Source organism: Motacilla alba, chromosome 2 (assembly GCF_015832195.1).
Source record: "Motacilla alba alba isolate MOTALB_02 chromosome 2, Motacilla_alba_V1.0_pri, whole genome shotgun sequence".
In the NCBI taxonomy this organism is placed as follows: domain Eukaryota; kingdom Metazoa; phylum Chordata; class Aves; order Passeriformes; family Motacillidae; genus Motacilla; species Motacilla alba.
Genome location: NC_052017.1, coordinates 3,938,174 through 4,009,545, shown reverse-complemented (window position 1 = coordinate 4,009,545; position 71,372 = coordinate 3,938,174). Strand labels below are relative to the sequence as shown.

Here is a 71,372-nt window from a genome sequence, read left to right as displayed (position 1 = left end):
AAGGAAAATCTCACATTGCTCCAGTGGGTAAAGCCTTTACTCACAACTATGCATATCAAATCTGCACTAAAATCTAGATTAATTCCCAAAGATTTTTTCCATTTTTGGTTTATTTCTTCAATGTTTCCTTCGGTGGCCATGCTGGTAGCTGGCTGGATCTGATGTTTTCCCTCATTTGTTCCATGATTAGGGATCACTGAAGCGCTGTGGCTCTCCTGACAGGTCTCAGCCACAGCTTTCATTTCATGCAGGCATGGGGCTGAGAGTCCCTGCTTGGTCTGGTTGCTCTGCTGGAAACATGGGCTGAACAGCAAAGGTGTCGAGGGAGAGAAACCTGAACTTCCCATTCACGTAGCTGGGAAGGGAATTTATTCCAAAACATGCTATTTTAAGCCTTATTTCTGCACTCAAAGAATAAGACCACTGTGAAAAAAGAAAAAAGCTCTCATGGAAAAGTGGCTGCCTGTTGGTGGGCAGTAGAAGGTGATCCATGACTTTACTAATGAATAGGGTGGTGCTCAGGAAACAAAATTTGAAAGTGTTTTCCATTCTAGGAAAGGACTGGAAAAGCCTGGCTCTTGCAATAAGACATTACTTCACTTGCTGTGCTGGGGTGATCTCTTGCTTTGCAGAGCTGTACAGCCTTGCCTGTGGATGCAGCCACAAGGACAGAGTTGGGAGGAACTCCTCTACTTGTCTTTCTGGATGAGTTGCCTTTTCATGCACTGATTAAATATGTAGCACTGTGGAAAGCCTGATTTTCTGCATAGCAGCCTGGAAGTCTTAGGCCCAGGGAATAAAAACATCATTTATCAACAACACCTCTTTTACCTTTTACTGGTGACACTGGTGTGTCACCAGTCCTGGTGGAGTGATCAACTCCTGGGTGTGACTGTGAGAGTTCAGGAGAAGCTGCAGAAATGCAGCAGGGCCAAAAGCAACACACAGGACCTTGGGATTTTGTCCATCTGTGATGAAAAACCCTGCTTGAGCAGCGAGGAATGGAGAGGCTGTCACTGCAGATGGCTTGCACAGGCACCTCTGCACTCCCTGCCTCCCTGATGGGCACGGGGATGCCAACAACCACACAGTCATCTGTTCCTTTGCTGCCAGGGTGGCTTGAAACTGGTGTGAGAGCTCAGCCCTGGCGTGGTGACAGGGCAGCACAGCAATGGTGACACCATCCTCGAAAGAGAGAGCTGCTGAGGACATGGGAACTGCTATAAATAACCTGCTGCTCCACTGTGGGCTGTGCAGCCTCCACGCAGATGGGCAGAAATTTGCCTTGGGCCAGCATCCTCAGACTCAGGGCTGTTCAGGCTTACCTGTTACAGAGCCAGAAGGCAAAGGAGAGCAGGATTAGGCCAGAATGTCGATTTTTAAGGCTTGTGAAACGTGGCTGTCAGGCCTTCCATGTACATATTTGCATGATGCAGAGGCAAACACCAAACCAGCTGAAACCCAGGGCAGCTCAGTCAGGAGTCCTGGAGGGTCCAAGACAAGGTTTTATTGCACTTCCAGGAGACAGCTTGTGGAAACAGATCTGCTCTGACAGAGGCTGGTTTCTGTAGCTGGGAAAAGAGTGTGAATCCCAAAGCAGAGGGCCCTCGATGAAGCGCAGCTTGCTGCCAAGGAATCCTCCTCCCTCCCCTTCTCCCTCCTCTGAGGCTCTGACACTGGAAATGGTCCTGCTGATTAGACAGTGTCAGATCTGCTGAGCCCAGAGCTGGAACATGGAGTACTGTTCTGATGCCCACGTTTTCAGAAGGAAGTTGAAAAATTGAGGAAGGTGCCAAAAACAGCCACAAAAATGATACACGGGCTGAGAGAAATGGCTTATGTGAGATTTGCACAGCTCGAGCTGTTTAGCTTATCAGGAAGAAGATGGAGAGGACATTGTAGCTCATAAGTACCTTCTCTTGAACAAAACCAAAGCAAAACCAGGTATTAAGTATGTCTTTGATCTATCAGAAAAGCCATAGCAAGAAGTTGGTGCTGGAGTGCACAGCCAGTCAAGCACCAGGCAGGGAAAAGGATTTGTGTATTCCCCTTAGCTGTGAAGGTTAAAAGCACTCTGGGGAGGGGACTGTGCTCCATCTCCTGGGATCCAGGCAGAGCATTTTCCCATCATGCCACCAGTTCCTGGGTGCTGGATCTCAGACAGATGGGGTCTGCTGGATCCTGGAGCTTGGAGGAGAGAATACAATGATCCCTTCTGGCTCGAGGCTTTCTCACCATTCCCAGCAAAGCAGGAAGAAGGAGAGCAGATGTTCAGTGGCCACAACCCACACCACAGATTTACCACTCAAAGCAGGCTTGTTTCCTCTGACCAAAAATACCAGCCCAAGGCCTGATCAGCAGCTGCACACCCTGATGTTCAAAGGGCTGGTGCCCAAATGTGGTGGGGTGTGACATCGAGTGTTCTTCTCCTTTGTGCAATGAAAGACTGAGAAAATCAGATGAGTCTTGGTCCTACTGTGGGCAATCTCAGGTCAGACAGGCCCTTGACCCACCTGTGACAACTTTCTCTGGTGGGACTTCCAAGCTGATGCCCCCACAGGAGGCTGTGCATGGAGAGCTGTTTGCTTTTGCTCTGTGGCCAAAGCTGGGCTGAAAATAACTCCGGGCTTTGTGTGATGCAAACTCAGCAGCACCCCCCGAAATAGGCAGGACCCAGTGGCGTGGCTGCACATAACTCTGTGGGGCAGGCCTGGCCTAAAATAAGGGCTGAACAGAACAAGAAAATGACCTACTGGAAACAGCCTGGCCCTGCTCTGCACAGGCCCCATTTCCACCTGTGTAACGAGGTGTAAAACATTCCCCAGTCGAAACATTAACTTGTTTATATGCTGTCTCTGACTAGGTGTAAATACTTACTCAAGGCACGGACAAGGAAAAAAATAATAATAAAAAAAAAAGCTTTAAATGCTTTAACATTCAAGAAAAGTACTGTGTGTACCGGGAGTTTCAGCGATCACTCTGGGAGAGCCAAGCGCCTGAGCAAATTAGCCTTGGATCTGAACAACCTTGCAAACGGCTGTCTGAGAGTGAGCAAATACCATGTTATTAAAGACAAATGAAAGTAGCAATTCAGCTGCAGAAGACAAAGAGTTTTGCTCATGTAGATGCTTAATAATTTTTTCCTGCGAGCGCTTCTGTGATCAGAGCTGATAAGAGCCAAACCTCCTTTACATTCATCGGCCCTCAAATGATTGTTTAGTGAAGGTCTGATGCAAATTGCACGTGTCACAGTCCCCACCGCTATCTGGAGCCCGTGATTCATTTCAGCCTGAAGATTATGGTGCACTGTGAGGCTTGTTTGTTCAAGAAATGCTCCTGCTCTAACCTTCTCGGAGGGCTCCATTAAACACAGCGCTTCCCACTTCATCAAGAATGTGTCTCCTGTTTCCAATAAACACAACAGCAAATTAGTTAGGGAGAGGGACCCAAGGAAAACAAACATGCTTGGAGCACAGACTGGGATTTCCGTAGCCTTTGAAGTTATGGGGAGTTTTTGCAGCTGGGGAGCACAGCACCAGGCGAGGAGCATCTCACATCATTGGGCCAGGCACCTGTGAAAATCAAGGCCAAGGTGCAGAGTTACTCCCCCAACAAGCCCAGATTGCTCTGGACATAGCCAGAAGCCCATGAAAGCTTGTGCAAATGTGTTCCATAGGGTTGTAGGGCCCTCTGGGGTATGATATAAATTTTCTTTCACGAGATAATAAAGAGGCCACACACTGCTTACTTTCCCTTCCGTGTGTTTTCTCCCTGAACCTACTGCCAAGGGAATTATTTCTGTCCAGCTGAGTCCTAAAGCCTTCCTCCATCAGCACAGATAGGGTCTGGCTGTCATTACCCAGAGAATCACCCCTAAAGCCTTTGCCCAGGAGTCAAAGATGCCATGACTAGGCTGGTGGAACAGAGCATCCAGAGCCCCCTGTTCTCCCAGGAGAGCTGTGCAGTCCTGGCTCCCAGGTGGGCTGCCTGGGAAGCCAGATGTGCCTGACACATGGTGGGGCTGAGGGCATCACACCAAGATCTCTGGGTGAGCCTGGAGGGCAGCACAGGCCTGGGGACTGAACTCCATGTGTGGAGGCCTGGGGGACACCAGCTGTGGCCAGGCAAGTTCCTCCTCTGCTGCTGCTGCCACAGGTGGGGCCACCTTGTTCCACACAGGCTCTGTGGCCTTGGGAGAGCTCCCCAAGGCTGTTGTGTGGCTGTTCCTCCTCAAGGCTCCTCCTGCCCTGACCCTGCACAGGTTGGCATCACGGGACCGGGTCTTGCCGTGGGTCCTGTGGGAGCTTCAGGAACAGGGGCTGCAGGCTTCACTGACACTGCTCCTTTGGTGTCACTGCTCAGAGCATCCACATGGATCTGGCGCTGAGCCCTCACTCCCATCACCCCTGAATTTCCAGTTGGAGCAATCTCTGCATGGAGCCTGCTGTGCTCTGGCTCTCGAGATAGCTAATCTTGCCCGGGACTCCTCCTAGCAACAAATATGTTTGTGCCCAATGTGATAGTAAACACCAGAGGTGGAGTGAGAAGCATGCAGAGCCAGCAGAGCTGAAGGAAGGGGCTCCCTATCTTGAGCAGAGTAGCTGGCTTGGCTTCTCTTTTATTTAAGCTTGGGCTGGTTTCATGGGGAGAACAAGACATCCGATATTTCCCTTTCCTCGTCTAAGTGCGTCAGATCTTTAGGTCTCCATCAGCTCTGCCAGAGGCTGCAGTGGCTGCCATGGCCAAGTGGGGAGTGTGGTGCATACAGCAAACACACAAAACTCCTCTCATCGCTTTGCACACTGTCAGGATCCTGCACCTGTATTCAATCAGTCCTAATTCTGCAGCTTTTTTGATGTGGGAGGGCCAGAAGCTGGAATCACTCCTTTTTTATGTACCCTGGTCTGAGTATATGGCAATAATTGTTGTTTTACTTATTTCATATATTGAGATGGGAATATCTGAAGTGCAAAGCTGTGATTTATGTTTCCAGCACAGCTGGATCCAAAAAACAGAGAATGCAGCCCATGCTGTCAAACCCGGGCTCCCAAAGTCCAACCTCGGAGCTCTGTGCTGATGAAGTTGTGGCCAATCCATCAAGATTAAAGAGGGTCAAGGTCAGATTTACACCCACTGGGTTCAATCAATAGCCAGCTAAGACCATTGATTTCATGGCTGTTCAGCAGAGCAGGATCTCAGCGGCATTGGAGTGGGCAGGTTCTCTCTTGCACTCACTGCACCAAGTGGCTCAGGGCTCTGGATCTGTATGGCAAAGCTGCTTTTCTTCAGCTTCTTTAGGAATTTCATCCCAGGAAGCACAGTGTCCCTGACCATGGCAGGGGTTGGAACTAGGTGATCTTTAAGGTCCCTCCCAATCCAAATCATTCTGTAATTCTGTGAAGAAATATAAACCAGACTCCAGTGAGATGAACCCACAGAGTCTCTGGCCTTCCCCCAGCTTCTTCCCTGCCTGCCCTGCAATGATGACAGCAGCAAATCTCCATGAGGTTTTGTGGGCACCTGATCCTCTTCCACTGCTCACACCAGGCAGCCCAGCCCAGATCTTTTCTTCTAGGTTTGGCTGAGCCAGTTCAACTCATGACATTGGAAAAAACCCTATTCTTGTGTTTTTTCCTGGCAAAGTTAGTTTTCTCCCTGAAGCCATCCACAGTGGAGTCCAGCAGCCACAAGGAAAGAGGGAGGACAGCAGAGCTGGGAGTGAGGGAGAGGAGGGACGGGAGGAGAAGCAGGACCTTTGTCTCCTCCCTGAGTCCCAGGTATGGCACTTGCAAGTAATTTCTATCTGTCCTCAACATGGGATTACTCCCTCCAAGCTACTTTTTCTCTTCAGGTTGTGTGGAGAAGAGTTATTCTCTTGCCCCATTAATAAGAAGCTCCCTTTGGCTGCTGCCATGCTGGCCTGCTCCTTGGGGCCAGCTGGTTTTGTCCCAACACGGAGCTGGCCCTGGCATTGCTGCAGGTCTCAGGCACCACATTTCCCATGGGAGAGGACAGATGTCCATTCCTAACTCTGCTTCCTCCTGCCTTGAACCACAGTGTCACGTGTAGGTGCTGGGTGATGGTGAGGAAAGAAGGGCACAGGACCAAGCCTCCAATCCAGCAAGGAAAACCCTCTAACCAGCTCCAGGCTGCCTCCCATCTCCAACTGGAAACTCTATTCACTGTACCTTCCCTTCTTTGATCATTAGACCTCCAGCTCCCATGACTTGCAGCTCAGACTCTGGTAATTCCCAGTCACAATTCCCCCCACCCCACCCAAGTGCCTCCTCCTCTGCGTGTTTTGTCATTAAAAATCTTCCTAACTTTTTGGCTAATTGGCAGAGGTTACGTGCATGCTTCAGGAAAGGAGTAAATCATTATAACCTCATGCCTCTGTAGTCAATTATAGATTGTTTTCCCAGCTCAGCTGATTTGGCAGGCAGCAGTGTTGCAGTAAAAAATGAGAGCCTTGAGCCAGCGTGCCTGACGTCTTTGCTCGAGAGCAGCTCAAACCAGAACCCTGCTCTCAGCCCTCACCCCAGTCTGGGGAGGGATGAGTTTGGATATGAGCCTGTCCCAGGACCTGCAGATTGGGCAAGTTGTTGGGGTAGATGAAACAGGAAAGCCTTATAAATATGATTGCCTAGCAGAAGATCTTGAGAATATGGAAACTATAAGCGAGATTGAAATGAAATCAAGCTTTGAGATATCAAGCCCTAGTTACTGGACAACTGGAAAACAATAGTATGGGTGGCTGAAGGTAATCCCCTTTTGATTAGACAACACCCTCTGTCTGCAGACAGGTCCAAGGGTCAGAGCAGAGCCAACCAGCCGGGCAGAAGGGCCCGAAGAGTAGTTTTTAGGGTTTAAAATGTAACACAGTATGGTAATGTAATGATTCTTATAGGCTGCATGTAAATGCTATAGGATTTGTATCTTGTACTAGATTGGCTAGTGAAAATTAGAATATTCAGCACAGAAGAAGATTTATTGTATTGCAATGGGAACTTCGCTCTCTTTCCCTCTTGCTTTTACTCTTCGCTCTCTCTCTTTCAGGCTCCTCTTTGAGGCTCCTCTTTGGGGCCTGCTCCGAGCTGTGGCTGGCAGCTCCAAGCAGGGCCCCTGCCCCCAGGCCCTTTGCAACAAACCACAAGTTCCAAAGCCTTGCTTCAGAGATCTCTCGTCTCCGTCCGTGCCGACCGTCCTACCCCCTGGTGCTCCCACAGCAAGTCTCTTGCTCATTCCTTTGTTCCCTTTTGCCCAGGTTAGAGCAGCTTCTCCAACACCACCAGGCTGTCTGCTCCAGCCCCTTCAGACCATCTCTGCAGGAGGGGAGGTTGAGGTGCATCCCCACCACTGCTTTGCTCCCATTCCTCTCCTTGGTTCCCCTTCTCTGGTGCAGAGGGGAGATTCCCTCCCACCTGGACTCCACATCGACCTTTGTGTCCGAGAACAAATGTTTGAGGAACATCTGGGATTCGTGTTCACAAGAACTCCTGTTATCTCACATGCTCCAAGAATTATTTTACCAGAGCACTGCAATTTCTTGGCTAGACACCTCCAGTGATGGTGCAGGGCTGCCAAACCCAGAGAACCAACAATGGACTGAAGTGTCTGAGTGTCCCTTTGGCCACTGTCACTAAAGAAAAGCTGAACTATTTCTTTACTCTTCAGAAACTTGAGAAAAAACGAGGTATTTGTCGAAAAGGCAGGACTCTGGAGCATGTGCCAGGACATCACTAGGCAATGTCCAAGTGCTCTGTTTACCAGCCCACCACCTGCCAGGGCAGTGCTGATTGTGCAGCCGGTCAGGGAGTGACAGAGGGAAGCACTTTGGGAGGCTGCTCAAACCCAGGGCAGCCAGACAGAGCCTTCCTGACCATCTGCTGTGGGGTTGAGTGTGGTGCAGCACAGAACTGCAGCTCTCCCTCTGGTGGGTCGGGATAAACCAGGAGTTCCAGCCTGTTTTGCTCCAGGATGGCTTTCACAAGTCAGTTTTTGCTTTCACATCACATCCTGAGCATTGTCTGTGCTGGCAAACCACCCACCTTGCCTTTCCCCCTCAGAGCCCCATGGAAAGGGCTGGATCACATTTTGGGGCTTCCTGGGACATGTCACCAAGGCAGTGCTGGATCACCAGGCTGTCTCAGTGCCTCGGAAGAGGTTTCAGGGTGGGCTGGACCTGAGGCTGCATGGTGACACATGAAGAACAGAATTCACAGCAGGTCTCAGTGATTGGCATCTGCCAGTTAAAATGGACGCCTGGAAAATGGCTCCTAACCTGGGATCTGCTGCTGCTTCTGCTGATCTTATCAATGAAAATCAGAATGTTCTGCTTGGCTGTGATAAAGGCCTTTGTCCTCCACCCTACTTGAGGTTCAAGATTTTCATGGACATAAAAGACCCAAGGGCTCCAGCCATTTGGCAGAGTGCTAAAAGTGGCCTGGAAGTTCCAGGGTTTGGCCCTGGAAAAGGACCAAACCCAGGCCTCTGAGGCTGTTTGGGAGCAGCCATTTGCTCCACAGCAGGAGTAAATTAAGCAGTTTGGTCCACTTGGTTAATCCAACAGAAAATTACAAAGCTTTGAATGTCTTAATATTGACATATGTGACAGTATCTGTGCAGGGAACAGATTTTGGAGGACAGGTAGCCCTTACTGGGCAGTGACCAGAGGGTGAGAGGCAGGGCCAGCAAGAAGCAGAAATGAAATATAATTTTTAACAGCACGAGTGATTAACCTGTGAAAGGTGAAAACCTTACAACTGCACTCAAAGCTCTTAAATCACGTCTGGATGTTTTTCTGGCTGATGGACTGTAACTCAACCAGAGGTGATGAGCCTTTTGAAGCATTCCCAGATAAAAGGCCCTGAGCAGGAAGAGGTGAGAGGATGCAAAGAGCAGCTCCATCTGCTGCTCCCGGTCCCAAACATGGAGAAGAGCAGACCACTCTGGGCTGCCTCCACAGTCAACGAGCCCAGCATGGGTTTCTTCTCCTAAATCTATCACATAAATTAGGGCAGAAAAAGCTCATCCTAGAAGTGTTTCTTTTTCTTCATGAAGCATAAGGCGAGTCTGAGGCCAATGGATCCGAGGCACACGGCAGCTTGAGGGTACCTGAAGTTAAGGGAGGTGCATCCTGCCAGTGTCAGGAGCACGTGGGTCTGCCACAAGATGGGTTTTGTCCTCTCCTCCCCCTCAATTCCATCCTTTCTCCGAGGTTTTCAATCGCCCCTTCTGAAGGGCTTTGAAGAAAGTCTTTGCAAAGGCACTTGGTGAGGCTCTGAGCTCAGTTTGGGATTTTTCCTGTAGGACAGCAATGTCCTAATAATATCCTCAGCATAAAGCACAGGGACACTTCAGAGGGAAAGGAACACAAGGTTCTGCTCTTATTCAAACACTTCTAAACCGCAGTGCCAGTTTTTTTACCAAATCTTTTTTTAAGGAAAAAAAGAAATTCAGCTATCCAGAAATGCCATGCAGATTTGCGTCAGCTTTTGTTGAATTGCCTAAAATAACTTTTTTTTTTTTTTTTTTAAGAGTCTGGAGGAATTATGTTCAATAAAATGTTATATTTGTCTTTCAGGATTATAAAATCAGGAAAAAATATTTCACTTACAATTACTTTCTTGGTTTTAGTGCTTTCCTAATTCTACCTTTTACAAGTGTTTCAAATCTTTCCAAGTGAAAAGAACTCCCTTAGTTCCCAGCTAAAAGAAATGCTTTCTTCAGCAAGTTTTTTTCCTTATTAATTGATTGATTCTCTTCAAATTTTTCTGAGAATTGCATTTCTGGTTAGCTTAAATCTGAACTTTCAGTGAACTATACCAGTCACTGAGCTGCTTTATCAGCTTAATTAGTTAACAAAGTGCTTGTTATCAGGTTTCTTTGACCCAAATTCCTAACACCTACAAATGTAAATAACCCTCCCCTCCAAAATAATTCCTGAAAAAAATCCCATCCCCTGATTCACTTTAAACACACCTAATGGCTTATATTTCTTGGCCAGTTAATATTGATTTATTTCAGGCAGTAATTAACCACTCTGTGAGTAAGGGATGTTTTATTTTTTTTTGTCTGTGACAATATGTAGTTATAAAGAGGGATCGATACTGATCCAGCCAAACCACACTGAGCTGAGGAATTGCTGCCGTTTGCATTTATTATTTATGCTGTTTTGGAGGTATCTGAGTGCTCAGTGTGCCAGTGCACTGTTGATTTAAAAGTGATAAAAGATCCAGGTAATTTATGGATTTTGGTGAACATCCTCTCCCTGCAGAGCACGTGTGCACTCATCACAGTGGTGAGCACAGCCCAGTCCTCCTCCTGCCCCTGGTGGGGCCTGAGCTGCTCTGATTTCCAGGGCAAACTCTGAACTCAATGATCTCAGAGGCCTTTTCCAACCCTGATGATTTTACCATTCCACGAATCTAAACCACTCCATTTTCCCCACCTCAGCATCTGCCACCAGCCTGCCCTGCAACAGGAACACTCAAAAATCACCTTTGGGGGCTGCTGGGAGGCTTGGAGCTGCTGTGGCTGGTACCTGGTACCACTGTATCTGGGCGACACTGGAGGGCAAGAGCTCTGCTCACTCCTGCACCTCAGTAAAACCAAGCACCATATATCCTTAAAAAACCCATATGACCCAGAGGGCAAGAGCGGTGCATCCTACAGGAGCCTCTATAACCCAGCAGGACAGCACCATATATCCTGAAAAAAGCCCATATGAGCTATGAGGAAAGCACCATATAACCTAAAAAGAGCCCTTCTGATGAGCCAAGGTACGCAGTACTTTTTTCACTCCTGTTTCTACATCCCTGAGTTTTCTGCAGGGCACAGATTACAGCAACTGCTGCTGTCAGGGAGCTCCTCTCTCCTAGAGAGATCTCCAAAGTAACTCCACATTACCTTCAGTGATAAAATCCTCATAATTTTTTTTTTTTTTCCTTTTCTTTAAACACAGTAGCTGGACGTTCTAATCAGATGGTATCAGGTGATTTAAGGTTGGTTTTTTTTAAAAAAAAAGACCCTCACATTATTTATTTATTGTGTTTTTGCTGCGTATTCCAGCCAGGAAAGATTTTGCCTGAGGGCTGGTACAATAGCCTGCACAGTGTCTCACAAGCAGGCAAACACAATAAGCAGGCAGACACGAGAGTAAACTCTTGCCACATATTTTCCTCCTCACATTTTAGTGTTGTGGAATTAGAGTGTTTATGTTAGATTTGCTCTCTGTTATTTTCTTCTCTGTGTATGGTGACTGGAGAGCTGCAGTGTGACTCAAGCACAAAATATATCCTTTAAAACTTACCTTTCACCAATGGCTTCATCATGCAGTGCCTGCTCAAAATCCCCAGCTCCTCGAACCTGGTGATTACTTATCAGTTTAGGAACTTTTTTTCTTTCTTAAATTAAAAAAAAAAAAAAAGCTTCTCTCCCTCGTGACAGGAGAAAGCCGCTTGAAAGAAACTCATCTGTGAAAACAACTAACGCTCATGGTCTTTAAAACCCTGTGTTTTTTTTCCAAATCCAGTCTCATGATTTTTCCGTGGTACTGTGGGGAGGGAGATCTGCCTCGTGATCCTGGGCTCTCCTCAGTGGCACTGTCACGATTGTCACGTGTGGGAACGTGCAGCTCCAGCACACGCCACCCGTGCAGCATCTCTTGTCTCCCTCCACAGGGCTGGGGGAGCCAGGAATCCCCAGGGGACTCTTGGCACATCCAGGGGATCAAGGCATGGATCAGCCTGCTCAGGGGGTCAGCCACCTCTGGAAGTCAAGGCATGGCTCACCAGGAGTTGGAGTTAAACGATGGATTTTTGGCACTTGGCAAGTTGGATGTGTTCAATATGTTTAATTAACACTCTTCTATTCATCTGGGATAATTATATCAATATCAGAGTTAATTACAAGTAATATTTATAGTGTTGCACTAAACTATGTGTGTTTTTAGAAATAATATGAAGTAATTTTTAATTTACCAGAAATGCAGAAGGGGAAAAAAAAAAAAAAAGAAACATGACAGTGATCTAATAGTTATGAACCAAATATGTCTAAAAATACATCCAGAAACTGGAATTGTTGTATGGAGGAAATATCAACATAATGACACTTTTTCTTAAAAATATCAGAAAAGCCTCAGAATAGCTGAACATTTTGCAAGTAAATGTGGGAGGGCTGAAGTGAGACATTCCAGAGCTTGGGGGTTTGCCTCAGTTTACAGAGGTGGGGAGTGAACAGAAAAGGTGAAGGAGGGAGGAGTGAAAAACTGCATAAAATTCCTCAACCAAAGGAAATGTTTCTGAGCGCCTCAAGCTGCATCGAGGCAAGGGAAAAGTTTCTCATGGATGAGTTCTGCTAAAACTGTAAAGGCCTTGCAGGTGACTTGGATCTCAGCAAAATCTCCCAGTCCTATGGCAAATTTTGTGTGTCCAGATGTTTTGGTTTGAAAGGACAGGTGTCTGCTAAGCAGTGTCTGCTAAGGAAGGCAGGAGCCTCCCCTGAAATGGAAAATGTAAACCTCCTCCCTCCGAATTATTATAATTATGGAATTAAGGAACTCTCAGGTGTAGATATGGGAATAGGAATAACAGTTCTTTAATAGGGAGAGAAAAAAAAATTTAAAATTGCAGTAATACAAAAAACACTGCCAGAGTCAGAAGAGGAGCTGAGCCCCTGTGGGTCAGGGTGGTGGCAGCAGTGCCATTCCATGGTGGCTCAGCCCTCCTGCAGGGCCAGCTGTGGTTCTGCTGGAGCAGGGATCCTGCACAAGGCTGCAGTTTTCCTCTGCAGCTCCAGGGCTGCTGGAGATGGGCCTGCTCTCCCTCTGGCAATGCAGGGCAGAAGAAAGCTGCTCCTCTGGGAATGCAGGGGGCAAAGGCTGCTGTGCTGCTGCCAGGCTCAGATTGGATCCAGGTAGGAATGCTTGGCTCCTGCCCTGGGTGCAGCATCTCCCCATGGGATGATGGAATTTGATCAGCCATGCAGGGACACTCAGTGGCCATGGACAGCAGAGATCTCCTGGAGGGAGGATTGGCTGTGGGAGAGATAAAGAAACCTGCCCCATGAACAGAGGATAACTGCCCCAGCTCTGACTGATGGGGAATAGAACACACACCACCACTTCCAATCTAAGACACCAGACAAGATCCACCTCCACCCACAGCGTGCAGGTCCCTCCTGTGATGGTGACACAGTGCCCTTGGCCAAACTGCTCCTCCTGTGTTGGCTGCCTGCCCCGCCAGTGCCACAGCAGTGCCACCACCCTCCTCTCCATCTACCAACCTTGAGAGCTGCTGGCTGGGCATCCCAGCCCAGAAAAACCCAGGTTTGTCCCTGGAGAGCAGAGGAGAACTCAGGAGATGCAGCACCCAAGGCTTGCAGCCTGGGAGCAAAAGGCCAAACCTTCCCCATGGAGAGATTTGATGGAGCAAAATTTTTAGTGGAAAAAGTTTAGGAAATAAGAGCTTTGAAGTCAGTGGGAATGATTTACACCATCATGTGGCCTTACTTGTAATCCAAACAGCATGAAAAATAGATATCTGGAGTGGCTTGGTTGCTTTTTTTTTAAAGGCAGATCAACTGTTATTACTGGAAAAAGTGAACAAAGGTTCAGGGGCACAAGGACATCTTCAGCCTTCAAAGTCTGAAACATTTCTTTAAGTTCTTCAGCTGTTTCAGATAAATAATTCCAATGTTTGAGACATTCAAATATGCAACATTGAAATAATAACATGTCAATTATAAGTAAAACTATGTACAGTCTATATTTTATTCCAGTAGAATTAAGTCATAAACCGGAAACATTATTTATATTTATATTATCAGAAACCAAACATTCCTTATTAAAAAGAAAGAAAAGCACACCCCACAGACCCCTAAGTACAAGTTGTCCATGTTTTTCCTTCTGAATCAAAGAGCTTTGAAAACTTTGGGGTCCAGCCTTGGGGGTGTCCATCATCAACCTCCTTTGAAGATCTTGAGGACTGAGGACACCTGAATTCTTGCAGGAAAAGTATCTGAAAGTTTCTGGACCTCAATTACAGCAGGAAAATGGAATGACTTAGGAGTACTCAATCACTGGGTCACTTTGTACTTTGTTGAAATGAAGAAAAAAATAAAGAAAGAAAATCTGGGGGAATTGTTTTTATTGTTATCTCCTGTCTTTGAAATGCTGTAGCAATAACAAAAGCATCCTCCAGCACACAAAAGAGAAGAAATAAAGGTTAAAGCTGGGTGGAACTTTATAATTTTTTTTAAAATCTTTTTACTTTAATTGCCAGTTGTGATGGCAGGGAAAAAAATATGTAAAAAGCAAGAATAGCTAAAAATAGGTCAGATAAAAGGCAGTATATCTAGCCATAAATTATCCAGAGCCCAATAAAAGCTCAGTGAACGAGACAGTGGAATGTGTGGGGGCATGAAGACATAATGATATTAAATTAGAGCTTGCCTTCCAAACTGAAGAGGGCTGTGAATTACTCTCATTTAAGAGCCTTGCAGTAATCGATAGCGGCTTTCGCTGCCTGTGGACAGAATCTCATAAATCCCCTTTTATTCTGAGTGGCTGTGCAGGAGGAACAGAGCATGGATGCTTCAGGACAGGCAGGAGGAGGGGTCCCCAGGTGATCCCAGCGGCTGGGATCCACTCCCCCTTCCCACCCCCGCTCCCAGAGGGTGCTAAGCTGTGTGTGCTAATTGCTGTGCCATCGCACTGCAGAGGTAAAACTGCACTTCAGAGGTAAAAGTGCCAAGCTGGGCTCCCTTTGGAGGAATCAGAGCTCCTTGGAATCCTCTGCCCACACCGAGCGCTCCCTCTGCCTGGAAAACATCCCTGTAATGTAACATCCATTCCGAGTCCTCTCCTGGTGCTCAGACCAGGGCAGTCCTTGCATGTAGGGACAGCACAGTTTCCCTACACATAATTAGGTGATGTTCCAGTGAGTGCCCAAAGAATCCAAATTATTCATGTCTGCATCCACCTGAATTTACCAGAGCACCTTCTCATGAGCCCCATCCTTTTCCACACAGCTGCTGCTTGGACACAGGTTAGATTTCCAGGATTAGAAGTGCCCCCTGTTCTGAATCTTGCCAAGAAGTGCTGGTGTCCTGATTTTTAGGGTGGGTTACAGTAGTGAGAGAGGTGTCTGTGGCACAGAAGGCCTGCAGAACCCATCATCCCATAGCCAAGGTTTACTACAGGCCACAAAACTCTTCCTAACCCCCTCTTCACACACTGGAGACCAAAAATAAAAACAAAATGTGCCACAGGAAGTGAGGAAGACACACGGGGGCTCTAAGTCATAGAATCATTGGATCACTGAGGCTGGAAAAGACCTCCAAGATCATCGAGTCTGACCATTAGTCCAGCACCACCCTGCTCACCACAAAATCATGTCCCCAAGTGCCACATCCACAGCTTTGGAACACTTCCAGGGATGGTGATTCCACGACTTTCCTGGACAGCCCAGGGATGGTGATTCCACCTCTTTCCTGGACAGCCTGTTTCAAGGCCTGGCTGCCCTTTCAGTGAAGAAATCTTTGCTTATATCTGATCTAAACCTCCCCTGGCACAACTTGAGCCCCAGAGGGACTCATTAAAGGCCTCCCAGGGGGAGCTGGAGAATGAGCCGTGCCTCCTACTATGGAAAAAGGTGACAAATGCCAGCAATCCCAATAAAGCCCCAGGATGAGCCAAGCTTCACTGCCTTCCTGGGATATTTGCATTGCCTCTTGTGTGTTAATAATTAACAGGAATCTGCTTCCAGGGCCATTACCTTGGGCATGTGCTCCTCTTCCTGGTGGGTTTAGGAAACGAGCCCTCGGCACAGATGGGCATGACCCTGGAAGGCACAGATGGACATGATCCTTGGAGGGGATGAGTAAGGAAAGGGCTCAGCTTGGCCATGAGAAGGAAAACAAACACTCAGTTTTGGCAATGGCAGCGGGCACAGGAGTTATCAGGAGCATTATCAGGACCTCGGGAAGGAAATTGCCGTGCCCAACATCCCTTGTCCAGCCGGGGTTTTCTCAGCCCTCAGTGTGAGAAAGCAGAGGCCCACGGTTATCTGCATTCCTCTCATTCCACCAACAAAGTCTCCCTGCGGTTCATTTCCTCCAGAAAGGTATTAAGGAATATTAAGGGGATAGGAATCTGCTCATTAAGGACACGTCCGGCAGATCCCTTGCTCGCAGAGGAAAGACTGCAGGGCTTAATTTACCCAATTGTTGATGATTGATTAGCAAGGCCATTTTAAAATGCTTTTGATCCCCAAGTCCCCTCATTACAACATGGCTGAAGCTGAAGCCTTGGACTATTCCCAAGTAATCTGGGAAGATGAGGGTGCTTTGAACAAGTTTTTATTAATATTCCGATCGATAAGCACAAAGGGGAGGATGAAGAAAGGCATTTTGCCGGATTGCATCCACCTTGCCAGGTTCTCCACAGGCTTGGACGGCTCCATTGAGCTGCTGGTGCTTCCCCAGCTGAACCATGGGTGTGCAACAGGCCCTGTGCACGTGCGCCTGGCCATGGGGGGCCTGTGCAGCTGCAGCAGTTGTGCAAACACACTTTGGATCTGCCGAGGCTGTCACGGCTGCTGGGGTGCTGGGAATGTGTCTGGAACACCAGGCTGCAAGGGAAGCACACACATGGCGAGGCAAGCAGGGCTATGGGATACACAGAGGCCCCCAGGTCATGCTGGTTTTAAATGAGGCTTTTCATCTGATGCGCTAAAATTTTATGCCTCTCACAGTGAGAAGGTGGAGAAGTTCAGAAACTGCTGAACAGCCCAAGGAGAGCCTATTCTCAAAGAGAAATGTCTTTTCTCCAGTCTGCGTCCCCAACCAGGCAACAAGCATTTCAGTGAGAGGAGGGTGGAGAACAGGCAGAAAGATGGCAGGAGAGGTCCTGCCACGGGAGGTAGAGAAAAGGCCAGGAGATTGGCATGGAAGAGAAAAAAAAGAGAAACCCTACATGAAGTTGTCCCTGGCATGTGTCTTGTGCCTCAGGCCATCCCTAGTCTGATCCCAGACCTGCCTCTGAATTTGCATCCAGACAACCTCCAGATCTGACTCCAAAATTATGCATTTGAAGGCTGGTTTGAGTCTGGTCTGCTTAGGAGACACACATGGTGCCAATTTGGACTTGGGTCTCCAGAGACTTGTTTGGCTGCAAAGCGATCACAGGTAACTCCTCAGACACCGTGAGACACACTGAGATCTGCTGATGAGAAGCCTTTTGTAGAGAGCAGGCATTCTAATCATTATCAATCAAGGTCTCACATCTTCCCATCTGCTTCTGGTTCTCAGCCTGGCTTGCAGGGGCAGGGAGCTGCTCAGTCCCACCCACAGCAGCCCCCTGGGCTCCAGTGCCCACCAGAGTGAGCATGGAGAGGATCCCTTCCGAGCTGTGTGCGCAGCTCTGCCCTGTTCCTTCACACAGGTGAAGGTGGGGATGGTTCAGAAATCAGAGATTGCATCCCACTCACCTCTCCTTAGAAGGCTCCAGCACCACTGTCTGTCTCTGAACTCACTGTCCCAGGTCCCTCCTTCAGTCAGTGGACTGAAACAGGCACTTTTAAGACGTGATTCACCTGCTCTGGTTTAGATGCCAACTCCAGGAGGAATAGTGTGCTAGTCTACATTGCCCAGACTGGTTAGACAGATCTGAAACGTAAAAAAAATGAGAATGTGCAGGTTGAAAAGCTTAGAGGTAGACATCTACAAAGGAGATAAACCGAACGACATGCTTCCTAGCACAGACATGTGGAAATGTTTCCTGCAGCTGGAGATTGGCAAGGTCTGCTTTGGACCAGAGGACCTTTCTCAGCAGAGATTCCCATGAAGAATGCTAACAACAAACCCTACATTCCCTGGGCACAGTCTCCTGCAGATTGAGGAATGACTGCACATGGAGCCCCATGCAGTGACCATACTACCTGAACTTAGGTCCTTGTGTGTGGTGAGGACTCAGGCAAAGCCATGATGCTCCTCAGAAGGAAATCACTGCCCTTTTTTTCGTGGCTCTTCTCAGTCTGAGGAAGGTGTTCTGCAACGCCTGCCCTGTCCCAGGGGAGAGGTGTGAGCTGTGCTCCTGGCTGTGGCCACAGCAGTCACTTGTGCTTTCCTGGTGGCCTGGCCATGAACATCTCCCTCTTGGAATGACCTGCTGGCAGCCAAGGCAAAAACCACAGAAGTGGCCATGTCTGGCAGGGATGTGGTGGCTCTATAGGAAGTTTCAGATAGCCACATCAGATCTGAATTTGTTGTCATGCTTGTTTTTTGAAGCTTGTCAAAGTTTTAGCGGCAACATTAATGCTACCACAACTTTTAATGCTGACAATTTTAAAGGACTCGGTGCCTGAGAGCTGAATCCCAACATGCCCAGAAAGGACACTAAAGCTCAAATATCAAGGTACCAATCATGTTCTTGTAGCTATAGTGACTGAAGTCACTATAAAAACATACAATAGCCTTTGTATGAGCAGAAAATGGGAAGCAGAAGAAATGCATTTCTGAAAATTATCAGCAAGTTCTCTTTGCTCAGAAAGAAGTGCAGTTAAACAGAACAAGGAAAGGGCAGCACATTCAACCCTCAGGTCAATTCTCCTTCAGACTTCATCAAGAGTTGCATGTCTCTGGTGGATGCGGCATTTTAGGTACCATTGACCAGACACAAAAGAAAACACACCTCCATCTTTCCTTGGCAGACCCATAGGATTTGTTGCTTTTCTTCCATTTCCCTGGGGTCAGGCAATTACCAGGCCCTTCAAGGTTTCATTTTTTGAGGAAAGCATGTTTTAGGTTCCTGTGGTGACGAAGAAAAGGATCAGCATTGAAGATCCAGAAGGACCATTTTTGATCGATGGGAACACCCAGCTTTCCTGAGGGTGGATAGGGTTGGAGTCATCGTTTCAAATGGTGGCGCTGGTAATTCTGGACCAGCACTGCCCAAATCAGCCTCCTGTCCCCCCATCACTCAGCAGGTGACTTAAAGGGAAGAAAAGGTCAGGTTTGAGCTGGGAAAACACAGATAAAGGCAGACCTGAGGAAGACAATCACTGCAGCTTTCTCCCTGCCTGTGACAGCCCAATAGTGAGCTGTGAGGGCAAGCACATCCCATGGTGTCAGGTGCTCTGGAAAGCACTCTGAGCGAGACGAGCTCATTGACTATCAACAGGCTGACTGCTCTGTCTGACCTGCTTTTCAACATGATCTCTCACCAAAACACTATTTTATCTTCCTTTCAGCTCAGAAAACTGATTCTGTCCTTCCTCATGTGAAGCTCAGCTCTCAGTCCCAGCTGGATGTCCTGAGCACTCATTTTGGGTGATAAAGAGACAAGTTATGCTGCAACATTTCCCCATGGCACAGATTCATGGGATGCACTTATCCAGCTGGACAGTGAGTGGAACTTCCAGCCTGCTTTTACTAATCAAGGTGATGTCTACAAGCTACATTAATTCTGGGACAAAATCTGCCCTGTGAGACTCATGGGCAATGTCCATTTTCAAAACCCTCTCTGTCCTGGCGGGATTTACCTCACCCTGCACATCACTGTAAAACCCATCCCTCCCTGAGTGCATCCCAGCACATCTCAGTTCACAATCAATGCCAGAGTCAGGAAAACTCTGGCTGAGTTTTCGTCAGCATTTAGGTTAGGAAGGGAGATGTAAGAGGAATGTTACTCGAGAGAAAGATCTTCTTATCCTGCACTGGCTGCAAATTTTTAAAGAGAATCTTCTCCTGACCCAAGGAATTCTCTGGGAAAAAGGAGCATGAATCAGCCAGAGTAACAAACAAGATGCAAGGCAGGACACCACAGCCTCTGGACTTGGGCCCTGCAAAGTTCAAATCCTCCGCAGATCTTCCCACATTTGCTCTTCTGGACCTGAAATCCTGTTCTGCCTGTGACCTTGGCAAGGAGCTGGGTCCAAAGGTTCCTTAGTTCTTTCTCTGCAGGACCAGGGGCACCAGCACTTGTTTGTGCCCCTGAAGCTCTCCAAGTGCTTGCAAATTGTTCAGACGCTGAGTATGATCCAAACAAACTGAGCTGGGGGTTGTGTAAACTATCCATGCACATAAATCGGGACATTTAAGAGGGGAAAAGGAAGGTTTTGTTTGTGTATTTTTTATTGCAGGGTATAAACAGGCAAATAAATAATTTACCATGTGATCCATGTTTTAAGGCAGCCCAAAACCATTCCTGCTGTGTGTTTCAGAGCCCTATTCAAAGTCAGAGACAGGCAAGGGAGCATCCATACATTTATTTTATTGCTCTGCAAAAAGCAAACGAGCTCAAAAGAGTTGAAAGCAAGGATGGGAAAGAATGTGGCCATTCTCTTCTCCCAGGTCCCAGGAGGAATCTCTCTGTGTTCTTGGACTAGGGTTCATCTCACCAGCCTTTAGATGGCCACAGCATGGATGTTTGCTTAAGGACAGGTCATGGAAGGCTCCCTGTGTGGAGAGGAGGGCTCATTTCTGCAGCATGAGTCACCTGGTCTTGTCTGAACCCTTTTAGACATCACCCCCTGTCTTCTGGGGAAAGCTGCAGCAGGGCCATGGACTGGCAGTGCTCGTGGGCTGGGACAAGAGGCTCAGAGGGGAGGACATGCTTCTGCTTGTTGTCATGTGGCTCCAAAATCACAGCACTGGACTCCCGGGGACTGCAGGTTTAAGAGAATTATATTTCAGCACACCCAGGTAGGGCTAGATTTGTGTAAGAAGCAACCAGAGAAAGCAGGGTCTTTAAATATGTTTTTAAAGGTGGTGGGAATGGAGATGCAACCTGAAAACGTGGCTGAGAAGACTTTTGTTGGACCATTTGGTCTCCTGCCCCTGGGACTATGCCGGGATCCATCTGGATTAGTCAACAGAGCTCCCACCAGCTCACCACCACCACCACAAGTTGGGGTTACATCATTTCAGCCCCAAACCGACCCTGAGATAGGAGAACAAACTAGAAACACCTAATTACCTGCTCTGAACCAAACCAAGGCGAGAGGGATGCTTGGACATAGACCCCTAAAGCTGTTAATGCAGAGTTTGGCTCAGCACTGGTATTTGTGTAAAATTGCCCATCACCTTCCCAGGGTGTCTCAGCATCACAAAACCTAAGGTTTCCTAAACTGTATTAAGGAAAACAATTTCCTTTCCCTCCCACCTCTGACTTATCACCTAGACTAGGATATTTGCTGCTCTAGAAAGGATACAGAATGAAAGCCACAAGACAGGTAGGAGTTTTCTCTGGAAAATCCCAGCTCATGATGTCAAATGTCTGGGGCAGTGTTGCAAGGAAACTCAGTGAAAGACAGAGAAAGGAAAACCCTTGTTCATGTTTCAGGAGGTCACAAGGTGCAATAAATGTCCATATTATTGAATGCAAATATGTACCCTGGATCAGCCAACTGGCTCTTGGAGTTTGGTTATTCAGTTACAGAGCAATGGCTCTTGCTTTTGCCTTTCCAACAGACTTCTGAAAGAAGATCTTGATTTTTTAATTTAGACCAGATTTGTCTCTTTTCAGGAAAAAAAAAAAGCCCATAGTATCTATGGCACAAGGCACTGCTAAACCTATTTTGTACAAATTCTTTCTTCATCAAGAAGAGGGAACCAGAGCCTGGCAGGAGAGTGGGTGGATGAGGTCTCCCTCAAGATCTCTGACCTAAAGGTCAAAACTCTTTAGCCCACTGTATTTCAGCAGCCACAGAATTCAGCTTCCACCTAGGTACAGCAAATGTTAGCATAGAACCACAGAATCATAGAAAAAATCTGGTTGGAAGAGACCTCTGGAAATAATCCAATCCATCCCCCTGCTCAAAGCAGGGCCAACTTCAACAGTTGCTCATATCTTTACACTTCTTCAGCCTGTGTTCAGAAATAAGGTCTGTGACTGAATTTGTTCTCCTTAAGCAGGAACTGTGTAAAAATTCTGCTTTCCAAGACCTAATCCAGGGAGATCTTGGCAGCACAGCAGACTGGGTGACTTTCCTCTATATATTTCCTCACTAGTATTCTAAATATCATCTGAATTCCAGCCCCACAAATTCAGTGGCAACTATTTCCTTTTCCTCCCCATTAAAGCAGCTGATTACCCTCCAAAACCAGCCCAAAGCTCTCAGTGTCTCACCTCGAGTTGCCCAGAGTTTGATGCACTTTCTGACACGTTTAGACCTGTGCTCATCCTCCGTTTCCAGGCAAAGCTGGTGCATGCTGCAGCAAGAATTATATAAATAGTGACAGGTCAATATCTTCAGCCCCTGATTTTTGCTCAGAAAGATGGGAAAGTAACATCAGAGATTGAAAACATTGGTTTGTACTCTGAGGGAGAGGAATGTGTAGTCCATCCTGAAGACTTGGCTTCTCTTGCTGTTCTGTTGAAAGTAACAGCCCTGCTTCCATGGCTCTCCCTTTTTTTCCCATGTTCACCCAGGTTTCAACTAAAGATTAGTCCCCATGGCTGCATCCCAGGAGTGGCATTTATGGTCCTTCTCCTCCTGCTGTCCAACAAGGAGAAGATCACATGTAGGGTGAAATGTGGGAACACAGGTAACCAAAAAAGCTGTAGCACAAAATGTCTCCTACAGGTATCTCAGTCCTTCTGGGCACCTGAGGGTGTGGTGGGTGAGAATGCTCAGCTTGCTCTGAGGAAGAAAAGCTGGAGGGGTTTTCGGTGTTAATGAAAACATTTTCCTGGCACAGCTGGAAGCGAAACCTTGAAATCTTTTGAGTCAATTCCTGAAGCTTTGCTGATGTGGTCTTCTGGGTCCCATCAGCAAAGCTGGTCATAAAATCATTGAATCACAGAACATCCTGAGCTGGAAGGAAACCACAAAAATCACTGAGTCCAACTCCTGGTCCTGCACAGGCCAGCCCACAGAATCACCCCCCATGCCTGGGAGCATTGAGCTCTGGCAGCCTTGGGACCACGACCATTCCCTGGGGAGATGTTCCAGTGTCCAAACACCCTCTGAGTGTGAAACCTTTTCCTGATATCCAACCTACACCTGCCCTGGAACGCCTCCAGCTGTTCCCTCAGGCCCTGTCTCTGGTCACCAGAGAGCAGAGATCAGTACCTGACCTTCCTCTTCCTCCAGGAGGAAGCTCAGTGGTCAGGTCTCCTCTCAGTCTCTTCTTCTCCAGGCTGAACAAGACAAGTGACCTCAGCTGCTCCTCATATGGCTTTCCCTCTAGGCCTTTCACCATCTTCAAAGCTTTTAAGTCTTCAGTGACACTTCAGACCAGGATTTGACCCATAACTGGCATCGTCTGTTCAAGTCCTGCTAGAGGAATGTCAGATAAATCCTCTGCTTTCCCCCCTGCTCTAATTTGTCAACATAACAACCTCACAGAGGAAAGAAACATCCTCTGTTTAATCCAGCAGCTGGTTCTGAGAACATCGGGGTCCCCAGCATTGCTGGATGTAGCTGGTGCTCTGAGAGGTTTGGGAGAAGCCCTTGGTAACAGCAACACCACCTTGGCTGGAACAAAGGCTCAACAGCAAAGCTCGGAACACACCATAAACGTCCCCTCCAAACTCTGAATTAAACACCCACTCAGCTGAAATGTTTGAATGATGAATATCATCATCTGGGGGCGGGAAATCTAGGCAGCTTTATTTTTTTTTTCCAGTGCTACAGAAAGAATTTCCTTCCTGCTGCAGATGTGCAGCCGGGGCGCTGGAAACAGTTCCCTGTCAAGTTTGAGCAGCTGTACTCATGTGTCACCAGGCAAGGAGACTCCAGGCCTGGGCTGTCAGCTCCACTACTGAAATTAATGGGCCAGACCCCTTACATTAGTGGAAATCATCCCATAAAAAAACCCCCAAAACAAAAAAAAAAAACCACCCCAAAAACCAAAACAACCCAAAAAACCTCCAAAACCCCCCCAAAAAAACCAAACAAAAAAAACCACACTAAAACAAAAAAAAAATTAAAATAAATTATATATATATATATAATGCATTATATATATATATATATATGTATAAATATATATGTATATTTAAATATATATATATTTATATATATATGTTATGCTGGGTACATAAGGTAGCTGCAAACTGGCATCATGGAGGGAAGGGGAGTGGGTCAGGAGGGAGAGGGAAATGACAGGGTGTAAAAAGAGAAAATCCGGGAGAGGGAGAACACATCCTCAGGGGAATGATATTAATTCAATGACAGAAGTGTAAGGAAAGCCATGAACTGATCAGATAGCACTGGAATGAGAGAGAGAGAGAGAGGAAGATAGTTATATGTATGGATAGATGGATGCACAGATATTTAAGATGTGTGCAAGAACAAGCTCGGTGTGGGACTGTATCAGTGCCCCAAACGCCAGAGGTCACTTGGATCAAATACCTACAAGGGTCAAAAAAGCTTTCAGCAGCAACAGCAAACTTCAAACCACAGAACAAACACAGTCCAGCAAAGGAATGGGCTTTTTTCCCCTTTGCTTACTTAGTATTCAGGAGAAGCAGCATTTTTCTGCAGCGTTTAGAGAGAGTAAATAATCAGGAACATGCTGCTGGAGGAGCTGGGAAGGGGCCAGAGAGCAGGGGTGTGAGGCAGGGGATGGCCAGATGCTAGCAGGGCTCCCCACGTGCAGAGGAGGACAGTGGGGACTTCTCCCACCCCACAGGGATCCAGAGCTGCCACAGGTGTGGGACCATGAGGGCTGGGGGGACCTGCAAGGTGCTGCTGGGCTGGGGGAGCCTCCAAGGCCACCCTGAGCTGAGGAACAGTTCAAGGCTTGGCAGAAACCTGGCACTCCACCAGGAGAGGTGCTGGGGACTTCTCGCCGCCTTTGTTCCATCAAGAAGTATCAGGAACCATTTCTAAGACAAATATTCCTCTTTTCCTGCAAAGCAACAAAAAGAAGAAGAGACCTCATCTTGAAATCAGATGTGCCATCCTTCAACAGAGGGTTTAAAAATTGAGATAACCCAGAATTTGGTGATGACAGTTTATAAGGGAAATGATTTCTTCGTCAAGATTTTTCTGTTCAATCCCTCCCTAATTTTTTTTCTTTGCAATCAGAAACATGAAGCTTCTGATCTGGGAAAGAATGCCTTTTTATTTTTTTTTGCCTTTTTTTTTTTTTCTGTGAAAAAAGTTGCATTTTTTCACAGTTCTTTTCCAAAGCTGCTGCTGCTGCAGTGGAATAAATCCCCTTCTCTGCCTGCACTGGTGAGGTGAGAGCAGGGGCTGGGGGACCATCATGTTTCCCTGCATTTCCCCTCAGTGCAGCCTTGCAGGGGGAAGCAGAAATGATCCAGAGGTTAAATACTGCCATGCAGAACCCATCAGCCTTGCCTGCTCACAACTCACAACTCCAGGAGAGTGTAAACTCATTTTTGTTTTGAAGGAGTTGGTGTCACAGGGGTTGTCTTGGCTGCTGGAGAGGGAAGGGTGGTTTGTGAACAGATCCCAGAATTCAAATGACAGGCATTAATGGGCCAGGAATGCTGCAGCTGTAAAATGGGGAAAACAAAACAATTCTGTTTTGCAGAAGGACCTCACCAAAGATGACTCCAACGAGCAAACGATCCACCAATCCATCACCTCCCAGAATCCCACATGAGAAGGTGGGATAATTACTATAATTTTAATGTACTCCACGATGATTTAAATACACTGGTAAACTAAAAATATCCTGCTTTTCCGTGAGGGCGCTGACTTTCTGAGGTAATGCTGCCCCAGAGCTGCTGCTGGTTCATGTGCCAGCCCCTTCTATTACCCCTCAGGGTGCCATAAACCTCATCACAGCCCTGCCCAGTGGAAAGTCTTTGCATTTTGCACACCTCTCCTTTGGAAAAAAAAAAAAAAAAAAAAAACAACAACCAAATCCTCTGCTTTTTCTCTTGTAATCTGTGGTAGAGCTGCAGAGGGAACAGAGGATGGAGAAGAGGATGTGAGCAGCAAGGGTGGGAGCAGGGAGCCTGGGCCAGCTGAGTGCTTCAGCATGCTTGGAAGTGTCAGTGAAGCAAATAGTGTGTTTCTAACACAGTCCTGAGTGTTGAAATACTGCTGAAATTGCCTCCAGAGCTGACATGAAACCCGAAGATCTGGAAGTATCTCCCGTGATTGATTGAGTGGCTGATTGATTTGATTATGTATATGTTATATGTGTGTGTTAGGGCTGGGCTTGGCTGTCCAAACACCATTTCCCAGAGCCAAGTTAGAAGCTCTGGGGTATCCAGCCCCAGACTCCAGCTCTTGCTTCTGAGGACTGCTCGTGTTCCCTGGGCTCTGTGTCCCTTTGCCAGCACTGTGGGATGTCTCAGATATACAAGGGCATCTCAGATGGCACCAGGCTCCTGTGTGTAGGCACTGAATGCCACCCTCTGAGTCATTAAGGCTCACAGAGATCATATTCTCAAAGTTCCCCTCTGCAGTCACTGGGATCAGAACTTTACCTTAAAAATAAACAACACCCAAAGCCAAGAGTTTCCTGGATAGTCAATTATTTTTTTTTTTTTTTGTGGGGGCTGGTTTGGAAGCATTCTGAAATCTGATCCTCGTTGTAAAGTTGGGAATCTTGGCAGCCATGTCAAGAAGCAAACTGTGTATATTTTGCCTAGAATTGTTTCCACTATATAACCAGGAAATAATAATAATAAAAAGAGCCTCTTCTCCTTTAATTTATCTTCAGAGGTCTTCATGGGTCCCTTGCTTGTCCCCCATCATGCTGGAAAGAGGGAAACCTGAGATGAGGTTGGTTCTTGCATCTGCACAAATGCAAAATTCTTTGATAGAATCAACGTGGCTGCTCATGTGAGGTGGGTTTAGCAACACAGAAGTTCTCTGGACCATTCCTGTGGATATCTTGTTTAATAAATGAGGTGAAACAGGCTTCTGCCTCAGATGAGGATCCAGGCTGGGCTTTTCCCAGTGCTGGGAAGGTCTCTGACTTGGAATTGCAGAGTTTTTGGGTCTTGGGGAAAGAACGGGGACAAATGGGTCAGTCAGGACTGTCAGGTTTTTGTGTTCATTTGTAGGGTGTCCCTCAGGAGACCCACAGGACAAGTTCAGAGTGAAGGAAACAAAGGATTTCACAAACTGCAGCTGATACAAAACCAGTGACCTTTGTTCTGCTCCTCGGTTGACCACTGAGAAATTATTATTGCAGAGATAAAGATCATAAATTTTTGTGCCTGGCTTTTTTCCTAGATCCTGTTTAACAGTGTTTCTTGGCAGTTTCTTAGTAGATACTTTTTAGCTCTGGCTCTCTTCCTGGAGCTCTGGCAATTAAAGATATTAACATTCAGCTTTAAAAATAGCAAGGAGTGGGTATCCAGCCTCCCCAGATGAACACCCCTGAAGGTGGGGAGAGCCTTCAAGGATGCAGAGCCCAGAGCTGAGCCATGCAGACCATGGAGAGAGGCTGCCTGGTCTCTCAATGCCCTTTCTGGTCCTTGATCCCAGGACTTCCTCACCCTCCCTTCTGCCTGGCAAATTCACGCCCATCCCTTCCAGATTTTTCACCCCTTGGCTGGCTTACACAGAAAGCTTCATGTTGACAGGATGTCCCTGTCTCTAAGTGCCACAATTCAGGCTGTTTTGCTCCTGGGTAGAGCCACCTACCTCTGCTGTGTTTTCCAGGATGCTGAAGTATCACTGGGCCTGTTGAGCTGGGAAGGGAAAAACCAACAAACAGAAAACCCTCAAAACAAAACCAACAAAACAAAACCTTCTCCTCCCTCTGCTTGAGCTCTGACAGCATGAAGGGGAAATGACCTGGCTGGTGACTTAGCTCTGAGCTTCCCTGACTCTCTTGGCCCCTCTAAAATACAGAGGAAACACTCTCTTATCTCCAGATCCTCAGGGCTGCCCAAGGAGAAACAGACCCCTCTGGGAGGAACATCTTCATCTCTGCTTCCCTCCTCACTTCTCCTTCAGCAGTTGGCAGAAAGGGTGTGGGGACAGACCCAGCTGGTAGGGGAGCACAAAGAGAGATGAGGGCTGTGTACCCCAAGCTTCACTGGGAGTCCTTGATGTGTGTCCTTGATGTTACCCAGAGAAACTTTCCTTCCAGCTTGTTCAGGGCGCTCAGGAGGTGCTCTGGACTCTCCAGCGTTTCTCACTGCAGTGATGCTTTCTCTGTTGAGGACCACAAAGCTCCCTCCTGGGAGATTTGGATGAGGCTGAGTGTGGGCAGAAGCTCAGGCCAGGATATGGCAGATGGAGGGCCAAAATTCCTGCACACTTATCCCAAAGGGAGCTCACGGGGCTGAACCACAGCAGGAAGGGCTCTGGAGGCTGGGCACAGTGAAGATGTCCAAGGATAGGCAAAGGGGCAGCTTGAGCAGGGGGTCTGCAGCTCATATTGGGAGATAAGCAGCAAAGGAAAGCAGAAGCCCAAGCTTCCCTCCAGGAGCCTGCCAGAGCCAGCTGCCAAGGACAGCCCTGCAGAACTCGCTGGATAGAGCAGGAATTTTGATTTGGAACCCGTGCTAGCCAGGACACAACCGAGGAGAATCTGAACGTACAAATAAGCTCGTAAAATATGGAGTGAGGGCACTAAAGGGATGTGACTTGAAGGGCAAGAAAAGTCCTCCTGCTCCTTCCACTGATCACCCCATGGCTCCTTCACACCCCCCGAGCTCACAGAGCTCCCTGCTTCTGGGATCTCAGGGATTGTCTTGGGGGAAGGTCAAAGGCAGCAGCTCAGAACATGCAGCACTGAGCATAATTTTGGATACAGAAGAGCCACTTCCAGCGTGGGGGTGACCTGTGCCCCTCTCCTTCTGGCCAGGCGGTCAGGGGTGGGTCACAAAGCAACACCTGGAGGAAGAACCTCAAGGAGAAACTGTGACTGCTCTGCCAAAACCTGGACATTCTCCACGCAAAGGACATGGCTCAACACCTTGGTGAGGGTGAATCTACAGGTGGTGGAAATGAAAGGGGAATTTGGGGTCTCTAAGGTAGGACTGGGAGGCAGCAGTTGTGCAAATACCAGTGAGCTGGTGAGTGAAAAGGAAAAGGGGTGGTTGTAGTCACCCTGTTTTAGGGAAGGACGAGGTTCCCAGGACCTGGGGATGTCTTTACCCCTCTCTGTGATAGGTGGTTGTCCCATAATTTTAAACAATGAATTATTTGCTCTTGAAAACTTGACCTTTTAGCCCTCAATTCTTTGAAATCAACAGGAAGACTATGGCACTATCTCACAACAGCCAGTGCTTGAGGCGACGCCTTTCACCAGACATCTGAGGTTTTAATCACTTTTGGTTATTCCTCAAAATTTCAGTTAATAAATCCAGGGTGGTTACAGCGATGATTCATGCAGGATGCATCCTGTTTCTTCTCTCCCACATCTCTCTGGCAAAAAGCTGCTATGGATTAGGAACCTTGCCCTTCATTTTTGGAAATTGCTCTCCCACTATAGACTCCAAATGAGAATTGCTGTGGTATTTCACTGTGTGCTATTTCAGAGCGCTGGCTCCTTTGATGCAGTCATCATCTATATGGAAAAGAGGTGTGTGCATGAATCAATGGTATAGTTCAGCTGCATCTGCATTAGAAAGGCATAAAAATGAATGAAATGCAGGAACTGAAATGTGCTCTCCCAGGATGCTGTGCTAAATCTGCACTTCAGAAATACGCCAAGGCGCTTTCCGGGCACGGGCTGCACGACCAGGAGGGTCCTGCAATTTCACACCACACTTCCTACATTTCCCTTTTCACCTCTGCTGACTGGAGCATCTCAAGGTTTGTCTGAGTTCCCTGGAAGTTGCAGGATACGTCTTTCATCTGCTGTTTAAGAGTTGCTTTTTTTTTTTTAATGGCTGGTTTTCTATTTTCATTTTCTTTTGTCACTGCCCACTTCTAGAAAATGCTGGTGGTTTTCAGTTTCTGGGGGAAGGCTGCTCTTCTCTATGAAAGAGGCAGCAGAGCAAACTGTGCCAAATCAACTTAATGCAAAATGATTGGTCCATGCAGCTTTAGACATCTTAAGAGGGCCCTTTGCAGGAGCAGGACCAATTCTCTGCTTTGAGTCTGCTCATCTCACCAGCTGGGATGACAGAGCCACACATCCCAAAACCTCTTCTGCTTCTCTGTTTGATCAATTAATAATCACAGCAGTTAAAAGACAAGGCCAGAAGCCCTCAGAGGAGCAGATAATCTGAGCTGCCTTCCTTGTCCTTCAGTAACAGTGGGGAGAAAAGAAAATGACCTTACTTTTACCCAGCCTAGTCCTATCTCCTGTTGCTCCTCTCATGAAGACAGGCTGCATCTCACTGAGAGAAGGGACCACACCACTCACAGCAAGCACTGGTGGGGAGTTTGTCTCTCTGGGATGTTCAAAATCCTGCTTGTAACAGTGGAGAGCAATGGCAACTGCTGGAACATGATTAATTTAATCCCCAAACTGACATATAAACTAGGTCCCCTCAGGGACTGCCATTTTCTCAGCCCTGGCTCAGAAGGGAGCCTGGGCATAGAGAACTCCTGTGAAAATCCTGGGTGAGGTGAGGCTCACCCCTTAACTGGAGGGATCTGAACATGTTCTGCAGTTTTCTCTGTGGACTGTGGGAAGGGGACAAGCCCAAAGAAGCATTAGGCTTCATCAATAAAGGAGGGTACAGGGGAGCTGGAGAGGGGCTTTTGACAAGGGCATGAAGAGACAGGAGGCAATGCCCTTAAACTGGCAGAGGGGAATGTTTAGATGAGATGTCAGGTGGAAATCCATCCCTGTAAGGGTGCTGAGGCTCTGGCACAGGGTGTCCAGAGAAGCTGTGGCCACCCCTGGATCCCTGGAAGTGCCCAAGGCCAGGTTAGATGGGGCTTGGAACAACCTGGGATAGTGGAAGGTGTCCCTGCCCATGGCAGGGAGTGGAATGAGATGATCTTTAGGGTCCCTTCCAGTCCAAACCATTCTAGGATTTTAGGATCATTGCTCCCTTGATCTCCTAAGGAACTGACAAATACTGGAGACAGAAGATGCTAGTTTGGGCACATCTTTGCATTCCAAACCAAGTTTTACTAGCTGAGTGTCTCTTTGCCCTGGTGCTTTCATGGTTTGAGGAATGGGAACATCCTCGCTGCAGTTTAAGAAGCACAAAGCATTTCTCTTCGTTGTCAAAAGCACAGAAGAGAACAGGAAGAAGAGGAAATGAGCAGCCAGCTCTATCCAATATTAACATCTCTGCAACTCAGGAGACATGTTCAAGCGAGTTTATCTCCCCCAAAAAAACTGGCAGGTTGAGTGAAAACACTTGGTAGAAGAGTGACCCCGGGGAGGATGAGATACCTTCTGCATGATTATCTGCAGCCAGGGTTTGGCTCTGCTATTGCAGATGTTAATCTTTCACACCCACTGTGCAGCAGCCAGAGAACAGCCCTTGTGGTGAAATCCATGAATGGGAGGCAGAGGAATGCAGTGTTCCTCTTGTTTTGCATGGTTCAGGATCAAATGCAGCCAACACCGGGAGCACCTATCACAGAAGGGAACTGTGCCTTATCACCAGCTTCATCCTGCTGGCAAGCCCAGCACCCCCAGCCTCACAGCTGGAACTCCTATCACACCATCTCTGCCCTCAGGATCATGTAACTGAAAGGTGAAGTGGAAGGAAAAAAGAAAAAAAAAAAAAGCAAAAAAAAAAAAAGCTTGAAATGCTAGGAGAGCTCTGAGCTTTGATTCAGCAAAGGCTGTGAGGATGTGTCTCATTTAAATGAGCCCTGAGACTGACTCCCATCAATAAGCCTTAAGAAGATTCTTATGAAAATAAACCATGACTGTTTCTCCCCTCAGAAAAAGGCAACAAACTAGAGCCAAGTCCAAAGTTATGAAAATAATCCCCAATAATTTACAGCCTAGTCAACTGTGGGAGATACTATTGGTTTCCACAGGAAAGGCTGTTATCTACCAGGATCAATAACCACCTTGTAGTAAAGCCTCAAGGTGCTGGCAGGGGCAACCACAATATTCCCTGCAATTGTTGCTCAGCTCCAATTTATGGGAGTGTGGTCACAAAAACCAGCAGCTGGAAGAAATTCAGAGCTGGCCTAACCTGACACAGAGTTTTTGGGAGAGGCACCCACTCCTGCTGAGCCTGAACACTCAGGAAGAAAAAAAAAACACTTAGGAAAACACTTTATTTCCCACAAAAATAAACCCCAAACCAAAACAAAAAACCAACAACAACAACAAAAAACAAAACCAAAAAGAACCAAAACCAAAAAAAACCCAAAACTCTGCTGACTTATGGGGGAATTGGGTGATCCCGGGTTGAGCACGAGTTTGGGATTCACTATTCAGTGACATCATTGCAACTTTGTGCTAAAAAATCCCTTTTCATGTGACCCTTAGCCCTGGTCTTCATCCTGGGACTTACAGGGGCCTTAAAGAGATAAGGAATGGTCATTTATAGCTGTGATGAAAGAAAGGAGGTGAAAATGCCATCTTGCCTTTGTGAGGAACACCTGGCGCTGGGAAATGCAGCAAACAGGGCTCAGTATCACCCTGTAACTCTTTACCCTGTGGGAATTGTATCCTTGAACCCGAGACAGCAGGCTTAGAAGGAAGGGAGAGTGGCACTGACCCAAGGTCTGGTAAAGCACTGCCTGGCTGGAGTCTCATAAATCCAGCAAGGAAGCAGAGCGAGGGGGTTGTCCCAGTCTGCCCTGTCCTTGTGAGACCCCACCTGCAGTGTTGTGTCCAGCTCTGGGCCCTCCACACAAAGAGGACACAGAGCTGTTGGAACAGAGTCCAGAGGAGGCCATGGAGATGCTCCAGGGGCTGGAACATCTCTGCTCTGGAGCCAGGCTGGGAGAGCTGGGGGTGCTCACCTGGAGAGGAGAAGGCTCCAGGGAGAGCTCAGAGCCCCTTCCAGGGCCTAAAGGGGCTCCAGGAGAGCTGGAGAGGAACTGGGGACAAGGAGGAAAGACTGAAAGGGGCAGGTTTAAACTAGATATTAGAATAAATTCTCTTTGAGGGGGGCAAGGCCCTGGTGCAGGTTGCTCAAAGAAGCTGTGGCTGCTTTGAACGCTTGTTCAAGGTTGGAAGGGGCTTGGAGCAACCTAATCTAGAGGATTAAACCCCACATGGCAGGGGTTTTGGAAGTGGATGATCATTAAGGTGCCTTAAACCCAGCCCATTCTGTGACTCCATGATTTAAGGTGTGCACAGGCAACCACAGCTCTCGGCTGGGTCAGTGTCACCTGCAGGGGGGACATCAGTGCTCAGTGCCCTCCCAGGGGGCAGGGCCTGGTGGATGAGTTCACAAGTGCAGTTCTATGACCTGCAGAAAGCCTTCACCCAGATGAGGTCCCTCCTGCTCTGTGAGCTGGCGACCCAACACTTTTTCCCCTCTGAGCACTGGCCATAACCTCTGTTTGTTGGTGGCCAGGGCATTTCCCTGCTCCCTGCCAGCCCTGCCTCTTGTTTTCAGGTTTCCTGCAGGCAGAGGAGGCTGAGACCTTTCCCTCTCTCTCCTTTCCCTTCTCCCACAAAATCAGGCACAGAGACGGGGGGATCTCACCAGCTCATCCCTCCCTTGCAGAGGAAGGAAGGGCCTTGTGCTGTCCTTGTGCCCCCTGGTGCTATTTTGCTTTATGCCTCTCCTAAACCTGTCCCCAGGGCTCGGGGTGGCTGTGGCAGCCCTAGGACTTGGCACAGGGGTCTGTTTTAAGGTTGCCATGGCAGCATTTAAAAATGGCACAGGCTGGTATTTAATGCCAGCTGGGCAGGGAGGGCAGCGAGGGTCGGTCAGTGACCCAAAGTGACCCATTCCAGACTGACAGCCCTTTACAGCAGGATTGTCCTGGGCACTGACTGGGAAGGGGAATTCACCCTGAATCCACAGGCAGCTGAGCATTTTGGTTGAGTTTTTGAGGAGTTTCCAAGAGAAGGGCTAAAATTTTAGGCCAAGTTCTGCTGCGACTGAAACTGGTCCTGAGGAACAAGGTGTTTTATCTCACAGCAGAAAAACCTGCTTTAATTACACATCCATGGGAAGGAGGGAAGGCAGAGCTGGTGATAAGAGACGTGCAGCAGCCCCAACAGAATTAGCTCAGTTTCTCCTGTGCCCTTAATTATCTTAAGAGGAGGAAAGGCTGGAGGGATATAAATGGTTGGGGAGGTAAGTGGGAAGGGAAGGTGGCTGGCAAGGCTCTCCAGATTTCCCCAGCTCCTTGGTTCCTGCAGCCATTCCCCAGGGATGGTGTTGTCACTGCCAGGGACCATCCTCCAGAACAAGGGATGCCTACAAGAACTTGCAAGGTCACCTTGGGGTGCAGCTGAGTTTGGTGTGCTCAGAGACGGGGTTTGCACCTCTGCAAAAGCAATTGGAGCTGGTCAGCCGTGGACATCATTTTGGTAGTAGCTCATCTAGCAAAGGGCAGGCACTGCCCAGTGACAAACTGAGTGACAGCGCTGAGGCCCTGGCACAGGGTGCCCAGAGAAGCTGTGGCTGCCCCTGGATCCCTGGAAGTGTCCAAGGCCAGGTTGGGAAGAGCTTGGAGCAACCTGGGATAGTGGAAGGTGTCCCTGCCCTTCCTAAGGTGGATGATCTTAAGGTCCTTTCCAGCCCAAACCATTCAGTGACTCTGTGAATAATAAATCACCAGCACTTTAACAGCTTGGTGGGATTTTACATGATTGCAAATTGTTCATTCAGCCCAGCCCCAGGTTGTGGCTGTGGGAAGAGGACAGGGAACACAGCTGCCATGGCACAGGGTGGTTGTGCTGCTGTCCCCTCTGCCCTCTCATGAGACTGTCCTGATGTCCAGGGATGAGGAATCTAGAACTGCTTTTCCATTTAAGGCCAAATTTAATCCTACCTATCTGTTCTCTCTGCCTTGCTCTCCCTGCAGCAGGGACCACACCCTCACCCAGCTTTTCCACAGTCCATTTGAGCTTTCCTGGGAGAGCCAAAACCACTGGGCTTTTCTGCCATTGCTTGAGGGCGAGGCTGTTTCTCCAGGCAGCAGGATGGGAGGCCCTGGGGGACACAAAGCTCTGTGTGTCCCTACCTTGGGGTTTTTGGTGACTCATCCAGGAAGATCCCATCACACAAGTGACCTCTTCTAAGATCAGTCATCCTCCACTAAGCAGACGCTGGGGCAGTGGGCGTGCTCATAATGAAGCAGGATATAAGGAAATGTGTGCCTGTAGAGGGAAACGTTCATTCAGTCAGGTGTGGTGTTAGTTGTGGCCATGGTCTGCATCTCTGGAACCTCCTGGGCATGCACAGGGGCCAGCACAGACAGGGAACCCCCCAAGCACAGGGGATTGTGAGTATCCACTGGGCTGGGTGCAGGGAGAAGAGCCATGGTGTTGTTTATGAAGACAGAGGTTAAAATAAAAAGGGTAGAAAATAGTCAGGCATGATAAACAAGTCCTGCTGCCATCTCTCTGGAGAGTGTCTGCATCTGCATCCTCCAACCCATTGTTAGTTACTAATCAACTCCTTCCCAGATGGAGGTGCCAGCTTCACCTTTCCAGTGAACCCACACCGTATCTGAGTCATAAAATCACAGAAGCACAGGATAGTTTGGGTAGAAGGGACCTTAAAGCCCATCCAGCACCACCCCTGCCATGGCAGGGACACCTTCCACCATCCCAGGCTGCTCCAAGCCCCGTCCAGCCTGGCCTTGGACACTGCCAGGGATCCAGGGGCAGCCACAGCTTCTGGGCACCCTGTGCCAGGGCCCCAGCACCGTACAAGATTCCATGGGATAAGGAGAAGTGGCTTCCAAGTGACATTTTTTATCCTAAGGGTGGTGAAGGACTGGCACAGGCTCCTCAGAGAGGTGGTGGATGCCCCATTCCTGTAAATATTTGAGGTGTGGTTGGATGGGGCTCTGAGCAACCTGATCTCATTGGAAATGTCCCTGCTCATTGCAGGTGGGCTGGACTAGATGGCCTTTGAAGGTCCCTTCCAAGCCAAACTATTCTACAACTCTATGACTCTGTGACGCTAGGATTCTATGGTTCTATGATTCCATGATTCTGATTCCATGATTCTATGATTCCACCATTATGATTCCATGATTCCATAATTCCATTATTCTGATTCCATGATTCCATGATTCCACAACTCTATGACTCTCTGACTCTATGACTCCAGACCCTGAGCTCCCCCAGCCCCACAGGCTGCTCCCACCCCAATACCTGCTCTGCTCAGTGCCCCACGGGGTGGGAATGTTCAAGAAGGGAGGGGAACATCCCTATCCAGTCCTCAAGACAAGTAATTCAAGAGTTTTTTCTTCCAGACCACCCAGGAAATAAGTGGCAGTGCAAGATCAGGATTTGGCCTCCCAGCTCCATCCTCCAGCCCCAGGCTTACACCATGAAACAAAAAAAAAAACCCAAAACCCTAAAACCAAAAACATCTGCAAACCACACAGTCTCCTGCTACAAGATTTGAAGAGATTAAATTATGTTAAACTCTTAATCCTTCAGCCTTTCCTAAGGCCCAGCTCCACTAAAAATCAGAAATGCAGACTTTAACATCAGGCTGTAAGAAAAACAAACTACAGTGATGGTTTATTTTAACCCACAAAACTGCAAGAACAAGTAATTACCCTAAACCTACAGCATTCTTGGGAAGAGAGCTGTACATAAAATAGGTTCCTTATGACTTTTTGGGCCAGCTTTGTAAATTTCCTTTTGGAATTTCTGACACAGAAAGGAAAAGGAGTTCTTTAACTGTATCTGTGAGAAGATGGTATGGCTTTCAATTTCCAGAGTGGAAGCGTGAAAATAAAAACTCCTATGTGAGCTGATAAAGCTTTAACTTTGCATATCTATCTTGATTCTCTCTGTGAGAACATCCATAAAATCCTTACAGCTGGGGAAGGATAGGTCTTTAAATAAAAATGCTGAAAAAATCCTCAGTGAAGGAGAGAGTACAGCCTCTTTAATCATTGAACTTTTTTTATTGCAACAGATTATGGATCTGAGAGGAAAATAATTCAAGAAATAATTATGGCTTTAAGATATAACAGGATAGTCATTGTGAAAAGCATAGAAGTTTGCTGTCTATAGGGGAAGTTGTCTTAAAATTGCTGTCCCCAGGTTTAAGTTGTCTTAAAATTGCTGTCCCCACGTTTTCAGAATGGGAACCCCATGAAATATGATGGAGCTCACTGCAGGAGCAGAGGCAAAGAGGGATTTGTGACACATGAGGGGCTGTTTGTTATAGTGTTTTTATGGGGACAGACTCTTTTAGGACCTTAGCTGAGGCACCAGTGCAAGTCGACATCCTGCAAAAAACTAAATTCTCCTGCTGGCACTCAAGGTGATGAGCCATGAAGTGGGAAGGCAACTTCTCTCCTTGTTTGCACCAGCATGAATCAAAAACAGCTCTGTTGGTGTCCAGGGTCTTGAGGGCTTCCTCCAGAAGCAAAGGATCAGACCTAGCCATGGACTGTGGTGGTGCTTTCAGCTTTATGGGAGTGTTTTAAAATGTGTGCTTTATTGTACTGCAGCAGAACATCTTAGCAAAGGCCATGACTGAAAAGAATAATTTGAATAATTGGGGGGGGAATTATGAGTTTGAGTCAACAAAAAGACAGCCTGCATTGGGACTGTCAAGGCAAAATGACTATTCAGACTTATTCTTCACTCACACAACTGAAATCAAGGGGGAGTTGCTCAGGTGATAGTGGGACTAAATCATTGTAAGAAACCCATCAGGCCTGAGATTTCATTCCTCACAGCCTAAAAACCCACTGTCTCCCACGGGCTACATTGTGCTTGTATAAGACTTTCCTCCTTGGCTTTTTGTGGTGATTTATGTTTCCTTGCAGTGTGTTATTCAGCCATAAGTTATACCTTTGTGCTGCAGCACATCCCCTGGTAAGCAACTAGACAAAGCAGGAACCTTTTGGGTTTTTGTCTGTAGTGACTGGAATGAGGCTTTTCTCCATATTTTCTAGAATTTATTGGGGGCTGATAAAAGGAAGAATTCCAAGTCCTCGTGCTCAGTGAGAAATAGGAACATAAACTCCTGGTGCTGGGAATAAGGACAAAGTACAAAGAGGTCACTCTCTGGATATTAGAGGAATCCACCCCCTGTTCTTCAGAATGAACCATAGAAATATAAAAGGAAATATTCTTTGTTTTTCTTGACACATGACACAGTGCTACTTCACACTTGATTGCTGCACTTGTTAATCACCAAGGTCTCCAAACCAGATCCTGATTCTTCAGCATCCACCAGCTGAGCTCACAATGCAAGCAGAAAAGGAGAGTTACAGAATAATGGAATAGTTTGGGCTGAAAGGGACCTTAAAATAATCTAATTCCACTCCCCTGCCATGGGCATGGACACCTCCCACTATCCCAGGCTGCTGCAAGTCCTGTCCAACCTGGCCTTGGACACTTCCAGGGACCAGGGGCAGCCACAGCTTCTCTGGTCAGCCTGTGCCAGGGCCTCCCTACCCTCACTGGGAAGAATTTATTCCTAATATCCAACCTAAATCTTCCCTCTTTCAGTTTAAAGTCACTACCCATGTCCTTGATTTGGGTTGAAGGAGAACTCTGTCACCTTGCCCAAAGCCTGCTGAAAGCAGGGCTGTGGCAGTGGACAGCTCTGAGGTTACTCTGAATGGCTCAGGGCCTCAGCACTGGAACTGCTCAGCCAGCTGACAAGGCTGTCTGCAATTCCCACAACTACTTTTTATTGTTTAAATCATCTGAGGATTAAGAAATAACTTATCTTTTAATTAAGAATCAGTTTCGTTTCAGATTGCAGCATAATTTAATTTATTCAGAGTGTTCCTAGAGTTAATTGACACCAAGCCATACACAATGGCACTTTCTGTCTTGGTGCATTTCCCAGTCTCCTCCACTCTGTGGTCTGTGCAGCCCAGATAGCACAGATACCTGAAAGAGGAGATCAGTGGTGCCTTGAGGCTGCTTCTTGCACCCTGAGGTCACATTGACTTCAAAGGAATTGGATGGGTTGCTGCAAGCTGAGGTACTTCACAGAAGGACACCTGGAGCCAGCAGAGCGTGAAGAACATCCACACATGTTGGTTCATGGCCCTTCTAGCTCCTGTCCTGTGTCCACCAAGGGTTCAAGGAACCGAGCAGAGCATCAAGAGCTCAGAGCAGAGTGTGAGAGCAGGAAAAACAAGCGGTGGTATTGCCTTGAGCAACAGGCCCTGGGCTCACTTTGTGGCTCTTGGACTTGCAGAAATGCTGTCCTTGCATTTAACAGCCCTATAGGAATTAATAAATTAGCTGAACATTGTTTTCAAAACCTGTAAATGTTCTGCACTCTGTGATCAAAACCTGCTGCCACCTCACAGAGGCAGCACGAGCTGCAGGGGAAAGGAGATTGAGGAATTTTGTTGGATGTGGGAGCTGGGGTCAGTGCAGGCTGCAGAGTGAAATCTGTCAGCACAGGGTGGCAAGCAGCTCATTCCCTTCCACTGGAAAACACTGAGCAGAAATTGCTGCAGAAATCAGTGAGGACAGAAACCAACACTGAGCAGCTCAGGAAGGCCAGGACCCAGGAGACAGCACAAACACTCAAGGGTTTAGATGGTGTGACCCCAGATTTATGCTGGCAGCAGGGAAATCCAGTGCTGAAGAGCTACGAAGATGGTCATGGAATCAGATCTCCCTTGTCAGCAGGAGCTGGATGATTTCATTCTGTCCTGAGTAAACCAAGTTCCCATGCAATGTGAAGAGAGTGACCTGGCGAGGCCCTGGCACAGGGTGCCCATGGAAGCTGTGGCTGCCCCTGGATCCCTGGCAGTGTCCAAGGCCAGGTTGGGCAGGGCTTGGAGCAGCCTGGGATAATGGGAGGTGTCCCTTCCCATGGCAGGGGTGGAATTGGATGATCTTTAAGGTCCATTCCAACCCAAACCATGCTGTGACTGATAAAATGCCTGGGTGCCTTCCCTTTTTCATGTTAGTTGCAGTAGGTTCAATTCAGGTTTAAGCTCCAGATTTGGCATCATGCATGGGGGCCCATCCACAAACAAAGAGATCTCTTGTTGTTGTGATACCCTGGAGTCTCTCTCCTGATTTCCCACCAAAACTCCAGGATGCTGGAGATGTTCTGCAGCCCTTGCACTGAGCTGGCAGGGATATTGCAGATCCCTGCTGGCATCCTGACTGCATCACTCCATGTGAGCAGCAAAATCAAGCCCCCAAATCTGAGGAGAGGATTTGCACAGGAGCAGCAGGGTTTGATCTCACCACTCTGGTGGCTGCTGGTTGCTTTGGATCCTCTGCCTCACCCAGGTGTGAGGCAAAAAGGGCATGTTCCAGGCTATTTGCATGGAGTGAACTCCTTTATTCACCACAACCTTGTGGAAGGATCGCTGTCTGTGCAGCAGCCTGGGCACACCTGCTCCCCATGGGATGCACACAGGCTGGGGATGCTGCAGTGCCTCCAGATGTGCACCTTTAACATCTGTCTCTTCATACATTTGTCTATCTCACCTTTTTTATTTTATTTTGTATGACTTTACACATCAAGACAGAGTGATGAGGTGATGCTGTGGTGAATCTAAGCACACTGGTTTTAACCCAAATAATTTATTAATTCTTTTATTAATATTTAATATTTTATATTAAATTATATTATTTATTTAGACTTTTTATTAATTTTTAACCCCGAAGCAAATGGACAGGTCTTGGTGGGGATGAGGATCTCTTTCAGTGCTGGTATCATTTTATATGAGCTGTAAGTGCTTTGATGGCCTGATTTAAACCATCAATATAATTAAGTATTTAATTAAGAAAGTGAATAATTAATTATATATGTTCATACAATAGCAGTCATGATAATACTATTGCTAATGAGCAATAATTAATGATGGGTTGTATTTGGAGAGGCAGTAACAGGACTGACACCACTGGGAACAGGAATGTGCTCTGGGAATGGTCACGGGCACGGATCAGTCCTGGCTGTCCCTGAGGAGGAACAGGGAAACCTTCCTGGCACTGCATCCAGCCTTTCTTCACCTTCCCTGCCTTGGCATCACCTTCAAGGACTGTGGACTTGGGAGGGGTCCTGGTTTGGGCAGAGCAGGTGTTTGGAGCAGGCGGTGGACCTGGAATATTCCAGGATTCCTGCCCCCTCTCCTGGGTCTGTCTCCCTTTTCCCCATCCCTCACCAAGCTCAAACACACATCTGTGCTCCCCACAGCAGAGCTGAGAGAAACTTAACAAGAAACACTCAAAACCCACCCGTACCCATTGCTGTGCACCTCGTGTCAGGCACTGCAATAACATATAAATAATAATAAAAATTAATAAAAATGTGCCAGTTCCTTCCCCCAGTACAGGAGTGGTGATCCTTGCCAGGGGCTGCTTGTCACCAGTCACTTATTGTCACTGTGTGTGTGCTAACACAAGCTGCTCCTCTCGGAGCTGAGGGCTATAAATAAGGATTAAATAATGGTAGCTGCAGTGGGGAAGATGATGGCAGTGTTATTGTGATAGATATCCATGCTGGACCCTTTGTGGGCTGTGGGATGAAATGTGAGCTTTCTACACCGTCAGGAACAGCCCAGAGAGCATTTGGAAAATTACAGGGGAAAAACTGATTTGATTTTTGGCCTTCCTCAGGGAGGAAACTCACAGGACATATTTTCCTGGCTGTGGGAGTAGCCTGTGAGAGGGGTAACATGTTCTCCATACGTACGTCCCCGTCTCACTTTGCATCCTCAGGAATGCAAGGTTAGCAGGAAAATGCAGCTGGGAATCCGTAATGAAAAATTCTGCCGACTCTTCAAAGAGCATCTCTGATCTCTTTCACAGGCACGCTCATCTTGCACAGAGATGCTGCTGACGTGAGGGGCTCAAGCTCTGAGAGCTGCAGGACCACGCTCCAAATGGAGGAGAAGTGCTGGAGCTGGGGGAAGAGGCTGTTGGGAGGGGGGAAATGTGGAGCTGTGGGGTGCCAGTGGGACAGGGCAGTTCAGGGGTTGGTCATGGTATTTGGGGGGAGTTACACCTGAGTGACAATCATGCCTGCCTCATCCATCTATCCATCCTTCATCCATCCATCCATCCATCCATCCATCCATCATCCATCCATCCATCATCCATCCATTCATCCATTCTTGCATCATCCATCATCCATCCATCATCCATCATCCATCATCCATCCTTCCATCCATCCATCCATCATCCATCATCCATCCTTCCATCCATCCATCATCCATCATCCATCCTTCCTTCCATCCATCCATCCATCCATCCATCCATCCATGTATCCATCATCCATCCATCCCTCCATGTATCCATCATCCATCCATCCATCCATCCATCCATCCATCCATCCATCAACCATCCATCCATCCATCATCCATCATCCATCCTTCCATCCATCATCCATCCATCCATCCATCCATCCATCCATCCATCCATCCATCCATCAACCATCCATCAACCATCCATCCATCATCCATCCTTGCATCCATCCCTCCATGTATCCATCATCCCTCCATCCATCCCTCCATCCATCCATCCATCCATCCATCCATCCATCCATCCATCCATCATCTATCCATCATCCATCCATCCATCCATCCATCCATCATCCATCCATCCATCCATCCATCCATCCATCCATCCATCATCCATCTATCCATCATCCATCCATCATCCATGCATCCATCCATCCGTCCATCCCTGCAGCCCCAGCATGGTGCACAAACCGCTCCCCAGAGGCTCTCAATGACCTGTGCTGTTCTTTTTAACCTCTGCTGTTTGTTCTCTTCAATTCCTCTGAAGTTTCCTCCCTCTTCCATTATCCAGTGGCCAAGGTCGCTGCTCAGAACAGTCAGGATGGGAGAGGAGAAGGCAGGAACTGGCAAGATAAAGTGTTTCCAAGGACTCCTCCCCACTCAGAGCCTCTGTGTTAAATCAGCAGAGGTTTTTTTTGCCCCTTCTCCTTTCCCCAGAGGCTGTCCCAGGACAGCTCTGCTCTGGGAGTCAGAAACCTTCCTGTAACCACTCATTCTCATGGACTCACATTCAGCTCTTTTGCCCTCAATTTTGCTCTGCCTGATCTTTCATGTTTACCCCTGAGATAAATGTGCAGACAGCTGCATCCCATCCCAGCTCCCATTTCAGTAGACTAAGCAAGCTTGGGGAGCTCTTTTTGTGGGGCAGAAGGTTCACGGATCAAAGGCTTTCCTTTCACTTGCACCAGGCAATTTTCCCTAAGAGCAGATTTGTCTTGATGTTATTAACATAGCTCATGAGAGGGGGAAAATAATGGAATATCCTTAGTCCTGGTGATGCCAACCCCACACACAGAAATGGGGTTTTTTTTTTTGAAATTAATTGAAAAGGAAGATACATCATGGCATCAAGGCTTGTGGAAAAAAAGCTTGTGTGTTCTTTATTTTTTTTTTTGCATGAGCAATCCCATTTGTGGACCGGTGCTAAGAGAGCTGCTGGAGGATGAGGGCTTTCAAAAGTTAATTGATTAGAGGAAAATCCCACCTCCTTAATAGTTATTTAGACTCATTTCATATTTTGCAGCTATTACATAGTTATAAAGTAGCTGACAGAAAAGCCCATGTATTACAGATGGGGAAACTATTTCTCATGAAAAGATCAAAGTCCCAGTTTCCATATTTGAGCACCTTTATCAATAAATCACATGCCAGGATGAGAAATTTCAGTGTCAGCTTTCTGCTTCCAGACCAAGACTGAACAACTACTCAAAAGCAGAGAGTTTAATTTTAATTAGATTTCCAATTGTTTTTAAAATTAGGTACAATAAGAATACTGACAATTAATATTCTGTTCAGCTCTGTCATTTAACTAAACTTTTCAAAGAGATAACCCCTGGCTCGGGATCAGCTCTGGATGGTCACCCTTAGGAGCATTTCTTCACTAAATAGGAGTTTATTTCACTGAGAAGTGTCACGCTCCTGTGGTGACAATCCATCATTGCTCACAGGACTGGTGTTGTCAGTAAAACCTTATTTACTGCTCCTCTGACCAAATAAAGGCTTTCCAAATGGGCAAGAATACACATGTCTCTAGAGAAAATGAGAGACCTTGGCTTCTGGGAACAGCTCAACCATCCCTCCAAAATTCTGAAAACTCTTTACAGACTTGTGCTGCTGCACAAAATAAATCCAGCCCAGAGAACCCTTGATCTGCCAACAGCACCAACAAAGTGCCAGCACAGTTGGACTCAATGATCTCAGAGGTATTTTCCAACCTTAATGATACTGGGATTCTAAGAAAGTCAGGGAAAACTGTGCGAGGGTGACCTTCTCTGGAAGGAGAAAATGAGGAAATTTCTTGATCTCCAAGACTCGTGGGGGAAGATTTTTTGAGCTCAGCTCTGGGTCAAGCCTGGGTAAAGTGCAGCAAAGTGACAATTCCATTTCTCATGTTTTTGTCTGGAGTCTCAGGCTGCCATGCTGGTGGTGGGAAGTCCAGAACAGGCCCTGGGAATTTCACTTTTGACTTTCACAAAGGTCTCATTTTTTTCCTTTATGTTTTTACAAAACTCCAGTCACAAGTCAATGAGGATGTGAGAATCACAGGTTTCCACTTGCAGCTGAAGGGCTCTAAATGTGACTTTTAGGCATGCAAGCACAGATGAAACTAAGAAGAAGTCACAATTACTAATTTAATATCTCAGACTGAAGACTGGCCCTTGAATTTTGTCTGCCCAAGGCCAGCAAAGCTGCTGAGGGAAGTTAATTTTCATCCTCCCTGTGGAGTGTTCTGATGGTCAGGAGATGTGAGGTGATTCACCAGCCACTTCTTTGCAGGTCTGTGATATAAATGCTTGTACTGAGAGAGGATCACAACCCATCCTTGGCTTTCTGGCACCATTTGAGGTGGCCCAGGATGTCCCAGCTGGCCTCCACCAGGCCAGAATGGCACATATCTTCTGCAGGTCCCAGGCCAGGCTTGTCAGCCCCCTGTCCTGAATGCTCTGGAGCTTTTCAATACCCCTGGCTGCTTATGTTAAGGACTGAATTATTCTTCTATGTCAGGTCAGCCTGCAGCTGACAGGACAATCCTCTGTCCTCCGTCTTGCTGTGCCCACCCAGCTTCTCAGGATTGAGTATGAACAAAGAACCACTTAACTGGTGCTGAGGAATCTCTGGATCTTGCCTCTTTGGCTACTAATTCACTGTGTGTGAGCAGTGAAGGACATCCCTGGCTTTCCTTGAGGGGCAGAAGTGAGAAGGGAAATGAGGAGCTCAGCACTGGCCTTGGTGTGGCTTTGTGAGCCAAATGGGGATGGTGTCCCATGGACTGGGGACATTTCATCCCAAGTGCTGCCATCTCACACGTCAAGAGCTGCATCCTCACCCTCCTGTGCTGTCCAGGGGGAATTTGGGGAGTCCTCACCACCTTTACAGCCTCAGCAAGGAGGGCAGCTTGAGAGCAAGGGAGCACCAGGCATCCAGGGCAGGGCTGGAAAGCAGATGGGGCTGAGCAGAGACAAATGAGCCCCCAGCTCACCCAAACCAGCCCGTGGGTCTGCAGCAGGAGTGGCTGATCCAGCTGCTGTCCTCCCCAGCTTGGAGATGGCAAAGCCTCTCTCACCACTCAGGCCATGAGAGAGATGTGAGGAGATGAAAAAAGGGAGCTAAACCCTCCATCCTTCGCAAGATCTGATCATCCTTTTCAATTGCCTGACAGCTGTGAAACCTTCTCTTCCCTTCTCCATCACATTGTCCTGCTCATAATTACTTCATCAAATCAACTTCTTCTCCTCTCCTTTTCCTCCTGCAAGTTTCAAGCTGCCCAAACCCACTCTGTGACAAATCTGCCCGAAACCACAGCTGCTCCTGCATCCCTCGTGCCCAGCCTGCCTGTTTTTATTGAGTTCTTTCTGTCAGACACATACATGTATACACAAATGTGTATTTTTTATGAGCCTCTATTTTCCTCCCAGCACTATTTTCTTTCCACTGTCTTGCTTTTGCTCCCTCTCTGGCCTCACAGGGCCATTTGTCACTCTCTGGATGTTTTTTTCTTTTATCAAGATGTTTTCTCCTGGAATGCTTCCCGCCAACGCAAGCTGCCTGGCCCATTAACTTCCAGAGTTCAGCTGACAGCCTGGACTCCAAGGCCCATTGCCTTGTGATACTGAGTGCTTCTGAGATGCAGGAATTAGCTGCTAAAATGACCCAGTCACATGCACAATAGGAAGAAGAAATACAGTTTCAGGGTACAATAAGATAATAAATTTTGCAGCTGTGCTCAGATCCTTTTTTTTTCTCTCTCTCTCTTTCTCCCTCCTGCTTTTCACTCCTTCCTCTTGTGTGATAATCTGATAAATGGTTGTGGAAGTTTGACTGTTTCTTAGCTGGAGCTTTATTGAAGCATTTGCTGCTGCAGATAAATTGTGTTAAATTTCTCACAAACACGCCAAAGCCTCCAATCCATTGTCACTCATGGAGATCGATCAGGCTTGTGCCCATGCTATTGACAAGCAGAAAGACCTCTGAAATCTTTGTTTAAGCACTCAACTGGTGCCATGAATTATCTGTATTTAAATTAGCAAGCCTGCATTTGAGGATTCATTATGCTTCCCTGCTAATTGGGTCTTGCTAATGATCATTAAACCAACGTCCCCACCATCTTGTTAGCTGACAATTTAAAGGGATCGTAAAAGGCAGCCAGCGGGGAGGCTGCACAATTCCAGAGGTTGTTAATGGCTCTGGAGCTGCTTCAGCTCTCAGACCGTGGTTTGATGCCAGCTCAACATGTGTGTGTGTGTGCCACGGGAATAATTGCTGTGGCAGACACCACTGAAGAGGAGGGGACCCGAGGTGATGGCTCCTCAGTCCTGAGGAATGATGCTGTGGATGCTCCAAGGTCCCTGTGTGTGGTTTATACGCTGACAGTCCTGAAGACTGAGGAGGTTCAGGCTAAGAGGCCTTGCTTAAGGGGATCTTTGTCATTGTCCACCACAAAATTAATTATTTATCTCCTCTGTCTTGCCCCCAGGGTAAGGGACGTTTCTATTAAAGTGCACAGTGGAGGCGTGTGGGGGTTTGAAGGCCCAAACGGCACAGAGAGCCCAGATGGGGCACAGTGGTGATGGACGACCCTGTCTCCTCTGGGGAAGCATTCTCCTACAGCTGATGCAGCTGATCCAACCTTCCATGGGCCATCCTCCACTTCTGTGGGTCACCAGCCCCTGCTCAGTCTCTTCTCGAGATGAAATTCGGCCTCTGTGCTTCCTTACAGGGCTGAGGGCTGCAAAGTGCACCCACCTCTGTAAGGGGAGAAAACAGCCTGGGTTTGCACAGGAACAGTTTGAATTTTGAGCACATGGTAAAAAACAGGCTGGGTTTGAACAAGAGCAGTTTGAATTTTGAGCCCTGGTAAAAAACAGGCTGGGTTTGAACAAGAGCAGTTTGAATTTTGAGCAGTGGTAGCTCCGTGTTAGTGCAACCATCGGGATCTGACTGGGATTATCTCCTTCAGCACCTGGGTACCCACAGACCTGGGGCGCTGCTGCAGCCTGCCAAGCCTCCTCCAGGTGGTCAGCCCTGACAGCTGATGCCTTGAGAGCCCAAGGGGTGAGGAAAGTAAACGACTTAGGTAGTTAAACCTCCCTCCACCCCGATGATTTAGTGATAATTACATATTGAAAAGCAAAGCGAGAGGCTGTTTGCATAGCAACTGCAATATAACTGCAGTGTAATTACAGTTCTGCCTCAGAGGGATGGCTGGCCCTTTAGAAAGCTCCTGTCCTGCCTCTGCTCCGGTGTGCATCCCCATGTGGGAGCAGCAGATGGATGGACAAACACACCTCAGGGTGTGGGATGCACGGTGGTGGTTCAGAAATACCTGAGCTGTACAAGGAGGGGTGCTGGAAGGACCCAGGAACCCACTGCTGGAGCACAAGTCTTGGGTTGTGGAAGGTCCCCCAGGAGAGGGCTGGAAAGAGGAGTGGATGAAGGTGCCCTGGTGTAGGTCAGACCACACACCAGCTGTTCCAGCCGGTGGTAAGGGGCAGACAGTCCACATTTAGGGCAGAAAGGCTCAGAAGCAGTGTGTGTGGGTATGTGTGGTTTCTCTTTTTTGTTTGAGATTCCATGCGGCTGGAAAGCCAAAGAACCGGGGCAGGAATGTCTCAGAACCATAGAATGTTTCAGGCTGGAAGGGAACTTTAGAGGCCATCTAGTCCAGTCTCCCTGCCATAAGCAAGGACATCTTCAACCGGACCAGAGAATATACATGAGAAGAGGACTCAAAACCCATCCCAGACTGGCCAAGGCACACTTCAGATTCCTTAGGAATAGGTACTTGAGCCTGAAAAAACAATGGTACCCACTGAGCAAAACCCACAGAGCAGGTTGAGATGGAGTTGTAATTATTAATTCCCACAGAACTTTCTGTGGATGAGTTTAGTTCTGTGGCCTGTTTAGAGCCAAATAACCATGTATGGATTCTCCCCAAAAGTAATGCATCTTTCTTTCTGCCAAATGAGTGAAAGGTCAACCTGAGAGTGTCCCACATATTCCTAAACTTTCCTTGGGGTCTCAACACAGAACAGAAGTGCCAAGACCCTTAAACAACAGCCTCCCCTTGACCTAAAGAGGGTCCCAAAAAGCTGAATATCCTCCTCTGTCAATCCTGAGCAGAATCTTTACCACCTTGGGGAATTCACAACTGGTATTAGGTGACAAATCTCAAGAGGTTTTAGGTGTCACATCTTTGATAAAGCAAAAATGAGAAGCCCTGCAGGCTTGCAGGTACCTTGTGCCCTCTCAGGGCTCTCAGAGGACCAGAGATGTCCCCACAGTGGGTCTGGGGAGTAGCCACATGGGAAGCTGGTGCACAAGGGGGACATCAGCAAGCAAGTATATTTGGGGACAGCTGGTTGAGGCCCTGGACTGTGCAGACTCTGTAGTCCTGGCTGTAATTTATCCCATCCCAACACAGATGTGGAAAATAGGGCAGATGAATCATGCCCTAAAAGTGTCTGTTTCTGCTGACTACAAAGGCAGCCCAGGGTGACCGGCTTTGCTGGAAACGTCTGCATTGTGGATACATGAAGTCAGGTGAGAGAAATCCCACATCTCCCACTGCTCCATCTCTGTTTCTCACCTGCAACAGTCACTTCTCAAGATAAAAGGCTATCCCAGGCTCCAGGGCTACCTAATCCTGCACTGAGCTGCTTAAATAAATGGCAGTGGTCAGCTGAGTAGGAATTCCTGCAGACTTGTTTGCAAAGTCAAAGTCAATTTTGAAGCAAGGCTGTTTTACTTTAGTGCAGTGGACAAGAATTCAGCAGAAATCTCAGAGCTGAATGAAAGGTTTTTTAGTGCAGCCAAGAGGAAGATGAGTGATGCAATTGCCCCACTCTTCCCAGTGTTTCTTACTCAGATTAAATTCAAACTATTGTATTCCACCCCAACAGTCTGCACTTCCCACAAATTCTTGTGCTGACTTACACATATTTCCCTCATGGGAATTATTGTGGGGGTAATGGGAGGAATTTGGGTTCCTATCTCTCCTCCACCCCAAACAATCCAGTCCTGTGCCTTCCCAGGAACAAGCAACTCATCTGAAGGCCTTCCATCAAACCGAGCCCTAGGCAAAGTGTTGATAAAATTTACATGTCATCAAATTAAACCCCAGGTAGACTGGTGGTAGAAATAATACATTTCAATGTCATCATTAGGTTTCGTTGTGACCAAGCTGCTAAGAGTTGCAGCATCTCTCACACTGGAATTTGCAAACTGAAGGAGACATCAATAAATTGGTTTCCTATGTCTTCTACGAGAGCATGCGGCTCAGACTTTGTGTTGAAACCAATTAAATGTGTGGTGGAGAGCAGATTGAGTTTTGTTGGGTTTTTGGTTGGTTTGGGCTTTTTTTTCCCCCCTGTAGAAGGGAGGGGTTTGAAGAGGTAAAGAGGAGGAGCTGGAGAGAAAGCAGCAGCCAAGGCTGGTTTGACCACGCAGGCCTGACGACAGCGCGGGCTGTGATGTATAGACTTGTGCAGTAGGAAATGGACTGGAGCCACGACAGAGCATCTGTCAGATGATAACTCACAGTCATTTGCAATCTGTGCTGGAGGCAGACCAAGGGCCTGAGCCAACACTTCCAGTTATCCGGGCCTTGTCTCCGGGCCTTAACTCCATCTTCTTTACATCCCATAGAATGAGGCTCTTCTGCTGCTCTACTGTAGCACAGCAGTGACATCCAGGGGCCATTTCATTTGCTGTGGAGATCAGCCTACTGATATCCAAGAGCATATGTGCCTCAGCCAAAAACCCACTGAAGGAGCTTGGAAAGATCCCCATCAACTTCAACAACTTTTGATCCATCTGTTTTCCTCCATGGCTTTTAGCAGTGAGCAAAAGAAGGGCCCTTGTGCTCCATTACCTTTGTTGCTATCTTTTTGGCTGAGTAATCTAAGAAAAACCTTCCTGTGCCAGCCTTCTGTTCAACACACAAAGTGACTTTGTGTGCTGTGACTCACCCAGTCCCCCAAATCTCCCCAAAACCATGACCTATAGCAATAACAGGAGTTCCACCCACATCTCTGCGTCCATAGTGGCATAACCTGTAGCTTTTGCACCAAAACCCAGCCATTCTACTTCTCCAAAGCTGGGGTCAGCCAATTACTGAGCCAAAGGCCACCTTGATGAGCGAGCAGTTGGCATGAAAAACCCGCCAACCTTTAGCTGTGTTGGATGCTAGGAGGTCATCTGGACCTCGTGGGGGAAACCTGACCTCTGCACAGCTGGTTCAGATCTCTCACTTGGATTTAATCTGAATTTCCCATACTCCATCTCATTACAACTTTCCTTGATGCCATTTCCAGGGCTTATACCTGCGCAGATGTTGATAACCTGCAGTAAAGTCACTTCATTTTTCCCTTGGATATGTTTTTCTCTCTCTAAAGTAGGCTTCCAGTGCCTAAAATCTCTCTGGCAGGAATCTTTGCTGTTTCCTTAAGATCTTTTTTTGGACATGTGAACATCAGGACTAGACATAACTTTTCAGAAATGGTCTCACTAATGCTGTTTACAGAGATAATATCAGTTCAGCACTCCCACTTCATATTTGCCGTCTGCGCAGCCAAGGATTACTCCAACCTTCTTGGCTAAGGCATTGCTGGGAGTTCAAACACCAGCAATTGTCTACCAGGACCATTCCAGTTGGTTCTGAGTCACTGATTTCCAGGATGTATCCCCCCTACACACATTCCCTAAGGTGTGACCCCCATCACTTGCTCCAAAACATTCGTCTTTTCCTTGCGGCCACACCAAAATGAATTTTCAGTGGTTCCCACTTCAGCCAGAAGCACCTGCCTGCACAACCAGGCTGTGCCCATGGCTACTTGCCACCAATCTTGTTTTCTTCTTCTCTGCAAATTTTACCTGCTTTCTGCTTGGGTTTTTCTTTTGCAAGTAAGGGGCTGCTGCTCTGCGGCGCTCATCAGATCATTCTCCAGCTATTTGCTCCTTGCATTTTTCTTCCTCCCACTTGTCTCTCAGCTTTCACTTCCCCTGCCATGCTTTTACTCCTTTTTGCTAATATCAGTTGGATCTGGTTTTGTTCTCTGAAGGTGGCTTGTTTGGCTCAGATCACTGGGCACGGTGGCAGATGTTTGGGTTCAAGGGGAGGTGTAATGAAAGAGGATCACACTGAGAACATGCCCTGCATGTCTCTGCTCTGCCTAGACCAGATGTGCACCATGTGGCCCAACACAACAGTCATCAAGCACTGAAACTGAGAATATGAAAATATTCCTCAGAAAAGAAGTGCATAAAGCTACCAGAGGAGGCTCACCAAAAATCTCTTATTCTCAGCAAAAAAAAGAGGTTTCCCATGGCCCAGTCACTGTTTTGATAACCCTTTCACTGGTCTAACAGAATACTAATAAATTGGTAGCAAAAGAAATATTTGCCTACAGGCTTAACTACAGCAAGGCAAGCATTTTGTTAATTTTCATTTTTCTCCCTTTTTTTTTGGGCTTTCCTGGGTTGGCAGGGCAGGCTGGAGAGATGGGCTAAGTGCTTACATTAAAGAACAAGTGCAGATTTTGCCCTTGTACACTTAATTTCTGGTTGGGGTGTACTGGGCAGTAAGAGAATGAACTAGGTGGGGGAAAGGAATTAAATTATCTGCGTAAATAATATTTGTTATGTACCCAACTAGAGTGGAAACAGGTAACTCCTCTCTCTGGAGCCATGTTAATGCACAAGCAAAAGCTGGGCTTTAGGGTTTTCTTATGTGAAAGCTGATTGTATTCCTCAGTTTCAGCCACTGAGAGAGCTGCCTCTGTAGAGGATGCAATTACGGGATCATAAAATGGTTTGGGTTGGAAGAGACCTTAAAGACCATCCAATTTCAACCCCCCTTCCATGGGCAGGGACACCTTCCACTATCCCAGTTTGCTCCAACCTGGCCTTGGACACTTCCAGTGATGCAGGGGCAGCCGCAGCTTCTCTGGGCAACCTGTCCCAGGGCTGCATTGCTCTTTTAGCAAAGAATTTCTTCTTAGTATCTAATCTAAATCTGCCTTTCCCGAGCTTAAGGTTATTCCCTTTCTCCAAAGTCCCTCTCCAGCTCTCTTGTAGCCCCCTTAAGCACTGGAAGGGGCTCTAAGGTCTCCCAGGAGCCTTCTTTTCTCCAGGCTGAACAACGCCAGCTCTCTCAGCCTGTCTAGGATAGAATTCCATCATCTTTTACTGGTTGTAAAGCCCTTACTGCCTGTGCTCATGGCTCTGTTCCCACTCTGCAGTCGGAGAGCTGAGGCAGGGCAGGTTCAGCCCAAGCTCTGCCCATGGCAGAGCAGAGGATGCTCAGACGTTGGTGCTGCTGCTGCTGCTCCATCCTCCCTCCTTCCCTGCCTGACCCTGCAGCAGCGCATGGCAGGAACTCGCTGTCCCTGGGGTGAGATCCCAGGGCTCCCGAGGATCATCTCCTGATTGGAGACTGAACCAAGCATTTCAAAAGGACTGTTCTTCCATTCAAAAGCATATCTTCTTTGGATCTCTTATGGGAAGCATAAAAAGCCTTTCAAAATAGCCAGCATGATTATTCATGACTACTCATTTGCTGCAGCGCTTGTTTTCCATGGCAGCACCAATGAGCTCACCTGAATAAAGATTTTTTGGGGGAGAATGGATGGCTGGAGGTTTTGCACAAGCCAAGGTGTGGGCTGGCACAGTCCCTCTGTGCTGGGCAATGACCAGAGACCTCATTCCCATCCCCATTCCATCTGCTGCCATGCCCTCCCACAGCTGTGCTGTGCCTCTGGCTCTGGGAAGCCATCCCTGCTTGCTTTATTTACCAGAATCCAACAGAGGAAGGGCTGGAGGCACGCTGGGTTTTCCAGGGAAGCTCTTGATGGATGGGCACACCTGATGGAGGGTGAAGATTCCTGCCAGAAGAACCTACAGTGATGTGCCGGGGGCTGTGTGAGGAGGATGTGGCAGCGCAGGGGAGGGAGCCCAGATCACCAGTAAAACCCAGCCTAGCTCAGGATGATTTCCCAGCAGGCAGAATATCCCTTCCCCTCCTGCTCACCCCTGGCCTCCATGTACTCCGACCAGCAGGCTGCCAGGACTGGAATTTCCTGACTCCTGAGACCTCGCCTGTGCTGCAACACCCACTGGAGTCTCCTTCACTTCCCCCCAGTTCTGTTTGTCTGTGGTTTTGCACAGGGAAAAAAAAAACAAACAAAAAAACCAAAAAAACCCCAAAAAAAACGAAAGCAAGCAGAGGTTTCTGGGAGCACAGGGCGATTTTGGGCTGCTTTGATCTGTTTATTGTTCAGCCCAGGAGCTGCAGGTTCCAGTGGCAGCTGTGAGCAATGCAGCACAGCCCAAAATGCAGGCAGGGTTTGCCAGCACAGCCCAAAATCAGGCAGGGTTTGCCAGCACAGCCTAAAATCCGGGCAGGGTTTGCCAGCACAGCCCAAAATCAGGCAGTATTTGCTGGCACAGCCCAAAATGCAGGCAGGGTTTGCCAGCACAGCCCAAAATGCAGGCAGGGTTTGCTGGCACAGCCCAAAATCCAGGCAGGGTTTGCTGGCACAGCCCAAAATCCAGGCAGGGTTTGTGGGCACAGCCCAAAATCCAGGCAGTGTTTGCCAGCACAGCCCAAAATCCAGGCAGGGTTTGCCAGCACAGCCCAAAATCCAGGCAGGGTTTGTGGGCACAACCCAGAATCCAGGCAGGGTTTGGCAGCACAGCCCAAAATCAGGCAGTGTTTGCCGGCACAGCCCAAAATCCAGGCAGGGTTTGGCAGTGCAGCCCAAAATCCAGGCAGGGGTTGCTAGCACAGCCCAAAATCCAGGCAGGGTTTGTGGGCACAACCCAGAATCCAGGCAGGTTTTGGCAGCACAGCCCAAAATCCAGGCAGGGGTTGCTGGCACAGCCCAGATTGCAGGCAGGGTTTGGCACTGCAGCCCGGCGTGGCTTGGGCTGTCTGCTGTGTGATGTAAGCCCTGCTTTAATTTGTTTTCCAGAAAATTCATTCGGAGGAGAGCTCTGTGAGCAGCTTGGCAGCAGCCGGGGGAAGGGGCTGGGGAGGACAGCAGTTGTCACCCTGGCCAGCAGGATGGCGTGGGGGCTTGCAGGGCTGCCTGCCCTGCCCGGGAAAAGCCTCTGGGTCTGGTCCACAGTGAGTTACTCCCGGTCACTCACTGTGTCAAGCTCCAGAACAGTTATTTGTATGCCCCAGAGTGGCCAGCACAGAGCATTCTGCACCTGTGGATGTGACAGGAAAACCAGGGATAAATAACAACCCAAGCATGAGCCAGTGCAATTCAATCTGTATTAAGTGAATGCAGTTAAGTGGGGAAGAATTCTCAGGCTGGCTGAGAGCGGCTTTCCTTTCCACTGTGGGTCTAAGGATGCATGTCCAGGCTAAAAGTATTTGGAGGATACAGCACAGAGAGCTTTGCCTGCTCTGTTCTGCACCGTTTGACTCTTTATCTGTAGGATAAGGAGGGAGCATGGCTGAGAGAGGGAAGCACAGAGTGTGCCAGCTACAGTGGGAAGGGCACAAACTGGCAAGTGAGCTGCTTGTCTTTGCCTTCCTTCCTTCCTTCCTTCCTTCCTTCCTTCCTTCCTTCCTTCCTTCCTTCCTTCCTCCCTCCCTCCCTCCCTCTCCTCATGTTTATTAAGATTCCACTGACTTGTGCTGAGGTTCAAAGCCCTGTTACATCTTCCCCTTCTCTTGGAAGTCAAGGAAAGCTGGATTGTTCTTTCCCATGGACTCAGAGCTGCAGGGGACCCCCAAGGCCATCATGCCCACCTGTGGCTTCAAGCAGAACTCACCAGGTCCAGCCTTAACAGGTGTTTCTGTAAAAGAAGCAACAACTGCTGCTTGCTCCAAGAGACCTCCCCCAGCTCCTGGCAGTGTCCTGGTTCCTGCTCACCCCTGTCCAGCAGAAAGCTTTGCCTTATCCCAGATTTCTCTTGGTTGTAGCATGTCCCTTGCTTGTCCTGCCCTTTGGGGATATGGAGAACAGACTGTCCCTTGGTGTCCTCAGGAGGAGGACAGGCTGGAGGACAGTCAGGCTGCTTTCAGGAGCAGCCCTTGGCCTGTGTGCCATGTCCCAAATGGGAAGGGGAGGTCAGTTCTGCATTTCCTGGCAGTGAATATGTGAAGGAGTGTAACTATTTTGGGGAAAGGAGGTTCAGGCATGTTTTCCTGCCATGTGCCACCCCGTAAGCCTCATTGGGGTCATCAGGGAGAGGGCTACAGGGGTAAGACCAGTGGAAATCAGCTCCCTAACTTCTTCCATGACTGCTGACCCCAAGGCTGGAAAAATGGGCACAGATGATGACCCTACTGGCTCCAATGGGATTAATTGAACATGTGCCTAAATGCTTTGCTGGAGGAGGTCAGAGGCAGCTGCAGGGGGACACTGCAAGGTGGGATGGGAGAGCAGCTGATGACTTTCCTGGTCCCTGGAGCATGGCAGTTGCTGGGCGTTATGGCTGAGCACTGCGGGTGAGCAGGACAGAGCAAACTCCTCCTCACTACCTTGCTGCAGGTCACCTCTTCCATCACTCACTGAGTCATTTCCCCCTGCAGAGAAGGACAAGCTGAAGAATTCGGTTGGCCAGATTGTATTTTTATTTTTTTCTCTCTTGGAAAAATAATAGCATAGCATTTCCTCTGCCTTGTCCTCTCCCGTGCTGTACTGGTAGCTGCACTGAAGCTGATTGATTAGTTTAATAACAGTCAGTTGATATGCAGCCATAAAATTATGCACTTTTACTCATCAGGCTGATTGAACTCCTCTGCTGACTGCACAGGAGCAGAATGGCAGAGTTAAAATAATGAGGGAAACAGCCAAGGGAAAAGCAAGCGTGGTGGTGTTATTGTTTTAAAGCTGAGGAAGAAAATGAGTCCAGGGAGGAGCTTTTCCAAAATAAACACCAAAATACAGAGGGAAAATGTTAAGATGTAATTAGCATTGGTACAAGTGCCATTAAATGTCTGCTGGGGTTGGAGAGCTTCTTTTACACCCACCTGGTCTATTTTGGGCTTTCAGGAGTTGGGTCTGACCCTGTTGAACATCCCCAGTCCCCTCATCCTCAGGAAGGGTGAGAGGGGCTGAGCCCTTTGCAGGGTGAATAAACTCAATGGGAAAAAGATGGGAATTCAGTTTGTTGTTTAGCTTGGGTCTGGTTTTGGTTGTTTTGATTTTTTTTTTCCTAATTCTGGCCAAGGAGGGAAGGATATGAGGATTGAGCTGGGAAAAAAACATGACTGGGAAGGGATTGTTCCCTCTGCCCCCACGCTAACGGCATCAGTGGAGGGCAGATGGTGTGATGGGGACTACCAGGGCTCCTGCAGCCTGGCCTGGCAAGGACAGGACTCCTCTCAGTGATGTCCCCACAGCCCTGAGCTCTGCTCTTTGTGGGCACCAGGGAGCTGAAGTCAGCGTCTGTCCTGCAGGGTGTCAGTCACGCTCTCTGGAGCCACCAAAGGGAATTGAAGGTTCCTGCTCAGCCATGAATCAAAATGCAGGAGCAGGCGGCAGGGCTGGCTGATGAAAAGCCACACAGCCCCCATCCATGCATGGAGAATGGCATTTAAGGCTTTATATCCCAATAAAATACTTCCCAGCGCCCCAGCATGGCTTGCTCGGGTGACAGGCTCCCTGTTTGTCCTGCACACATTCATTTTATTTATAAGACCAATTTGTCTGCAATAGGTCAGCCAGCTCCTCATGCCTGTGATCTCCATCACTCCCACTGCTGTGAAACATTTTAATTGAACCTGCTCACGTGCTCTGCCCCCAGCACAGGGCTGGCAGCCTTGACCCCGGGCCCAGTCTCCATCCAGAATGCAAAACTACTCAGATTTTTCCTTTGGGGCTCATCTCCCTGAAGGAGGGGATGGGAGCAGGGGAGGAATAAGGGGCTCTTGGTGTTTATTTTCTCCCAGAGAAACGCCTGGCAGATGGTTGCACAACTCTTCTTGCCCTTTCCTCCTGACTGCACCCCATCCAGGTTGTTCCTGGAAGCAAGGCTCTCTTCCTCATTTGCCTCAAAGGGCTTTGGGTCAGGCCATGTGTGGTTGTTGCAGGTGACACGCTGACATATCCAAGGGTGCTGCTTCTCCAGCTGTTCTTTATGGGTGCCCAAGAATCAGGAGTGAGGCTCTGGGCTCTGGAAGCCCTGAACTCTGCTTTGTCTCTCTGCTTCCTTCCTGGTAGCCTGTGCTCTTCCCTGGGCTCAGCAAAGAGGAGGCTGCACCTGAATCCAGAGCTAAGGAGCAGCTCTGACTGTGGGTCCTTGTCCTCAGACATGGAATGGAAAAGATAAACACAAGCTGTGTTATAGCAAAGACTTTGCTTTTATTTGTCTGAGTCTAAAGTAAAAAGAGACCCTGCAAATCTCTAGCAAAATGTCTTTCCACAAGTGCAAATCTTGGTAAAAGCTGTCAGGGTTTCTTTATGCAATGGAGTTGGAAAGCTAAATTTAACTGCTCCTTCAGGCTTCCCTCCCCTTTCTTTTGTTTTCTGGCAAAAGCCCCATTACCAGGACGGAAAGCTTCAGTATTGAAATTTTCCATTAAAGTTTTAAAAAACAACCACCACCAACCTTTCCAAAAAAACCCAATAGTAAAACCTACCAAAGCTTTTTTTTCCCCTCCTCTCCTTATGATGAGCAGGTGCAAAGAAGAACCCTTGAGTGGCACAGGAAGAAAGCACAAAAGGAAGCAAGGGAAGGTGACATGTGGACAGGGACTGCAATAACAAACAATATTCTAACTCAAAGGATGCTGCAAACACATTGTGCATACTCAAAATTCCTTGTTAACCATTTTTAAACTGGTTCTTGCCAGCTGAGAGGGGAAGCCTAACAACAAGTGCCTGGTTATTCCTGATTCCTGCTCTTGGCAGAAGATTTGGCTTGGTGACCTCCTGAGGTCCTTTCCAACCTCATTTAATCTCTGATCCTGTAAGCACAAAGATGAAGAGAATGTGGCAAGTGAAGAACTGAATTAATTTAGCCCATGCTGAACATCTTCCTCCAGACCTGAGTGTCACAGAATCACTTGGGTTGGAGAAGACCTTTAAGGCCACCAAGTCCAACCCTTAATCCAGCACTGCCCAAGCCACCTCTAAACCCTGTCCCCAAGTGCCACATCTAACACGTCTTTTAAACCCTCCAGGGATGGTGACTCCACCCCTTCCTCGGGCAGCCTGTGCCAGGGCTTGGCACAAATTGAGGCCATTTCCTCTGGTGCTATTGTTTGTTATTTTTTGGAAGAGCCTTACCTCCACCTGGCTGATCTCTCCCGTCAGAGAATTTTGGAGGGCCAGAAGGTCCCCTCTGAGCCTCCTTTTCTCCAGGCTGAGCTCCCACAGCTCCCTCAGCTGCTCCTCATCAGATTTGTGCTCCAGACCCATTCCCAACTCTGGTCTGTTCTCTGGATATGTGCAGCACAGAAAGGAAAGGGGGAAGGAAAAGGGAAATGAAGAGGAAAGGGGAGGAAAGGAAAGGAAAGGAAAGGAAAGGAAAGGAAAGGAAAGGAAAGGAAAGGAAAGGAAAGGAAAGGAAAGGAAAGGACAGGGGAGGGGAGGAAAGGAAAGGAAAGGACAGGGGAGGGGAGGAAAGGAAAGGAAAGGAAAGGAAAGGAAAGGAAAGGAAAGGAAAGGAAAGGAAAGGAAAGGAAAAGGGAAAAAAAGAGAGGAAATGAGAAAATTTTTGCCAATGATTTTAAAAAAAAAATGTTTTATGGAAAGTAGAAGGAATATGGTGTGAGGCAAAATGCAGGTCCTCAGTGCCCCGCTTGTGCTCTCCCCTCTCTGCGGGGCCGCTCCGTGGCTGCCGAGCGCTGCTTTTGTTTTCTTCCGCTGAGTGACCTCCCGGTCACTGCAAATGTCACCCTGGCCCGGGGAACCGCGGCTCCCCGCAGCAGCCCCTTCCGGAGGGGGAACACTCGGTCACCGGACGAGAAATTTGGCTGCAAACCCCAGAGAGAGCAAAGCAGTGTCAAGAAACAACCGAGCCTGGGAAAGGGGGGAGAGAGGGGAGCTCACAGTGATCATCATTCACCAGCAGCACCGATTCTCCAGGGACTTCAAAAACATCTTCAGCAGTCCACAATGCCCCTGTCAAAGGCCACTTTTGGAAATGGAGGGTTTTTCTGTGTTGCTTCACATCCAGACTCGGCCGCCCGATGTTCTGGTCAGTCTGGAGCTGCACAAGCAGCACAGGGTTGTTTATTGCTCTCAGGGTCTTCCCCAGGTGGCACAGCTTCATTCTGTGGTTGACATTTAGCTGCAGCTGAGATGGGCACGTTAAAGCCCTGATAAGGCAAATATTTGCTCAGCATGGAGAGCTGCTGATGGGTAAAAATTGCCTGGTGTTACCTTCAGCATGCCTTACATGGCATGAGTGGGGATGCACAGGCTGGAGCCAGGAAAATCCCAACCTCTGGAGGTTCACAGGCTGTCAAAGGTACCAGTCACCCCTCTGGGAGCCCATCTTCTGGCTCACAGCTCCATTTGCCACGTCAGCAGCACTGATTTCAAAGTATCAGGCACTGCATTCATCTGCTTAAATCTGCTGAAATCCTGCCGGAGCAGCTGATGGGGACCAGGAACCTGTTGTCCCAATTTGCAGCAGGAATCCAAAATGAGAGTTTTGGACCAGATGAGTTACAGTGCCCTGAAGGTGCACTCCAAGGCCTGCTGGCTGCACACAAGGTGTGGTGTGAGGAATAGAGACTGCTGCCCTGTAAGGGTGCCCTAATAATTTGTCAGCATCAATGTTACCAAAGCTGCCTCCTCTGGAATACAAATTCCCCTGGACCTGCTTGCCAGCTCTCTGCTGTGATCACATTTTTCTCCCAGAGGTCAGCCAGCCCTGTATCCTGTATCCTCTCCCCTCGGAAGCAATCCTCAGCTGTAATGAAGTCCACTCCCAATTTTAGCTTTTGTTTGTTAGCCCTCTCCCTGTGATAAATATTTATTATCACGTTTATTATCACATTATTTTGGTGACTCACCGTCCCCAACTTCCCAGCATTGTTTTTGACAGGAACTTCTCAGTACCTGTTTCATTAACACCCTGCAAGGAATAAACTTTACCTCTGTCTCCTATGGACTCAGCCCCCAACAAAACCCTTCTGCCCCTCCTTTGGGGTGAGTTCATGACCTGCTCTTTGTCCACTCTGATCACTTCATCCTTTTGCACTGTCACTGCTCTCCCCATGACCAGATGGGGCTGTCCTTTGAATGCCACTGGCCAGCAAACACTGGTCCCAGGGCAACCATCAATTTTCCCTCCAGCACTGAATTAATCCACAGCCACCATCCCGAGGTCCCCAGCTGAGTGATTGCATTTTTGATGTGTGGTAGTGCACGTTCAGCAATGGCCAGCTGGGTTTTTAGAAACGCTGGTGCCATCTTTCTCCTGCAGCACAGGTTTCTCAGGCTGAAATCTCTGTCAACCAAAGCCTTCTTTTCATTTCTACAAATTAACATTGAGAGCTCTTCACCACGTGAACTCAAAGGCTCATCACAGATCCTGCCCACTCTTGGGTAATGTTAGCACAAAGATGCAAAGGCATGGGAGACTCTCAGGCTCTGAGGTATCAATAAATCTGAAAAGAAATGTTTTTTTTTTTTTATTAATAGGTGTGCTCTGCTCCCTTTCCTCCCTTTCATCTTCCTCCACACTGCAGCCCATTACTGCAGCACTCCACTCACCTGAATCCCTCATGCCTCACCCCAGACTCCCCACAGCCCTCTATAAACTCCTGGAAATCTCTCTGTCTCGCAGAGCTTCTGTCTGCTCATTACACAAAATCCAATTTTGTTCTGCTTTTTGCCTGCTTTAGTCCTGCTCATTTTGTGATCAGTTCAACACCTTTTTGCTTGCATTCTCTCCAGCCAAATAAAAAACCCCCAAACCTTTCCTACCCAGGAGCTGTCAGCTTGCCCTGTTACCCGCCCATCTTTGCCTCCTTCCACAAACCCAAGGTTTTCAGCTGCTGCTTGCAGAGCAGGTTGCTCACACCAGTATTTTTTTTTTTTTTGCTTTCTTTCTCAATCTCTCAGAAAAATCTCCCAGCTGCTCCCCCCTCCAAATTATTCCTTTTTCAGACTCAGGGGTTCTCTGCAGTCTGTGCTGACCTGTGTAACTCCATGTGATGCTCCATCTGTTGTTGACTTCTTTGTGTTTACTTACTAAGGGGAAACTGAAAACACAATTTCCAGCTCTGGCCAGTGTTCCTGCCATTCCTCAAAAATACGATTTGTCGTGGATGGAGCTCTGATTTCGATCTGCTCAAGCCTGTGGCTCAGCCCCAGGGATGCTGGCTGAGGGAGGACATGTGAAAAGTGTCCTGTGCAGTGCTTCATCTCCCCTGAGACACATCATTCTCTCTGTCTCAGTCTCCACACTGAGATGTCAACAGCTGAACCTCCAGTTCAAGTGTATTTATGCATATTTATCCCTGCATGGCCAGTGAGGTGTATTAAAACCAGTTTATTTCAGAAATAGCATCATTTTTCCTGGCGAGGGAGAGCAGCTTCTCTAATTTTCTGTGCCACTTGTATTTTTGGGCTTAGTGAGGCAAAATGCCAAGGAGTGACAGCCTGTTTACCTAAGAGCAGCTAAAAGAGCTGTGTGGCAATCAAGGTATTGAGTGGGTTGGGCTGAAAATAGATCAGCTTGGGAAGGCTTTGATCAGAAATATTCACTGGGGGCCTGGCTGGCCGTGAGCACCAGTGGCAGCCTCCCAGGGGATATATCCCCCTGCACGTGTGCTAAGCAAGGTGCACGCTCCTCCTCCCCCCATGAACCCCACCATGGAATGGGATTCATTATCAACAATGTGGTCATTTTTTCCCCACTGGGAAAAACTCTTCTGGAAGGGTTTTTGCGGCCTCACTAGGATATCACTGAGTTCTTCACCTCAACCTTCCTCAGAGAATGATTGTTTAACCCCTTGAAGCTCTCCTGGGCTCCCACCAAACCAGGCTCCAAACCTTTCCCAAGGTGTTTTGCCTCTTTCTTTCTTGATGAGCAGACATGCCAAGCCCAGCCTACCCGTGTGATTACCAAACTATTTGCCTGCAGCCTCACACATCTCACTTTATACAGCCCCTTGTGCCAGCTCTCTTCTCTGGGCATGTCTACATAGCAGTTTTGGCCCAGGCTCCAGGTCTGGCGTGGCTTTTGGCATCCTGACAGGCAGGACAGATTACAGAAGGGTCTGGGCTCTTTTGGTGGCTCCAGGAAAGCTCTCACTCTGAGATAGGAGAGCATAAGCACAGACCAGCTCTGGCTTTGAAGGTGTGGGATTGGACAGGTTCAATCACCAGCCCTGGGCTCAGCTCCAGAGAGAACAAACAGCGTCACATCTCTGTAGCACTTTGTTCGGGAGTGTTCCTGATCCTCAATTGCTGTATTTTGCAGCAAATGAGGCACTATGGGCTTTTTTTTTTTTTTTTTTTTTTTTGCAATTTTCCAGCTGCAAACATCAGGGAGAACTGGCCACTCTGCAGGGATACAGCACTGTAAAACCAAGGACTCTCCTCAAGCTGCCAGCCACAGAGCTTGTTACAGACTCAGTGCCCACTGTTATCATGAAAACCATGGTTACATCAGGAATTTTCCATTTCCAGGGCTGTCAGGCCCTTAGCTCTGCACCTCATCAGTAGGGGAGAAATAAAAGCACCACCTCAGGGTTGTTTGAAGGCTGCAGAGCACGCTAGGTCCATCCCTGCTGTGGGTGACAGTGCCTCTACCTGTCCCCAGCCCTGTTGATGTTTAAGGCTTTATCGGACTCCACAGGAAGAGAGTTGAATGTGGCCCAAGTGAATTCCTGAGGTTTTCCAGCCTCCTGTTGCATCTGGCACAATCCAGCTGAGGATCTCAGGGTCACGGGCTCCAGGCCTCCTCCTCCATGTCACACATCTTCCAAAGGCTGGGGTTGTATTTTACTCTATAAAGGTATTAGAAACTATTTGAACACAATGATGCTGCCCATGCAATTTTCCTTGCAGATCTTGGGAATTGCCTTGCTATCCACATCAGTCCTTCCCTGGATCAACCAACAGCACAAACCTCATTAAATCCCACACTCACTGCTGCATGCCTACAGCCCTGGGAGACTCAGGGAAGAGAAAACCCAACTGTCAACACATTTGGGTTCAGAAAGAGGAAATCAGAGTGAAGAATTAAAAATGGCAGACTTCTGCAGTGCCTCTGTTTTGCTCCTGGGCTCATGATGCTGTGCTGGGTCTAGAGCAAAGCTGAGCAGATTTCCAGACACACCAGTGGAATGAGGATCAGCAGTTTTGCTGACCAGCTTCTCATCAGGGAAACCAAGGGATGGCAGCAAGGCAGTGACATCCCCTAAGTGAGCCCAGAGGGGCTAGATCCTCAGCTTTGGCTGCAGTTCCATGGAAAACAAAATAGCAATGGAATATGTGCCCTTCCAGCATCAGCCTGAAGGTCCTTCCTGCCTGATGGAGGAAGCAGCAGTGGGGCTCTTCTGTCCAGCAGTGACTGCACACAGGGCTGTGTTTCCCCACTCACATCCTTTATTACAAGTGAATGTGAAAGGCAATTTCAAGCTTTGAAATGTTGAAAGCCTCAAAAAAAAAAAAAAAAAAAAGGAATTACCAAGTATGGGGACCATGTATGGGTTTTAGCTGATGCCTGAATACTTTAGGGGTTGTATTTTGGGATGTTCCTTATGCTGCTGAATCACAGCCCAGACACTGAGGTTTGAGAACTGCTGGTTTAGGGGGATGGTTTCGGACACTGAGGTAGAAGGTTGGGAGGCACAGCAGGCACTTGGTTGGTTACTGGGATCAGCTGACACTCTCCAATTTGTTAAATCAGGTAATCTGACCTTAAATCCAAGCCCGTAGACGCAACCATGGAAAGAGCACTTCCAGGAATAGGCCATTTATCCTCTCACTGTGCACAGAATTACAGTAAGATTATAACTCTGGGACATGGTTTATTTCCCTCTGGTTGCTGTGCCTGGATGCTCAAAAGAAGGCTTTTTCTTGCCTTTTTTTTTTTTTTCAATTTTAGTTTATTTTTATTTTTAATCCTAACATTGGCTTTTAATCCTAACTTGCTGGCTCCAGTTTTAAAATGGAGAAAACAAATGAAACTGGAAATATATTAGTGCTGCCTCCGTGGGAAAGGTGCCTTCCAACATCCCAGCCCTGCTCTGTTCATAAGCACCCAACTTTTAGCTCCTGTCTCTGTGAGAGGACTGCTCATCACTGTGGACCAAAGAACCAAAACCAGCACATCAGCTACAAAGCCCAGCCCCTGCTCCAGCACCTTGTTAGCACCCTGTCAGTTTCTCTGGGTCTGGATTGAAGGCACTTGAGACAGTAGTTCATGTTTTACTCAGGTGTTTATTATTTCTTATCAATAAAGCAGTCTCACTACTGTGAGTTTGGCAGCTTTTCATTAGAAGGCACAAAATGGCCAACAATTTCTTGTTCCAAGGCCTTTTAAGACTAAACTGTCCAATTAAGAACTGACACCTGGATTATTTTCCCTTTTAACCCAGTAACTGATCCCACAGAGCAATGTGGACTTTTCTGCCCAATTACAAAATGCCACCCAAACCCATGGAGAAGGAGGAAGAAGAAGCATGAAGAAGAAACCCAGGAGGACACCCTGTGCCCTCCATCTTGCTTCCATCCAAAACATACTAAAAATCCCAAAACCTCAATTTCTCACCAAGTGATTCACCTACACTACTGTCTATAATCTATTTCACACTTTGGTGGATTCTGGTCTATCTTGAAGTCTGGGAAACTTTCTCCATGAATGAGGGTCAGAGTCAGTGCTGCCCTGGGGGTCAGGGCACCGCAGAGCAGACAGAGAAATATTCCCAATGCCCTGGGTTTCCACAGCACCCCTAATAAACGTTGTACCACTGGAAATTCCAGGTGCCCAATAATCCCTGTGTAAGCAAGCACAGGAATCAGCCCAGCAGCCAACCCCTGACTTGTGTGCGTTCAATGTACATTTAAAAGAAGGCAAAAAATAAAATATTGTGAGTGGATAACATTCCTTGGAAGGCCACTTGTACTTCAGATCACCTCAGCCTAGTGTCACATTCAAAACTTGCCAGCAGATCTGGGAAAATTATTGCAGGGCTACCAAAGCTCAAAGAACAGCTCCAGTCAAGGACCTTTTATTCCATGGGGTTCCAGGCAGGGCTTATGCAGTTGGCATAGGGATCATGGATTTTGTTTTTTTTTTCAGGACAGAATTTCAGGGAGGAAGACTGGTGGGTACTGAAAGCAGCTTTGTGTCCGGCCACTAGATTCCAAGCAGGACACCTGGGTCCCTAAAAAAACCCAAACAAACAGGATCCAATTGCATCCTTCTGATCCCAGGGACAGTCAAGAGTGGCTGATGCTGAGGGCTGTCTGCTGCTCCACTGGGTCACAGCTGCAGCCCCTGGGTAAATCTCCCTGTGCTCCCTCTCCAGCCAGGAAGGACCCAGCTCATCTCACATCAGTCTCACATCAGACTCACATCTCAGCCCAAAGGAGTCAGCTGGAATAAGTAAACACAATTCCTACAAACCCATCTTGTAGGCTGCTCCTCCTGCATGGATGTTGAACTTTTTCCAGTCATGTGTGAGACCCCTGCCTTGGCCAGGGGCTGGGGGAGAGGAGCGGGACAGCTCTGCTCAGCCAGGCAGGAGGATTTGGGAAGTCACAGCACCCTGGTGACCCTATGCAAGTTTTGCCATTATGCCCCATGTGATGCTTTTCAAAATTACCAGTAAAATCATTGTTTCCTTTAATTCCATTGCTTTCTTTAATCCCAGAGGTGGAAAAGGGGAGTCTGTACAACCCCTCAGTGCATTTATATCCACCATTCCCTTAAGTATCCTCAGAGCAGGGAAAGCTTACCTCATGGCTCCTGTGTGGCCAGAGATGTCCTATCAGGTCTAAGTGGGAAGGAATGTCCACCTCCTCCTCACCTGATCTATACCTCTCCAGGTAAATTAAAATTATGCCTTTTACTCCTGTTGGCTTTCTAGCTGCCTCCTCTTGGTATAAAAACATGGAAAATTGGGGGTTTGGCATAGACTGTTTTGGGTAACATACCCAAAGTATTCATCAGCACCTTGGGATTGAGTAGTCCCTGACATTTTTGGCAGGAAAACAGGCAGATGTGATCTGACAGTCTCTCTGTCACTTCTTGTTCAATGTTTGTGAGCCAAAGGATGATTTCCAGCTTTGTTTGATGGTACCTTTGCATTCCCAAAGAGCTGAAGCCAACAAGGGTTGTGCCAACAGGCAGCCAGGTATAGAGGGGGAGGGAGAGAGAGAGAAAAAGGAAAATACACTATTTCTGGGACACAAGAACCCATCCAAGGGTTCAACCTGAACTCTTTCAACCAGGGAAGACCAGGTCATGTATGGGATCACTCACTCCTCCAATGAGTGGCTTCCCAAGGAGCAGGGGTCTGTTACCTACCCCAGGACCTGCACCCACGGTGTCACCTCAAACTGGTTTGAACAGGGGATAAGACCCACAGCAGAACTTCTCTGGCTTTAACTGAGCCCTCCCCATCATCCTTGTCCTGCATGGACAAGATAACAGAGGCACAAGGAGTCACTGGCAGTGGTTTGAAGCCTGGTGGTTCCAAGTGATGGAACACACGAGTGTGCACGTGTGGGTGTTGGTGTTGTGAGCCTCCCACAGCCAGAGCCTGCCTCCAGCACATCAGGCTTCAAATTCTGCTTTTGTTTTTGTGTAAAGCAGCCTGTCCCTGTCCAGGCAAGAGCAGGGACAGAAGCCAAGCCAGGCTGCAGGTACTGAGGGGACAGGAAAGAGCAGCTGTGGGAAGCAGCAAGAGTCCAGCCCAGACCATCTGCTGCTGTTGGATTAATCTCTAACCTGTGCTCTTAGCCGGCCAAGGGAAACTTGTTAGGCTGAATTTGTATCTCTAGCTTCAGGTTACAGCCTGGCATGTTAAAATAAACCATCTCTGACTTTGTGTTAGCTTGAAAAGCTGGGCTGTGGATTAGAGATGTAGAAGGAATTGTGGAAGGAGCTGTTTGTGATCACCAGTGAGGGGAGGGGGAGACAACTCCATGCTGCCAACAGCTTGAGCATGGCCAGAGCACCTCCTTGAGAAAAAAGGAAGGATCAGAGCCCCAGGATAAAGGAGTGTCTGAAAAGAGCCTTGGACCTGTGAGGAAAGGCTCTCTTCTGCTCTGGGATCAAGCCTTGTGTACTCTGAAGGAGCAAATTTGAAACAATTTTCATTCTCTTGTTACTATTGTTTCTCATTACCACTGTTTGTCTTGTGTTTGCTTGCAAAGCATCCTCTGCCAGAGGAGTAGCAATCCTGAAAACTTGGAAGTATTGTGGAGGAAGGACAAGATTTTTTTTTTTTTTTAAATTTCCTTTTTAAAAATATGAAATTAAAAAAAAATCAGACGTTTTCCCTGCCAGTGAAAAGTAAGGAGAGAAAAAGAAACGTCTGGGAAAAAAGCTGTCTCCCAGCTTTGTTGAATGCTGGAGAAGGAGGAGATGGATGAAAAGCACTAATGAAAAGCAAAATTTGAGGAGTGGACTTGAAGGCTGCCTCACTGCTTATCTGATTCCCCACAAACGGGGCTGGCTGTCTCGCAGGATGGTTTCAGGTAACATCTGCCCGAGCCTCCTGACTCATCCCTGTGTGGGTTTTGGATGTGCTGGAGCTGAGCTGAACCTGCCAGGCTCTTACAGTTTGCTTTTACACACATGGAGGAGAGCTGGGCTGGTTGGACCGAGCGTTACAAAGCCTCTTTCTAGGAAAGGAGCTTTGCGTAACAGAAGGGAAAATAGGTCGTTGTCAAGGTTTAGGGCATTTGCAGAAGAAAGTAAACAAGTGGTGCAGCGTGGCTGGGCTAGAGGGGAGAGCAGGATCTGCTCCGGCTCTAGACAAGGCTGTGCTTTGAAGGAGGGTTTGGCTGGGAGCAAAGACAGCCTCGTGTTTACAGCAGCAGGACTTGGATTCTCCACGTGATCTTTGGCAAAGCATCCCATCCCAGGGCTGAGCCTGGGTGCAGGGAGGAATCACTGCCCCACAGCACCCCAGGCTTTGGGTGCCAAGCTCTGTGGGGCATGACATGGAGCCAACAGAGCCTTGGAATCGTTGAGGAGCTGCTTCAGGAAGAGGAGGCTCACGGAGCCAGAAGACCATGGCCATGGCAGAGCCAGAGCACCGCCTGCCCAGGGACACTCGGAAAGAAACAAAAAAAAAAGGCAAAAAACCCCAACAACCTCCAGCCTCCTGCAAAAGCACCGCAAAGTCCTTACAAACGCCCTGGGGCATCGGCCAAGCAAAATCCCAGGGGAGATTTTGGGAAGAGATCCAGCTGGATCATGACCTGATCATGGACCCTGGCTGATAGAGAACCACAGCACGTTACCTTCCCCAGGGCCGGGGGAGAGGCTGGGCACCCAGCCAGGCACCAGCGGCCGGCTCTGTGCCGGCAGCCCGGGCTGTGGCCGTGCCCTCCCCGCCAGGGTACAGCCTGTGCCGGAGCTGTGGCACCCGGGGGGCTCTGCGGAACATCTGCCAGCTGCCCGGCCCCCGCCGCCAGCCCGCCAGGACATCTTGTTTGTGTTTTTGTGCGGAGCACACTCCCAGCGGGTTATGTCAGAGGTGAGGAATGCAGGGCCACCCTGTGTCATGAGATCAGCCTCACATTTTTAGGCTGAGCTCTTACCGTATTTGCTGGGAAGCGGCGCGGGGGCCCCGCAGGGGTGGGAGATCCCCCTTCGCCCGCATCCCGCTTTTCCAGCCCTCGCTCCAGCGGAGCCGGGTGGGGCGGATGGGGCCCGTCTGCTGGAACAAGCTCTCCCTCTGTTCCTCGCAAGGAGCAAGAAAGGAAACGCAGTGAATTAAGGCGAATGAAAAGGCGGCAGTGAAAGGCGGCCGGGCGCCGTGCCAAGCGCAAGGAGAGCGCGGGGAGAGAGCTGGTGGCGAGCTGCTCTCTGCCGCCGGGGAAGGCATCGGCACCCGGGGCTGCCCCGCCGGGAAACTCCCCCAGCCACCCCCAAAACATCCCCGTGCCAGGGGTGAAAGAGTGAGGAGCCACATGAACCCCCCAGGGCAGCGAGGAGGCTGGGCTTGGAGCCCTTGGAGCGAAAGCATTTTGACCCAAACACTGCCCAGAGCAGTGGCTCTCCCCCAGCTCTGTTGCTGGGATCCAGCCCTTCTGTTCCACCTTTCTGAAATTTCTGGGCTGCTTGGTCCGAGTCCTGCTCAAGCAAAACTGGTGCACAATAGCTCTGCTGATGCCACACAGGGTGGCTGCACTGCCCATTCCCAAGTTTTCCTGCTTAAAACTTGGAGGCTCCTTTGCAGCTCTGTGTCCCACCAAGCGTGGAAAGAGGGGAGATGCTTTGATCCTGGTGCCACTGCAGAGAAAACCCACTGAGGCAGGGTCAGACCCTGGCACAGGAAAGGCTTCACTTCTCTGCTCTAGTGTGGTTTTTATTTTCTTTTATTTCTTTCTTTTTCCCCCTTTTTAAATATTTTCCTGAGTTAGCTACAACAGTAGATCTTGAGACAGAAAAGCCCCAGAATGAAGAGAAACACTTCCACGGACCATGTCCAAAATGCTGCTGCTTGATAATTTTTGGTTTGTTTGGTTTGGTTTTTTTGGTGGTTGTGTCGTTGTTGTTGTTGTTGTTGTTGTTGTTGTTCTGTTTTGCCCTGCAGAGGGTTTTGACATGATGGTGTTTTGTTCTGTGTCAGAAGGAAAACAAACCCTGAAATACCAAAGTCTTTCACACAATGGTCTTTCCTTTCTCTAAACATCCCTGTGAGCTGGGCCTCTCGCAGCTCTCGACTCTTCCCAGAACAGGAGAACAAATACTAGGAAATCTGGAGGGGTGAACAGTACAGATGAGCTGCAGGGAGCTGGCAGCCCCAGCTCCACATCATTCCATGTCTCCAGTGCTGCCTGGTCCTCACCTGGAGGAGGCAGGTGAAACCTCCAGTAAGTGCTGATGGCTCCTGTCCTACTGGGAGTTTTCCGATGAGCACCTCAGTCTCCTTTTTGTGTCCCTGTGGGATGTAACAGGACAATTTCAAGTCCTCATCTCTTATCCTCAGGCATCTGCTGTTTTGTTGTGTCACCCCCAGACTTCTTTTGTCACTCTACCATAGTCCCAAAAGTCTGTTTGGGAAGTTCTCCCTTTCGTGGCATGAAAAAGAAAATGCTGATTTTAGGTCCTCTCTAGACTTGTGATGCTGTGGAGGCACCACTGAATGTCTTGAGGAAATGAGAGAGGTGACCAGCAGGGACAGAAGGGGCTATCAGAGAGCTCCAGAGGGACCTTCAGACCCAGAACTCTCCCCTGTTCACCCACCAAACACAGCGGTGATGTGTTGACAGCAAGGGGTTGGTTGCTGCCTCATAAAAATAAGGAGGGAGAAGTGATGGTGTGGGAAAATGAAGCTTGTTTAATGACTTAGGACATTATCTTCTTTTTCTTCCCACTCTCTTTGTCTGCCTTGACCTTCATAAAGTTGTGCTTTGATAAGATTTTCTTTTTTATCATCTGGGGTGGAGATTTCAGTTCATTTTCCCTGGACTGAAAAAGGAAGGAAAATGGGGCATCATGCAGCATTTAGCAACAGCCTTGGACACTGAAACAGGGCCAGGTAAGACCTGGAGAAGGAGGTGCAGGTCCACCTTGGCAGATCCAGAAGACTTCAAATGACACAAAATAAGGATCTTGGCTTTCATTATTTTTCAGCTGCCTGGAATGCTTTAAGAAACAAAAATCTTCAGTAGCAATGATCATATATATATATATATATATATAGATTTTATATAAGTTCAGTTCTACTGCAGTCAACTCATTTGCTTCTGCTATGCTCCTTCAGTTTGGGGGAAAAACACTGGCATTGCTTAGCAACCTTTAGATCATTTTGGTAGAGCACAA

The 71,372-nt window shown here is 48.1% G+C and overlaps 1 long non-coding RNA gene across 1 annotated transcript; it reads right to left on the bottom strand.

Moving 5' to 3' along the window:
- Positions 1–27,583: 27,583 nt before the first annotated feature.
- Positions 27,584–58,869, bottom strand: LOC119697552. The gene is made up of 3 exons (XR_005255868.1): positions 58,685–58,869; positions 34,974–35,109; positions 27,584–27,631 (listed from the first exon to the last, which is right to left on the bottom strand). It is a non-coding gene; the product is annotated as an uncharacterized LOC119697552 (long non-coding RNA).
- Positions 58,870–71,372: the final 12,503 nt, after the last annotated feature.